The 72,089-nt window shown below is 27.5% G+C and overlaps 1 protein-coding gene across 1 annotated transcript; it reads left to right on the forward strand.

Moving 5' to 3' along the window:
- Window positions 1-24,172: 24,172 nt before the first annotated feature.
- On the forward strand, window positions 24,173-42,431 carry LOC122502178 (coiled-coil domain-containing protein 18-like). Its single transcript, XM_043612102.1, has 8 exons — window positions 24,173-24,211; window positions 30,542-30,668; window positions 30,825-31,307; window positions 31,498-31,596; window positions 31,679-31,884; window positions 41,305-41,900; window positions 42,056-42,147; window positions 42,190-42,431. The coding sequence occupies exons 1-8, from the start codon at window positions 24,173-24,175 to the stop codon at window positions 42,429-42,431; spliced, it is 1,884 nt and encodes a 627-aa protein (XP_043468037.1).
- Window positions 42,432-72,089: the final 29,658 nt, after the last annotated feature.

Raw genomic sequence — 72,089 nt, forward strand, 5'->3', positions numbered from 1 at the left:
AGCGGGATCCAATAGACCCCGTTACGCACTTACGTAATTTTTTTAGCTTTCCCGCCCAAGGGTTAAAAAATATTTCAACAATGGAGACCATTAAATCCACATACTATTTCAAAAATTTTGTTTACCATATTGGATCCACCATTTCTAATTTTCAAAAATTGACATTGCATTCAGATTTAGCGATCCCAAAAACCCCCAAGAATTGAGTTTCAAGTATATCTAAACAATTCTTAAACTTTTTGGTCGCCATATTGGATCCGCCATTTCTAATTTTCATAACCTAACATTGAATTCAGGTTGAATGACCCCGAAAACCCTCAAGTATTGAGGTTCAAGTAGATCCAAACAATTTTTAATTTTTTTGGTCGCCATATTGGATTCGCCATTTTGAAATTCTTAAATTTAACATCAAATTCAGATTATGCGATCCAAAATACTATTGTACACTCATGAAATTGAAATAAAATTTGATTTTGTACCTCTTCTTAAAGTGTATGTATACAGAGTTCACGATGGAAATAATACTAATACCATTTCGCAAGACTTTTTATTTAAAGTTGGTTGGTTCAAGCCCACTGTGGCTTCACAATAATTTCTTTGACATCAAGTTTTCTTTGTTTTTGACAAAGAACTTGTATCACCATTTTTATTTTTTAATTTAAGGTTCTCAGCATATTCTATTTTGGATTTGACTTAAAGTTTTTTCTTAGTTAAAGTGTGTTTTTCACTTAATAATTTACGTTATCAATTGTACGTTTTAATTTTTGCCTCTCCCGATAATTTTTTTGAATTTCAGTCCTACTTTCTTTAAGTGTTTTTGATGCAATATTTCTTTCTTTATTTTATTTATAATTCTCGGGAAAGAAATGGATGTGTATGCTTCATCTGAATAATTTTCATTATCAATTTTACGTTTTAATTTTTGCCTCTTACGATAACTTTTTTGAATTTCAACCCTACTTTGTTTAAGTGTTGTTGATGCAATATTTTCTTCATTTATTTCATATATTATTCTCGAGAAAGAAATTTCTTTTTTAATAGAGTTTTTAGAAAAGTTTGATTCTCCATACTGAAGTTAAATATCTTTTTCATTTAAAAGTCAATTTTAGTCATACACAGCTATGCAAGATCTACTATTAGAAAGTTGTACAGAGGGAAATTTACATAAACTAATGTTTTCATACATTAACATTAAATGATTTCTAATATTACAATAATAGTAATTGACAGAGTAAGGCAGAATATTAAAAAACAACGATGTTGCAAATGCTATTGCATATACTCCATAAGAAAGACTGTATTCTGGTTGTTGATCAACAGCTGTGAAAACTACTGGCGGTTCAAATGGATATAATCTAATTAAATAATCTCTTTGATCATGATTTAAACATTTCTTATTAAGACTATCAAAAATGTAAAGGCTCTTTCCATCATAATAAGTACAAATCCAATGACCAGATTTATATGATCCACTAAAAAGTATTTGAATGTGCTGCTTACTTTTCTCGATTGGAACTATCAAATCAATTGTTTGTAAACACAAAGTATTTTTCATATTATAAAAAAAATTTGATTGTCTTCCCAATAGCTTTTGAAATTCATACATATGATCATTATTTAGCATTGCTCCTTCAGTGACAACAATACTTAAATCATGAGTAGTCGAATTAACAGTTTCTCCTTTGTTAGACATTGTTCTTTTATTTTATAAAATTAACTTATATCAAGGAATTATAATCTTAAAAATAGTAATATTAAATTAAAATTTTAACATCAAGTTTTATACATTGAATTATAAATTTTATAATTTCCTTTTATCCAATGTTACCAAATTTTGCCTCTTTTAGAAAATAACAACAAATTTACAATTCTCTCCTTATTCAAAACTTTCAAATTTTTCCTTCTATCAAATATAATCAATGTCCAATTTTGTCTTTCATGCAATTTAACTAATTTCCATTTTTGTCTCTTATCCAATATTTAACCAATTTACAATTTTCCTTTTCTCCAATTTAACCAACTTCCAGCTTTGTTTTTATCCAATATAAATAATTTACAATTTTTCCTTTAATCCAATTTATCCAATTTCCAGCTTTGTTTTATCCAATATAACCAATTTCTAATTTTTCCTTTCATCCAATTTAACCAATTTCCAGCTTTGTTTTTATCCAATATAAATAATTTACAATTTTTCCTTTTATACAATTTAACCAATTTAACCAATTTCCAGCTTTGTTTTTATCCAATATAACGAATTTCTAATTTTGCCTTTTATCAAATTTAATTAATTTCCAGCTTTGCTTTTATCCAATTTAAACAATTTGCAGCTTTGTTTTTATCCAATATAATCAATTTCCAATTTTTAATTTCATCCAATTTAAACAATTTCCAGCTTTGTTTTTATCCAATAGAACTAATTTCCAATTTTTCCTTTTATCCAATATAACCGATTTCTAATTTTACCTTTTATCCAATTACAGACGATTCTTAAATTGTAACAAAATTTTAAATTTATTGATAAACATCAAAAAAATTATTACAAATTTTTTAACTTTATTAATAATTAACATCAAAGACAAAACACAACTCAATTAATTATTTAATGATTGACAAAATTTAGAAAACAGTATTTTAATGTAATTCTATTATTATTTACTATTCACTTATTATCACTAATTATATTCACTAATACTTACTATTCACTAAATCACTATTTACTAATTCACGAAGTATTCACTAATAATTCACTTACTTAACTTTATATTCACTCATATAATATAGTGAGTGAATTTACCAGTGAATTATAAAGATTTTTTAATTTAATTTTCGTTGAAGACACGTAGAACGTGTCCCAAGGAAAATAATCTACGATATGATTTTAAAATTAAAAATAAATATTCGTTCTTATATTTAGGTATCAGGCCCTAAACGTGAGTGTCCTTTTTGCTCTCGTAGATTGATTCTGAGGCTAATATATATTATATATAAATATTAGACCTGTATTAGACCCTACGAAGGATTACCGCAAACAATACGAACCCTTGAACAATAGTCCTTGTAAATGAGGGACCCAGGTAATAATATTTTCTTTCTTTCTTCATCGCAAGGAAAACTATAGATAAAAGTCAATATAAATATATATATATATATATACTTTTATAATTGAAACACAAAAGGTAACGTCTGGGTAACGGCGCTAGTAACGCCGGCTCTGGTTTCTCTCTTTCTCTAAAGGCAATATAAATGAGAATGTCTCTCTTTACCTAATTTGCATATCTACTCGTTTCATATTAAGAAAGAAATTATTGTCAGAAACAGAAAAAATTGAAAGTTTTGTATTAAAATTCTTGTCAATTTCATAGTTTGTGAGGCAAACAAAACAGACACCAAAAGTCAGATCTATCTTATAAATTCTAAAACTTTAATTTTTTCCAGCATTTTTAATAAAATAATTGAATTTTACAAAGAAATCTATTAAAATTTTTGACAAATAGAATTTTTTTAAATAATTGAATTTCCAAGAAGAAATTTATTACTTTTGAAAATAATTGAATTTTTGGGAATAATTTTGTTATTTGTCGAAATAATTTAATTTTTTCGAAAAATTATTTATGTAAATAATTTAATTCATGGGAAGAATTTTATTGAAATCTAAAAGAATAATTGAATTATTTCAAAAAAATTTAATTAAAATTGCATTTCACGTAATTGGTTTCTATCGAAAAATTTTATTAAATATTTGAATTCCTGTGAAAAATTCTAATATTTTTATTAGTAATTGAATTCTTCTAAAGAATTTAAATAAAACATTTTTTTAAAATAATTTTTTTTTTGATGAATGTAAATTAAATTTTTAAGAATAATTACATTTTTCAATCAATTGCTGTAAAATAGTATTAAAAATTAATTTAAATTCTTCAATGAGTTTTATTATTTACTAGCCAAACTATCCGCGCGGGAATGTTGTATGGGGCTGCTTATTTTAAAAAATTTAAAAAATTTTAAAGAAATAATTAATATAACCTAACAAAGAGATTTAACTAAATAAAATTCAAATAATTTCACTCAATGGTCTCAATTTAAATAGAATTTACATTACTAGACTTAAACTATGGCTAGAACAATTACAATTAGTATCTGGGTCATCTTTTGCATTGCTTATTTTATAAAGCCATTTTAAATTAAATACTTTTTAAAGAAATAATAATTATTACACACTGAAAAAAGTTTTACTTGAAATAGCGATAAGTTTTTCTAGAATAGCGAAAGTATTAATTGAAGCACTGAAAAATTTCGCTACTAAAGTGAAATCTGTAGTTCATCCAGCTAAATATTTTTTGCCGTGCATAACAAAAAAAGAATTAAATTAACATCAGATTTTCTACATTCAAAAAAAAACGAATTCAAATAGAAATTAATCATTTTACAACTTAACCAAATTCACCCCAGAAATCACTGAATTCGATAATTTAGAAGAAAGTCAGACAAAAGCAGGGTTCCTACAGAATCTGGAAATCATGGAAATCATGGAAATGGTATGGAATTTTTAAAAGGCTTCTGGAAATCAGGGAAATTATGGAAAAGGCCTGGAATTTTTAAAAGTTTCTAAATTTTTACAGTTTTCCAATTTTTCTCTTGAATAAAAATTCAAATAATAATAAAGCTAAATGGCATAAAAGAGAAGAAAAAATGTTGAATTTTAAGAAAATCGAATTTTTGAATTTTTTCGAATTTTTGATAATTTTAGATTTTTTACCAAAGAGTCGAGACAATTTAATAAGTAAAGTATTTTCCAAAAGCACAAAAATAATGAAGTTAAATCCCATAAAAGAGTACAAAAAATGTTGAATTTTAAGAAATTCGGATTTTTGAATTTTTGATAATTTTCGATAATTTTAGATTTTTTACCAATGAGTCGAGACAATTTAATAAGTAAAGTATTTTCCAAGAGCACAAAAATAATGAAGCTAAATGGCATAAAAGAGAAGACAAAATGTTGAATTTTAAAAATTTCGGATTTTTGAATTTTTGATAATTTTCGATAATTTTAGATTTTCTACCAATGAGTCGAGACTATTAAATAAGTAAAGTATTTTCCAAAAGCACATTCTTAAATTTAACATCAAATTCAGATTATGCGATCCAAAATACTATTGTACACTCATGAAATTGAAATAAAATTTGATTTTGTACCTCTTCTTAAAGTGTATGTATACAGAGTTCACGATGGAAATAATACTAATACCATTTCGCAAGACTTTTTATTTAAAGTTGGTTGGTTCAAGCCCACTGTGGCTTCACAATAATTTCTTTGACATCAAGTTTTCTTTGTTTTTGACAAAGAACTTGTATCACCATTTTTATTTTTTAATTTAAGGTTCTCAGCAATTCTATTTTGGATTTGACTTAAAGTTTTTTCTTAGTTAAAGTGTGTTTTTCACTTAATAATTTACGTTATCAATTGTACGTTTTAATTTTTGCCTCTCCCGATAATTTTTTTGAATTTCAGTCCTACTTTCTTTAAGTGTTTTTGATGCAATATTTCTTTCTTTATTTTATTTATAATTCTCGGGAAAGAAATGGATGTGTATGCTTCATCTGAATAATTTTCATTATCAATTTTACGTTTTAATTTTTGCCTCTTACGATAACTTTTTTGAATTTCAACCCTACTTTGTTTAAGTGTTGTTGATGCAATATTTTCTTCATTTATTTCATATATTATTCTCGAGAAAGAAATTTCTTTTTTAATAGAGTTTTTAGAAAAGTTTGATTCTCCATACTGAAGTTAAATATCTTTTTCATTTAAAAGTCAATTTTAGTCATACACAGCTATGCAAGATCTACTATTAGAAAGTTGTACAGAGGGAAATTTACATAAACTATTGTTTTCATACATTAACATTAAATGATTTCTAATATTACAATAATAGTAATTGACAGAGTAAGGCAGAATATTAAAAAACAACGATGTTGCAAATGCTATTGCATATACTCCATAAGAAAGACTGTATTCTGGTTGTTGATCAACAGCTGTGAAAACTACTGGCGGTTCAAATGGATATAATCTAATTAAATAATCTCTTTGATCATGATTTAAACATTTCTTATTAAGACTATCAAAAATGTAAAGGCTCATTCCATCATAATAAGTACAAATCCAATGACCAGATTTATATGATCCACTAAAAAGTATTTGAATGTGCTGCTTACTTTTCTCGATTGGAACTATCAAATCAATTGTTTGTAAACACAAAGTATTTTTCATATTATAAAAAAAATTTGATTGTCTTCCCAATAGCTTTTGAAATTCATACATATGATCATTATTTAGCATTGCTCCTTCAGTGACAACAATACTTAAATCATGAGTAGTCGAATTAACAGTTTCTCCTTTGTTAGACATTGTTCTTTTATTTTATAAAATTAACTTATATCAAGGAATTATAATCTTAAAAATAGTAATATTACATTAAAATTTTAACATCAAGTTTTATACATTGAATTATAAATTTTATAATTTCCTTTTATCCAATGTTACCAAATTTTGCCTCTTTTAGAAAATAACAACAAATTTACAATTCTCTCCTTATTCAAAACTTTCAAATTTTTCCTTCTATCAAATATAATCAATGTCCAATTTTGTCTTTCATGCAATTTAACTAATTTCCATTTTTGTCTCTTATCCAATATTTAACCAATTTACAATTTTCCTTTTCTCCAATTTAACCAACTTCCAGCTTTGTTTTTATCCAATATAAATAATTTACAATTTTTCCTTTAATCCAATTTATCCAATTTCCAGCTTTGTTTTATCCAATATAACCAATTTCTAATTTTTCCTTTCATCCAATTTAACCAATTTCCAGCTTTGTTTTTATCCAATATAAATAATTTACAATTTTTCCTTTTATACAATTTAACCAATTTAACCAATTTCCAGCTTTGTTTTTATCCAATATAACGAATTTCTAATTTTGCCTTTTATCAAATTTAATTAATTTCCAGCTTTGCTTTTATCCAATTTAAACAATTTGCAGCTTTGTTTTTATCCAATATAATCAATTTCCAATTTTTAATTTCATCCAATTTAAACAATTTCCAGCTTTGTTTTTATCCAATAGAACTAATTTCCAATTTTTCCTTTTATCCAATATAACCGATTTCTAATTTTGCCTTTTATCCAATTACAGACGATTCTTAAATTGTAACAAAATTTTAAATTTATTGATAAACATCAAAAAAATTATTACAAATTTTTTAACTTTATTAATAATTAACATCAAAGACAAAACACAACTCAATTAATTATTTAATGATTGACAAAATTTAGAAAACAGTATTTTAATGTAATTCTATTATTATTTACTATTCACTTATTATCACTAATTATATTCACTAATACTTACTATTCACTAAATCACTATTTACTAATTCACGAAGTATTCACTAATAATTCACTTACTTAACTTTATATTCACTCATATAATATAGTGAGTGAATTTACCAGTGAATTATAAAGATTTTTTAATTTAATTTTCGTTGAAGACACGTAGAACGTGTCCCAAGGAAAATAATCTACGATATGATTTTAAAATTAAAAATAAATATTCGTTCTTATATTTAGGTATCAGGCCCTAAACGTGAGTGTCCTTTTTGCTCTCGTAGATTGATTCTGAGGCTAATATATATTATATATAAATATTAGACCTGTATTAGACCCTACGAAGGATTACCGCAAACAATACGAACCCTTGAACAATAGTCCTTGTAAATGAGGGACCCAGGTAATAATATTTTCTTTCTTTCTTCATCGCAAGGAAAACTATAGATAAAAGTCAATATAAATATATATATATATATACTTTTATAATTGAAACACAAAAGGTAACGTCTGGGTAACGGCGCCAGTAACGCCGGCTCTGGTTTCTCTCTTTCTCTAAAGGCAATATAAATGAGAATGTCTCTCTTTACCTAATTTGCATATCTACTCGTTTCATATTAAGAAAGAAATTATTGTCAGAAACAGAAAAAATTGAAAGTTTTGTATTAAAATTCTTGTCAATTTCATAGTTTGTGAGGCAAACAAAACAGACACCAAAAGTCAGATCTATCTTATAAATTCTAAAACTTTAATTTTTTCCAGCATTTTTAATAAAATAATTGAATTTTACAAAGAAATCTATTAAAATTTTTGACAAATAGAATTTTTTTAAATAATTGAATTTCCAAGAAGAAATTTATTACTTTTGAAAATAATTGAATTTTTGGGAATAATTTTGTTATTTGTCGAAATAATTTAATTTTTTCGAAAAATTATTTATGTAAATAATTTAATTCATGGGAAGAATTTTATTGAAATCTAAAAGAATAATTGAATTATTTCAAAAAAATTTAATTAAAATTGCATTTCACGTAATTGGTTTCTATCGAAAAATTTTATTAAATATTTGAATTCCTGTGAAAAATTCTAATATTTTTATTAGTAATTGAATTCTTCTAAAGAATTTAAATAAAACATTTTTTTAAAATAATTTTTTTTTTGATGAATGTAAATTAAATTTTTAAGAATAATTACATTTTTCAATCAATTGCTGTAAAATAGTATTAAAAATTAATTTAAATTCTTCAATGAGTTTTATTATTTACTAGCCAAACTATCCGCGCGGGAATGTTGTATGGGGCTGCTTAATTTAAAAAATTTAAAAAATTTTAAAGAAATAATTAATATAACCTAACAAAGAGATTTAACTAAATAAAATTCAAATAATTTCACTCAATGGTCTCAATTTAAATAGAATTTACATTACTAGACTTAAACTATGGCTAGAACAATTACAATTAGTATCTGGGTCATCTTTTGCATTGCTTATTTTATAAAGCCATTTTAAATTAAATACTTTTTAAAGAAATAATAATTATTACACACTGAAAAAAGTTTTACTTGAAATAGCGATAAGTTTTTCTAGAATAGCGAAAGTATTAATTGAAGCACTGAAAAATTTCGCTACTAAAGTGAAATCTGTAGTTCATCCAGCTAAATATTTTTTGCCGTGCATAACAAAAAAAGAATTAAATTAACATCAGATTTTCTACATTCAAAAAAAAACGAATTCAAATAGAAATTAATCATTTTACAACTTAACCAAATTCACCCCAGAAATCACTGAATTCGATAATTTAGAAGAAAGTCAGACAAAAGCAGGGTTCCTACAGAATCTGGAAATCATGGAAATCATGGAAATGGTATGGAATTTTTAAAAGGCTTCTGGAAATCAGGGAAATTATGGAAAAGGCCTGGAATTTTTAAAAGTTTCTAAATTTTTACAGTTTTCCAATTTTTCTCTTGAATAAAAATTCAAATAATAATAAAGCTAAATGGCATAAAAGAGGAGAAAAAATGTTGAATTTTAAGAAAATCGAATTTTTGAATTTTTTCGAATTTTTGATAATTTTAGATTTTTTACCAAAGAGTCGAGACAATTTAATAAGTAAAGTATTTTCCAAAAGCACAAAAATAATGAAGTTAAATCCCATAAAAGAGTACAAAAAATGTTGAATTTTAAGAAATTCGGATTTTTGAATTTTTGATAATTTTCGATAATTTTAGATTTTTTACCAATGAGTCGAGACAATTTAATAAGTAAAGTATTTTCCAAGAGCACAAAAATAATGAAGCTAAATGGCATAAAAGAGAAGACAAAATGTTGAATTTTAAAAATTTCGGATTTTTGAATTTTTGATAATTTTCGATAATTTTAGATTTTCTACCAATGAGTCGAGACTATTAAATAAGTAAAGTATTTTCCAAAAGCACAAAAATAATGAAGCTAAATCCCATAAAAGAGAGGAAAAAATGTTGAATTTTATGAAATTCGGATTTTTGAATTTTTGATAATTTTAGATTTTTTACCAAAGAGTCGAGACTATTAAATAAGTAAAGTATTTTCCAAAAGCACAAAAATAATGAAGCTAAATCCCATAAAAAAGAGGAAAAAATGTTGAATTTTAAGAAAAACGGATTTTTGAAATTTTTGATAATTTTAGATATTTGTTACATCCCGGTAACAAAAGTTCTTTTATAAGAAATTAAAATAAATAATTTTTTTATATATATCACATAAATAATTTTTGAAAATAGTATAATATATTATTATAAATTTAGGAAGTTGTCAAAATGAATGCTTTAGGTATGACTAATTGAGAGAGGAACTGTGTAAAACATGATACAAATGTAGCCAGATTAGATTCTTGCACTGACCTTCTCTCAATCGTCAACATCACGTACGACTTTATTACAGCATCGACGCATGGTATTGAGTACATTGAACTCTTTATAAATATTCAGATCAGAATAAAATCTTAAATGAAATACCTGAAGCATTTAAACCTAAATTTTAAAAGGAAACATACTTTTTACTCTACTAAACCACATTGTTGGACGTACAATTCTATTATAAATATAAAATTTTTTAATGATAACTAACACTATTATAAATTTTACATCGTTCATTGTCATTCATATTATAACAATAGAATTGTATAAAAACCATGTTGTTTGGTAAAATTTTGTATTAATTTCAAAATTTCTGAAATAAGTTCGAAAATCAAAATTAAAATTATAAATGCGAAGCATTGCTAGATGTAAACATTTGTTTTACGTGACCTAAGGGATGCTTCCATTCGCTACACAAAAGACTTCTTTGTCTAAGAGGATGCATTTTCAATTAATCCATTTAAGTCTAGGAAATTCTAGTCGTGACTCTAAAATTATAACTCGATCAAGACGTGATAATTGACCATTTTATTGCATTTTGGCACTATATAACCCCAGGACTCTCCAGGGTAGAGTCAGTCATTTCTTCACTTGCGCGATATTGTGGTCACTCTTCACGTCAGTCCGAAACTCTGCAGAATCTTTGACAAAATTATAAGTCTTGCACTTTCTAACAGTACAAGTAAATTCGTGTTCTTAAAGAATAAATTCTCTTGATCGCCTGAATTGTGAGCCTATTTTATGATAAAAGATATAAGTGTTTCCTTATTGTGACATTTTGTGAACAATATTTTGTACAAGTCGAAGCGACCCTTTGGTTTCACACTATTGATACCATAAGACTTGCAATTTCTAACAGTACAAGTAAATTCGTGTTCTTAAGAATAAATTCTCTTGATCGCCTGAATTGTGAGCAAATATTCAAATTGTTGAAAACCGTCGTATTAGTGTAATTCTATAATGAACTCTAAATTGACGGATTAGATTTCAAGAATTACGAACTAAAACAGTGAGTGTGAAACGACCGTTCTGAAAGGAGTTGTATGATCATAAACTGCGTCAAATCTGTATTTCGTTACCGCCCTCATCAGAGGTAATTGTAAGTACATTTAAATTATAAATAACACACACAACTTTATCATTATCAAAATTTTTAACACTATAAATTGTATTTTTCTCTCATTACTTTCATAAAATAAACTATAATAAAGAAAAAGAATACATAAAATAATTGATTAGACTATTATTATTCTTTTCTGAATCATAAAATTAAATCAAGTAGCTTAAATTATAATGAAGCAATATAATTATTTTCTTTTAAATAAAGGACAATCCCCATAGGATTGATAGATAACAACGATCTCACAAATAAATAAATAATCAGAACTTACCAATCTGATTGTAATCAGCCTACCTTGCCTCTCTATATATGTGTATATTATCTATGTATATTGTTTTATTTTAAAACAATTATTTAAATAATAATTTAACCTCGCCTTCTGCTCGGGATATAACATATTTTACCAAAGAGTCGAGACAATTTAATAAGTAAAGTATTTTCCAAAAGCACAAAAATAATGAAGCTAAATCCCATAAAAGAGAGGAAAAAATGTTGAATTTTAAGAAATTCGGATTTTTGAGATTTTATAATTTTTGATAATTTTAGATTTTTTACCAAAGAGTCGAGACAATTTAATAAGTAAAGTATTTTCCAAAAGCACAAAAATAATTAAGCTAAATCCCATAAAAGAGAAAAAAAAATGTTGAATTTTAAGAAAATCGGATTTTTGAATTTTTGGTAATTTTACATTTTTTACCAAAGAGTCGAGACAATTTAATAAGTAAAGTATTTTCCACATTAAAAAGTTTGACATTAAAAAATATATAAAAAAATGCCAATACTTAACCCACAAAATTTAATTTTCAAAACAAACAAATGAATGCAGATAATTTGCTAACGGAAAGGAAACTTACTGGGGTAGAGCTACAACCTCCTGACGATCTCGTTCTCATTCTACAAAATAAATTTTTTAATAATATTTCATTACAAAATTATTAACGTACAATGATGAAAAAGTCTAAATTAAAAAAGTGTGCGTATTGTTTTAATCGTGCAAATTTTTCGTCCTTTTAAAATCCACTCACTTAAAAAAGAAAAAATATGAATTAAATAATAATAAAAATGTGCTTTGTTACTTATTTTATGTATATTTTAAAGAAAATTTTTATATTTAGTAACGATTGAAAAGGATTAAAATTTTTACTTACCTCCTGCGATAATTTAGCAACAATAATAGTTTCTTCAACATAAAGTTTTTTCACAGTATAATTTTTTGAAGCACCATCCATATTCCTTGCGTTTGATTCAGGCTGGAGTCCCATGGTAGCGTTTTGCGTTGCGTTTTGTAACTAGGCCATGAGTGAAAATAGAGCAAACATATATCTCTATCTCTCTCACACTCATGGCCTAGTTACAAAACGCAACGCAAAACGCTATCATGGGTCTCCAGCCTTATATGACCCGTTGGCTGGATTCCTATGACAGCGTTTTGCGTTGCGTTTTGTAACTAGGCTATGAGTGTGAGAGAGATACAAATATATGTTTGCTCTATTTACCCTCCTCTTCGGTTTTTTACTAAAGGTACTGTTAATTCCATACATTTATTTTAATGTATGGTTCTGATGTAATCAAACTTTATTTGTTAATTATCAGAAAGGTTAAATGAAATAAAAAACAATTAGAGAAATTCACTCTAATTTCAAACTGTATTTTTGGATAATATCAATGTTACAACTGGTTGTGTGTGAAGTTTTAATTTCGCGGTGTGTGTAATGTAAAAAGGAATTATCCTTTGCTTACAAGGTTCAAATTGTATCTGACGTTTTTTTTGGAAAAGTTTTTAGAAGTGAGGTATTGGGGATGAGAGGGATGTGCCAAATTTGGCAAAGGAGGGATTGGTTTGTCTATGATTGGTTACTTATAGGAAAAACCCAAAAAGGCGGAGGTACAGAAAATGCATAAGGTTTGTGTGTATGTGTGAGTAATTACAACGACGAGTTATTGTTATGCTTGAACAATGGTCCTAATCCTAAAGGGATAGATGGTCCATGCTTGGCCTAATAAAACATTTTTATGATAGCTTTTTTCTAAATTACCACTCGACAATTTAGACTAGCAAATTACGGTTCTTAGAAAAATACAAGGTTTGAAATGAATTTTTCATACTTTAAAGAAAATGTATAATATTCAATGCAAAGGATAATCAGAGAATTTATTTTAGTGTTGTAAATTTTGAGTTTTTGTTCTCTAAAATTTTGAGTTTGTTAATTTTGTGGATGTAATATAAATTATATTAATAAAATATAAATATAATATAAAATCAAATAAATAATTTTAAATTGTGATTTTCAATTAATTGTTGCGACGCAACATGCAGGCCGCCTTGAACTATCAAGTTCAACAATTAGATTTTGCAAGTAACAATATAAGTGGTTAATTTTGTTATTTACACGCAAAATTTTAAATTCAGTTATGACTGCTGCACGTGTTGGTCAGATTCTACAGTATTCTCAATTGGAAGGGGGCAAAGTCTTTTTACGCAACGTTTATATTCCCCGGTACTAGTTTTCACAGTTGCTACTCGGATGACACCATCAGACCTAGGGTGCACGTTGATAATTCGCCCAATCTTCCACTGAAGAGGAGGCAGGTTGTCGTCATTAATAACAACCATTGTTCCAACTTTGATTGAATGTCCCACGAGAGAATGCCATTTGCTGCGTACTGTGAGTTGATTCAAATACTCGCGATGCCACCTTTTCCAGAAATGGTGACGCAATTTTTGACCATGCTGCCATGCTGATAGACGATTGGAGGGGGTATCCGTGAAGTCTTCTTGTGGAAAGCTTATTAATGGGCCACCAATAAGAAAATGCCCAGGAGTTAAGGGTTGCAGGTCTGTGGGATCTGAGGATAGAGGTGTAAGTGGGCGGGAGTTCAGGATGGCTTCGATTTCAATAAGACAGGTTTCTAATTGCTCATATGTTAACAAAGTATCGCCTACTGTGCGAATAAGGTGGTGCTTGCAGGATTTAACTGCAGCTTCCCATAAACCGCCAAAATGAGGAGAGCGTGAAGGATTAAATTTCCACTCAATTCTTTGTTTAGCAAGAAAATCTTGCACTATTTCATTGTGTTCTTTAGAATCAAATAAATCATACAATTCGATCAATTCGCGGCTAGCACCCACAAAATTTGTTCCATTATCAGAACTGATAGTTTTTGAAATCCCTCTCCAAGAGAAAAGTCTCTTTAATGAAGCCAAGAAAGCTTCTGTGGTAAGATCACTTACCAACTCTAAATGGACAGCCTTGGTACTTAGACAAATAAACAATGCAACGTATGTTTTAATTTTATTCCTATTTCGAAAACGCTTTTCCTTAATGTAGAAAGGCCCACAATAGTCTACTCCAACATTAAGAAAAGGTCGTGTATAAGATATTCGTTCTTTCGGCAAATTTCCCATGACATAATCGACATTTCGAGGTTTTGCGCGAAAATATTTAATGCACTCGTGAATGATTTTTCGAGTTGTGTTTTTAGCATTTATTGGCCAAAATAATTCACGCACAGAAAACAAAGTTGCTTGGGTACCTGCATGCTTTAATTTTTCATGCTTATTACGGATAATTAATCGCGTCACGTGATGATTATAAGGCAATAATATTTGATGTTTTTGTTCAAAAGGTAAATCGGCATTTTCTAATCTACCTCCCACTCGGAGAATTCCCTGTTCATCCAAAAATGGTTTTAAAGGAATAATCTTGCTTTTTTCTAATATGATGTTTCCAATTTTAAAACAAGATATTTCTTTTGAAAATGATGAGGCTTGTGTTACACGAATTAAAATTAAATTTGCATTTTCAAGTTCGACCGCGGTAATAGGACCTTTTAATTTTGCAACTTGACGACGAGCATTGTTTATAAAACGCAAAACAAAGGCAATTACTGGTTTAATTTTAATTAGTGAGCTAAATTTTGTTATGAAAGTTTCATCAAATAATTTTACTTCTACAGAAACAGCAGCAGAAACAAGTTTTTTCTTTTCTAAATTTTCATCGACACAAACAGCTTTTTGGGGCCAAAAGTTTTCCTTCTCTTTCAACCAAGATGGTCCAGTTTTCCAAATCGTGGCATCGAGAAATTCTTGAGGTGTTTGACCTCTTGAAACTAAATCAGCAGGGTTGTCATTGGTGGGCACATGCCTCCATTGACAATTTGTAGAGAATTGCTGAATACTTGCAACTCGATTGGACACGAAAGTCTTTAATAAATGTGGTTCTGTATTGATCCAATGTAAAGTAATCATAGAATCTGACCACAAGTAGACCTTGTCAATTTTTAATTTTAGCGACTGTTGTGTAGTGTTGCACAAACGAGCGAGAAGAAGAGCAGAACACAATTCTAAACGAGGTATGGTTAAAGGTTTGACAGGAGCTACTCTTGATTTTGCACACACTAAAGAAGTGTTGATTTTTCTCTCTTTTCCAAATAATGCAATTGATCTTTGAATGAAAGCCACATTGAATAAATATGCGTTGGGACAGAGCTATCCCAAGAAATTCCTGTTTTCCATAAAAGTTGAATTATTATTTTACCCATTACAATCACTGGAGCTAACAATCCTAAAGGGTCAAATAATTTGGCAATCAAGGAGAGAATTGTTCTTTTTGTGATTGTTTTTGGAAAATTCGACGTGTCTATTTTGTACATTATTAAGTCTTTGCGAGGGTCCCAATGAATACCTAAGGTTTTTATTGTGCAGTTTGGATCGAGTGACAGGTGGTGATCTAAATTGCTCTCAGAATTTTCAGGTATTAAAGTAGGATCGTTTGAAGCCCATTTTCTCAAATTAAATCCACCTTTTTTCAAGAGCAATGTTAGATCATCACGAAGAAACAATGCTTCATTGCGAGATTTCGCACCTGTCAAACAATCATCCACGAAAAAATCTTCCTTTAATACAATTGAGCTAATAGGATGATCGATATTTTCGTCCTCAGATAATTGTTGCAAAACTCGTATTGCTAAAAACGGTGCACATGAAGTACCATATGTGACAGTATTCAACGTAAATTCTTGTACTTCTTGATCGGTATTTTTTCTAAATAAAATTTTTTGATATTGAGTGTCATCAGGATGTACAAGAATTTGCCTATACATTTTTTCAATGTCAGCAGTTAAAGCGACAGGATGAGAGCGAAAACGTGTTATAATCGAAATTAAATCCTTTTGCAAGGGAGGCCCAATCATTAATGCCTTATTTAAAGAAACACCTGTTGATGTTTTTGACGATCCATCGGCAACAACGCGAGTTTTGGTGGTAGTACTGTCTTCCTTTATCACTGCATGGTGAGGAAGGTACAGTCCTTTGTTTAAATAGTCCTTATTTTTTACGCGTGACATGTGATTGAGTTTCTCGTATTCATCGATAAACTCACAATAATCATGCTTTAATTTCGGATCTTTTGCAAATCGATTCTCTAAAAAATGAGAGCGACGAAGAGCAACAGAATGCGAATCTCCTAAACTTTCCTTTTTCTCATTAAATGGTAACCTAACTTCGTATTGACCCGTAGACCTTCGACGTGTATTTTCTTTGAAATGGGTTTCACAATCTTGCTCTTCTTTACAAAGAAATTTTGAAGGTGGGAATTCTTCTATCTCCCAGAACCTAGTGAGATTAGTGTCGATAGGAGTTGAATGCATTATAAGATGACAATGAGTTGTACCCTTTGAAAACGATTCTCTTAATTCACCTGCGACTATCCAGCCAAGCTGAGTTTTTTGTAACACAGCTTCCGGATAATTTTTTAACGAAAATTGGCCTATGGACAACAATTTAAAGAATAATTGAACGCCGATAAGTACGTCAATACTGGAAGGCTTGTAAAATTCGGGATCAGCTAATGTAATATTTTTTGGAATGTCTAAATTATCACGATTGATAGTGATCGAAGGCATTACATTAGTGATATTATTAAGAACGAGAAAATTCAGAGTTTTTGAATAATTGCTGAAACGAGATTTTAAAGTGGCTGAGACGGAATTTTTGATCTCCGTAGCTATACTATCTACTCCTGAGACAGAGATGTCAACTGTCTTTCTGGGCAAATTTAAATGAGAAGCAACAGCTCCTGTTATAAAATTTGCTTGTGAACCTGCATCTAAAAATGCTCTACATGTTTTAGACTCTCCTTTAGCATTCACAATGTCCACGATAGCCGTAGCAAGTAAACCTTCAGAAGAATTATGAACATGGCATGATTGAAAAATGTTATTTGAAATTGCAGGTGACGAAATAATTGTTTCCTGATTTGATTTTTCGAAATGTAGAAGAGTATTGTGCTTCTTATTGCACTAACGACATGAAGATCCGGAACAATCTAAAACTCGATGATTTGATCGTAAGCAATTTATGCATAACTTAGCCTTTTTAACTACTTCAAAACGCTCTGAAGGAGATAAACTTTTGAATGTTTCGCATGAATAAATTACATGTTCACCCTGACAGTGAGCACAATTATTTTTTGTGGTAGCTGTGGCAAAAGATTGCTGAGATTTTTTATTTGGACGCGAGTTCAAAAGTTTTTTCTCTAAAGAAGTTTGATTTTTATTTGAAATTAAATGATGAGTCGTATCTTCAAATTGAGCGCGACGCTGTAAAAAGGTAGTTAATTCTTTAAAAGTCGGATTTACTGAATCACAACTGGAATCTTCCCATTTTTCGCAAATAATTGAATTTAACTTTTGTTTTACAATTTCAACAAGTAAGGTGTCCCATTTATCAATAGGTTCCTTTAAATCTTCGAGTGCTCTAATGTGTTTTTGGATTTGATCGAGTAATGAACGAACAGGGAACTCTTTCGAAAGATTCGGTAAATTTAATATTGCTTTAACGTGTGTTTGACGAATAATTTTTCTATTATCATAACGCTCTTTTAATAGTTCCCAAGCGACTGTGTAGTTTTGTGCAGATAATTCAATTGACGCTAAAATTTGAGCTGCCTCACCTGTTAAACATCCCTTCAAATAATATAATTTTTCGATAAAAGAAATATTTTGATCTTCATCGACGAGAGATTTGAATAAGTCATGAAATCCTATCCATGTGTCATAGGATCCATCAAATGAAGGAAGGTTTAATCGAGGTAAATTAGCTTTAGAAATGTGATTTGTCGTTAATTGATGTACACGATTATTGCCTTGTTCAATTGCCGAAAGATTATTTGAATTTTCCCTCGTGGTTGAGGCTGCACTTAAGAAAGTTAATGCTTGAGAATATGCGGAATAATATTTGTCTTCGTACTCAGTTCTAATATTAGCATGATTATCATCAACAACGTGTAATTCTAACAAAGTTTGCCATTTTTCAAAAGCCGAAAAGTCAATATCAACGTCATTTTTTCTTTTCTCTAGGATAGCAAGATCACGTGCTTCATTAAAATTCTAAATAAAATTTGAAAAATTAGTAATTTTCTGTTTAAAGTTCCCGACATTGACCTTTATTTCCTCCAAACTCTGTTCCATTTTTATAGATTCGATACTATATCAACACGAGCAATTAAATTTATAAAATGATAGGTAAGAAAATAAAATGGAAAGACGGGAATAATATATAAAGGAATATTGGTGGCTTATTTTTTGCTAACCTTGATGCCTTCTGATGTTTAGTAGTTGGTTGATAGAACGTTGAATCCAAGATTCACACTTGACAGCTTGGCGTTGATGATTGGTTGATCGAATGTTGAGTCGGTGATCCGCACTTAACACTTTGAGGTTGATAACCAGTGATAATAATATATTGAATTTGATTATCACTATATGCACGAGTCACAGTCTATCTTTCAACAAGATCGTAAAATTCGGCACAAAAATCAAAATGTTCAATGATGGTGCAATTGACCGATGTATAAAACTTGCAATTGTTGGTTTTCACTTATTGTGACAATAATAGTTTCGACGCGAAACACTTCACTTTAAACGAGACAATAATTTTAAGATAATAGTTATGGATTCACTTTATTTTAGTGAAATCCGGCTCGAAGGACCATGTTACTTCCATACATTTATTTTAATGTATGGTTCTGATGTAATCAAACTTTATTTGTTAATTATCAGAAAGGTTAAATGAAATAAAAAACAATTAGAGAAATTCACTCTAATTTTAAACTGTATTTTTGGATAATATCAATGTTACAACTGGTTGTGTGTGAAGTTTTAATTTCGCGGTGTGTGTAATGTAAAAAGGAATTATCCTTTGCTTACAAGGTTCAAATTGTATCTGACGTTTTTTCGGAAAAGTTTTTAGAAGTGAGGTATTGGGGATGAGAGGGATGTGCCAAATTTGGCAAAGGAGGGATTGGTTTGTCTATGATTGGTTACTTATAGGAAAAACCCAAAAAGGCGGAGGTACAGAAAATGCATAAGGTTCGTGTGTATGTGTGAGTAATTACAACGACGAGTTATTGTTATGCTTGAACAATGGTCCTAATCCTAAAGGGATAGATGGTCCATGCTTGGCCTAATAAAACATTTTTATGATAGCTTTTTTCTAAATTACCACTCGACAATTTAGACTAGCAAATTACGGTTCTTAGAAAAATACAAGGTTTGAAATGAATTTTTCATACTTTAAAGAAAATGTATAATATTCAATGCAAAGGATAATCCGAGAATTTATTTTAGTGTTGTAAATTTTGAGTTTTTGTTCTCTAAAATTTTGAGTTTGTTAATTTTGGGGATGTAATATAAATTATATTAATAAAATATAAATATAATATAAAATCAAATAAATAATTTTAAATTGTGATTTTCAATTAAATTGTTGCGACGCAACAGGTACATTTATACGAAGGTCGGTAGAAAAAAAATTTACCGAAAAAGTCAAAATCGCGTTCACACTTCGCTTTTCCGATATAATAGCTATGTTCTCGACAAACCTACTTCTGTCCTTTTCTATCTCATGCTTGCGTTCGCTTCCCGTTTTATTCTGCTCAGGCCTTAATTGTGCGTTGGACTTTACATAGTCCCTTCCTACATCACATATGACAGGTTGGTTTATGCAACTTTTGTTACATGGTGATCACATGATTTTGTGTTTTTGCCGGTACTATTGTGTTTACAAATGAAGAAAGTGAAAGAAAGAAAGTCAATGACTACTTACAGAAAGTCATAATACTAATTAAAATGATTAATAAAGCATCAACTAAAACTAAAATTATTGTAAAATTGACGCAATGTTTTTAAAAAAAGTGAGGTTATGGCAGTTTGTTTACAAAGCGTAATAATTTTTGAATTTTGAAAAGAATTATTTATTGAAAGATACAAAGACTTTTAAAATGTTTGGAAGAAGATTTCTTGCTGGAAGTAAGTATTTTTTATATTTTATACCTTCTTAAAAATTCAAAATAAATTCTATACCTATTATTACTATTACTTTTCTTCAGTTACTTATTTTATATATCTCTAAAATTAGTTTTCATAAGTTTTTTTTAGATATATTATACTTGTCAAAAGTTAATTAATTGTTATTTATTTTTAGAATTAAATGAAAATTTATATGGCTGTGACGAGAATTTGCAACAGCCACTATTATAAAGTATTGAAACCCAATGAGATATAGTAATGCAATTATTTTTTTTTTATCTTCACTGATAGGAAAAAATTATTTTATACTTATAAAAAAATGTATTTACATTATATTTAATTTTTTATATAATTTATATTACTTTTTTAAAAATTGTTTTTATGATTGAAAATTTTTAGAAATTTTATTTTTAATCCACTAACGGAAATATAATTCGAATTTATTAAATGGGAGAAATAGTTATATAAAAATTGCTTCATGTAGGTAATTGTCTTTGAAGGGAATCGTTATCAGATGGAATGCCTCAAATACATTTTTAATAATTTTTGTTTTTTTTTCTAAAATTTCAAAATCATTTTTTGTCAATAAAATTAGAATAACTGTTTTACTATTTTAAATTATTTCCAAATAAAAAATTATTAATTTTTATTTTCAGATTTTAAAGATTCTTTTGGAAGGAGCAATAAAATTGGGAAATATGGTGACCAAATATATCAAACAACTGATGATAGAATGAAAGGTTTTGAATTGAGAAAGAAATTGAAGTGTATAGAAGAACAGCTGTCCACAAGTGGAGAAGACCAAAGTCGATAGGTAACAATAATATACAATAATAATTAAACAGGATTGCACAGATCATATAGATACTTATAAATTGCGAATTTCGAAAAGGGCTCAACTCGGATTTTTTTCAAATTTTAGTTTTTTGTGTTTTTTGCATTATAATATTTATTAATGTTTTCTTAAAAGGAAAATTTCATCTAAACTACTTTTAACTGAGAGAAATGTATTGAACTGTGTTTTCTTTTGACTTTTATCCTAAGATTGTTTGTTTTCTAACTTATTGGTGAATTGTTTTTGAGCTCAAAAAAAAGATATAACATTTTGAAATTAAATAAAAAGGTAATTGACTTGATTCTCGATTGTAAAATATTTAATTAATATATATTTATGATTAAAACGATTGAATTTTTTTCATGAATTTCGCAAAGGGCCCAACTCTGACAAATATAATATCACATATGTAAGGTGTAATCAATAGTTTCTTATCAAGTAAATTTCATAAAGTCCTATTTATTATAGAAGCTTTTCGATCAGGTCAACGCTGATCATCTTCAGTATTACTATGCTAATATGGTAAATTACACATGTTATTATTACGATGATGACAAAACGAGGTTAAATTGCTGCAAACATTTCACATATTTGAAACAACCATCACAGGCATATGCAATATTGCATGCTAAGACATTAAAAAACACTAAAAAACATCAAAAGCATTGAAAATTCAGTCTTGCTGTCAACATCAGCATGATAGCAGTCAACAGCAATTTAACCTCGTTTTGTCATCATCGTAATAATAACATGTATAATTTACCATATTAGCATAGTAATACTGAAGATGATCAGCGTTGACCTGATCGAAAAGCTTCTATAATAAATAGGACTTTATGAAATTGACTTGATAAGAAACTATTGATTACACCTTACATATGATATATTCAGCCACAAGTCGAAACTAAAAAACTACATCTAATTATAATTAAATATAATATCATATCAATCTTCTCCAACCCACTTTAATTTAAGACAATTATTTTATCATTTTCTCTTACAAAATAGCATCTACACTACCGGTAAAAATTAGAGACCACCCATTTTCAGGCGAATGAAAATAGTTTTAAAACATAAAATTTATTGAAACTTAAAATTTTTCTGTTAATTTTTGAACAGAATAAATAATAAAATTTTAAAAAGAACAAGATATTTTAGAAGTCTTTTGGCCAATAATTTATTTAGATATATTTTTAAAAAATCGTCATTTTCAATGTTTTACAAAAATTTGAATAACTTCTAAAATAATGAACGCTTTTTAATGATCTTAGGCTTATTTTAACGGTCATTTGCTACACTATAAGAATTACTTATAGGCATTAACGTGTAATTTTTTTCTTAGAAAATGCAGGTTGTCAAACTATATATCTTGATATATATCCAAATAAAATATTGGCCAAATGACTTCTAAAAGATCTTGTTCTTTTTCAAAATTTTATCACCTTTCAAAAAATAAAAAGAAAAAAATTTTAGTTTCCATACATTTTATGTTTTAAAATGTTTTTCAATCACCTGAAAATGGGTGGTCTCTCAATTTTGACCGGTAGTGTAATCACTATAAAAAAAACTGGACTCTTTTAATTAAAGCTGTTTGAAATAAAACGTTTTTTGCCTCTCCTGTAAAATTTTAAAAACCGAGTTGTGCCCTTTTCGAAATTCGCAATTCATATTTAATCGACAAAAGTTCAAATTTAATTTGAAAATTAATTATTGTACTATTTACAGGTTTAGATCCAAGAGAACCATATTTCAATAATACTTTACCAATGCTGAGACTTGGTCCAACAGATGCTAATCCTTTCATTAGCGGTGGTCTTGAAATCGCCCAAACCGTTGGTCACATTGACTTTTATCCAAATGGAGTTCGTAATCAACCGGGTTGCGATGAAGGTGTGTTAAATTTCATTTTCCTCGAGCGAGGAAGCTTCTTCAGAGGTATTGGAATAACTTCATCATACCATATATTTTTAAACTTTACTGGTTAAATATATTCGATTGAAATTTTATTATCAAACTCCATTCGCAGAAAGAAATTATAACACAGTTCTACTTTCAATACTAACCATATATTTCACAAAGCAAAAATAATTTTCAAAAACTAACTCTATAAAATATTATTTTTACAGAAATGAGAAGATTTCTTGGTTGTAATCACATAAGAAGTTACGAATACTTCATGGAGATTACAAACACCGCCTGTCCTTACATAGCAGTGCCTTGCAAATCCTGTGATAAATTTTTAGAAGGAAAATGCTTCGACTGTGTGAATCAATATTGCCCCAGGTTTGGCTTTGATGCACAACCAGGAAACTATCATCATCATCATCATGATTATCATCATCAACTATGATTTAATGACTGGTCGAGAGATGCCTTTTTGCCGTAAGATTTTATCAAAAAAATTCTTCGATAATCTATATTATTGTTTAATTACTATTATTATATCACGACGAAAGAAAATATATCTCAGAAATTTTATTCTTGAAATGTGGACAAAACAATTATCAATATTGGAAAATAACTATATAGACAATTTTAAATAAGTAAAGACAACTATTTAGATAAATTATTATTATTTATTTAAGGAGGTCACTATCGAGAAAAGATAAATATTTAAATAACTTTATATAACATGGAACATGATGGTAAAGTAAAAAAATTTGTCATAAAGGTAATTGGAGCAAACGGAAAAAACCGAGAAGTTACAAATCAGCGAAACTTCTGAATACTATGAGCCCGGAAGTAGCCTACATCGTTTTTTTAACTTTTGACAGTTTGGAATTCAGTACTGGGTGAGAAAATATTTTATTTTCGAAAAATTAATAATAGCTTTTTACTCTAAGTAAATTTTTCTTTATTAACATTCTAATTTAAAATTAATAAAAATGTTTACTAATTTGAATTAGTAATAGTAAACATACAACATAATAATTCAGATATTTACTTCCTTTTTTTCCTGCAACGAATTTTATTATTAATAAAATAATTTAAATACTTATAAAAATAATTTAGGGGAGGGTAGGCTACATTGAACCGGGTATTTTATAAAGTCCAAGAACATATAAAATTTTACTAATTTCGATCAGGTTTTTGTATCAAAATTAAGCTGAAGTACTCCTTTAATTAATACACACGTTACTAACACAAATTATTATAATTAAATAATAAAATTTAATTTTTTTCTAGCCAGTTACACTTTTCTTATTTTGAAGAATGTGTGTCTACATTGAACCACCTTTAATAAAACACTACAATTTACTTCTAAAATAATATTTCTACTTACACATTGTAAAAAATCTTATTTTTCACTCAAAAAAATAGAAAATTGTTGTTAAAGAGTTATTATTTGTTAATATAGGAGATTAATATATTTTGATGTCAGGTTAGGTAGGTAAAGTGACAGTTTGAGTTTATTTCGTTCACAATTGTGATGAAAGCATGTCTTCCAGTATTTTGCTTACTAATTAGTAGAGCAGACAACTTTACAACTCTTAAAATTGAAAATTCTTTGCTTTTTCGGGTGGTTCAATGATGCCGCACTCACTGTATTCACATGACATTCACAACAAAAATTGTTTATAATAAATTTATGTAAAAGTTAAAATTCTTTATCACATCGGAATATTGAAGTTGGCACCCTAAGCTAAATAAATCACAAGTTTACTAATTTTTAAAACTTCCTATTTCAAAAAAAACTTGATTATATTTCCACAAAATTTTTTGTTTTGTACGTGAAAAACAGTTTTTTTGGTTTTTCTTTATAAATAATAAACCTACGTGCCCGAAATTTTTGGACATAGTTTGTTTCAGTAAAACTAACTTATATATTAAATAAGAAAAAATTTCACTCAGTCATTTCTCAGAGAATTGAAGTGGTTCACTGTTGACGCTGGTTCAATGTAGCCTACTCTCCCCTAATGTTTGCAAAGAATTTTACAAAAAGTTTTAAATAAGTGATTTGTTTTGACTATTTTTATGCAAATTCTGATTTAAATAATCGAATTGCTGAGAAATTTTTATTATTTACGAATAGAATTTAATTCATTCGAAAATTTTTGCAAAAAATTTAAATAATTGAATTCTGTTTGCAAATATTTTGAAAATGTAGTAGATATTGAAAATCATTGAATTGCGAAAAATTTTTTAAAATAATTAAATTTTACAAAGAATTAAATTAAAATTTTTGACATATTGAATTTTTCCAAACGTTTTTATTAAAATTATTTTAAATAATTAAATTTCTAAGAAGAAATTTATTACTTTTAAAAATTATTTAATTCTTGTGATGAATATTTTTATTAATAAAAATAATAATTTTGTTATTTAGCGACATAATTTTTGAATTCTTTCAAAGAATTATTTGTGTAAATAATTCAACTCTATGTAAGAATGTTATTGAAATGTAAAAGAATAATTGAATTATTTCAAAAAAATTCCTTTAAAATAGTACATTTCTTTTGAACAATTTTATTAAAGTATTTGAAAATAATTGAATTGCTGTGGAAAATTCTAATATTTATTTTTGTAAATAATTAAATTCATCAAAAGAATTTAATAAACATTATTTTAAATAGTTAAATTTTTCGAAATATAATAAATATTATAAAAATTTTATTTTACATTGAGATATTTAACCCTCCGTGGTTACGAAAGACAGAACCTCAAATAGTATGTTTGTGCCTCCGTTTTTCTCCGTGTGAATAATTGAATTCTTGTGGAAATCTTTATTTGTAAAAGTAATTTGATTTTTTGATTAATTAATTTAAAACAGTATTAAAAATACTTGAAATTCCTGGATGAGTTCTCTTATTTATCAATGTAATTGAATTATAACTTAGAATTTTATGAAAAAATTTTGTAAATAACTGAAATTCTTTAAAAAATGTTAGTATTAATTATTGAAAGTAATAGAATTATTGTGAAAAATTGTATAAAATTTTTTTTAAATAATTAATTTTTGCAAAATTTTATGAAAATAGTAGAATATTTTTTGAAAATGTTTGAATTGTTTTTAAGAAATTTGATAATTTTTAAGAATAGTTTTTTGATTTCTAGTATTAGCAATTTTCAAGTAGTGGAAATTTAAAAAAACAAAAATAGCTTTTAGTGGCTGAAATTTAAAAAAAGTTCCTAAATAGTAATAAGTAATAGAACGTAAAAAAAGTAGTAAATAGTAGATGAGTATTCTGATTTAGTCAAAGCTCATAAATACGTTTTAATTTCCTTATTTTTCATGACAAAATTATTTTACTGTCCTTCTATTGCTGGGTTGCCACGCAACCTGGAAACGCTGGAAATGTCATGGAATTTTATAAACCGTGAAAAAACCTGAAAAAGTCAGCGATTTTTTATCTGAATCCTGGAAAATTATTTTTTTCTAAAGATATTGTGCTTTTTGTTAAATATTTCAAAATTAATTCAATTTTAAAAGAGTTACGTTTACAATTTTCATAAATAGATAGGGGAGAGTAGGCTACATTGAACCAGCGTCAACAGTGAACCACTTCAATTTTCTGAGAAATGACTGAGTGAAATTTTTTCTTATTTAATATATAAGTTAGTTTTACTGAAACAAACTATGTCCATAAATTTCGGGCAGGTAGGTTTATTATTTATAAAGAAAATCCAAAAAAACTGTTTTTCACGTACAAAACAAAAAATTTTGTGGAAATATAATCAAGTTTTTTTTTGAAATAGGAAGTTTTAAAAATTAGTAAACTTGTGATTTATTTAGCTTAGGGTGCCAACTTCAATATTCCGATGTGATAAAGAATTTTAACTCTTACATAAATTTATTATAAACAATTTTTGTTGTGAATGTCATGTGAATACAGTGAGTGCGGCATCATTGAACCACCCGAAAAAGCAAAGAATTTTCAATTTTAAGAGTTGTAAAGTTGTCTGCTCTACTAATTAGTAAGCAAAATACTGGAAGACATGCTTTCATCACAATTGTGAACGAAATAAACTCAAACTGTCACTTTACCTACCTAACCTGACATCAAAATATATTAATCTCCTATATTAACAAATAATAACTCTTTAACAACAATTTTCTATTTTTTTGAGTGAAAAATAAGATTTTTTACAATGTGTAAGTAGAAATATTATTTTAGAAGTAAATTGTAGTGTTTTATTAAAGGTGGTTCAATGTAGACACACATTCTTCAAAATAAGAAAAGTGTAACTGGCTAGAAAAAAATTAAATTTTATTATTTAATCATAATAATTTGTGTTTGTAACGTGTGTATTAATTAAAGGAGTACTTCAGCTTAATTTTGATACAAAAACCTGATCGAAATTAGTAAAATTTTATTAGTTCTTGGACTTTATAAAATACCCGGTTCAATGTAGCCTACCCTCCCCTAAACTTCAAAATGAAATTTTGTAAAATTTCAATTTTGAATGAATTAATAAAATAATAAAAATTTGACAGAAAATCTATTATTTACCAATTCTTTATAAATTTCTTCGCAATAATTCAATTATTTTCATTAATAATAAAACTCATCGCAGAATTTCAATTATTTTTAATACAATTCTAATGGAATTTCTCGAAAAATGTAATTATTCTTAAAATTTTCTATTAAAATTCATCAAAGAAATTCAATTTCTTGAAAGAATTATGTTATTTTAAAAAAATGTTAATAAAATTATTTTTAACAATTCAATTTTTTTCAAAATAATTTTAATAAAATTCTACTTAGAAATATAATTAATTTCAATAAACATTCACAAAATACCTACCGTCAACTGGGGCTATTTTGTGCATCCGGGGGCTATTTTGTGCACGCGAGTTTTTTAATGAAAAAAATTATTAAAATGAATTATTTTAATCTGCTATTTTGTAAAATGAAAGTTTGATTACATGACAATAGAGAGCACTAAATGTTATTATTTAATTCTTTGGCAATTAAGAGAAAAAAATTCCTAAAAACGGAAAATTTGTTTAAAAAATTTTGAAAGTTTGGAAAAATTATACCAGATCTTCTAGAGTTTTAATGTGTCTCATAAACTGTGTTAGATATTTGTTTTTAATTGTGTTGTGATGATACATACGTAATGCGCTAACTAAAAGTGGAAAAAACTGAAAAACCAGGATTCCATGGGGCTATTTTGTGCACTTAAAAAAATCAAATATTTTTCATAAATATTTTATTTAGTAAGTAAAGAAGATTCTGTTTATCATTTTTATACATTTTTGTCTTACTTTTTTGTCAAAAAACTGTAAATACGTTAATTAAAATCATTAAAACGATTTATAAGTTTTTCAAATTAGTTTTAAAACTATTTTCTCGTTTCTTTTAAAATAACTTGAAAATCATATTAGATATTAAATTGTTATCTATTTAACCTTAAAAATATTTATTTCAAGTTTTTTAAAAAAAATCATTCAAAACCATTAAAAAAGCTCCTATTGAAATGATGTTTTAAAGTTATTTATAAGTGTTTAAACGATCATTTTATAATTATATTAGTATATTATTATAAAATATATATTAAAAAAGAAAAAAATTTTATTTACTATCTGCGTAATATACAATTTAAAAAAGAAAGATTGATAATTTTTAGTAAATCCAGATTTTAGCAAAATTTTAGTGCTTTATTTTACATTTTTTGTATAATATATATCTACAAAAAAAATTTTACTAGGTCATTCTTTTTTTAATTTACTCTCAAATATATACACAAAAGATTTCATGAAGCAGAAACGATTAAAAAAATTGTTTACGCAACATTATAGAAAAACAAAGTTCGATGTACAAAATAGCCCCATCCCGGGAGTTATTGTGTTCACGACTTTCAATGACTATAACTAAGACAAAAAAATTTTTTTCTTTGCAAAATTTATAGAAAACCTTCAGAAGGATGTCCACAACATATATCAAAAGTTGATTTTCTTTATTCTCTTAATTCTGAATTTAAATAAATCTTTGAATCAAAAAAAAGCTATTTGGTGCACAAAATAGCCCCGGTTGACGGTAATTCAATTGTGTATTTAAAAAGAAATAATATTAAAAAATTCATCTCAAAAATTCAATTGTTTTCAAAAATTTTAATAAAATTCTTGGCAAAATTTCAATTATTTTCAAAAACTTTTCTCAATTCAATCAAATTTTTTTACAGAGATTCAATTATTTTTAATACAATTTTAATCTAACTTCTCGAAAAATGAAATTATTCTTAAAAACGTTATTAAAATTCGTCAAAAAAATTTAAACTACCTATTTAAGAATTTTCGGATAAAATTCTTTATGAGAAAACTCTCATAAAACTCTCAACATTCAATTTTTCAGTAAATTATTTACTTTTGTATTTAAATAATTGAATAATTAAATATGAATTTCAGTTAAAATTTTAGATAATAATTGAATATTAAACTCTCTAAATTTGAATTAGTAAAAATGTTTTCTAATTTGAATAAGTCACTGACTTTTTGCTCTTAAATTAGCATATTGTACTTATAAATAGTCGTTTACTACTAATTTAATAGTAAAATTTACTAATTTGAATTTTTCATCCTTTTGACTGAAAATTGTGTAGATTTAATTTATTTGAAAAAGTTTAATTGAATTTTTTTTTTTTTGTTATTTGAAGTCTTTATTTTCTAAATATTTAATTTGAAGAATTTCCGAATAATCGATGAAATTTCGTAATATTGAATTCTAAACAAAAGGATTTGAAAATTTTCAAAAAAATTTATCAAAAACTATTAAGTTAAAAATTCTGGAAAATAATAATTAAATTGAAGTTATGAGAGTAATGTAAAAGTTATAATGAGAAATTATTTAATTTTGTAAAATATTTAAATAGTTTTAAAAACCTGGAAAAATTCCAATTTTTAACGTGGAAAACCTGAAAAAGTCAGAGAATTTGAAATGAACAAAAGCGTGGTAGCCCTGAATCTATTTTACCAGTTTTTAAAATTGAAATATTAATAGTACTTATAAATGTTGTTATAAATGTTATAAATGTTGTTTTCTTTTTATTAATATTTTAGGAACGCGCTGCTGATATGGAAAAAATATCTAGAACTTTACGTGGAGAAAACACTCATTTGAAACGATTAACGAAAGCTGCAAACGATTCGACAATGATTGAGTCTGTCAGTGATTCCGAAGTGCCAGGTGAATAAATAAATAAATTGTTATAAAGAAAAATTATTTTTATCGAAATTATAAAATTCAAAAATAGGTTGTTTCTATACTTTTTTTATATTTTAAAAAGTGCTTTCATTAAAAATATTTTCTAAAAATTGAATAAAAAATGATTTTATTTTTCAGTAATAAACGATAAACCACTATCGGAACAATTGACAAGCAATGCCCAAACGCGTGCCTTAAAATTTGAATTGAAAAATCGACGTCTTTTAATGTTGATTGAATCATTAAAAGAAAATTCATTTCACGAAAGTTCATCGCTTGTTTTTGAATTGGAGAAAGAAAAAAAGAAGCTTTTATTAAAAATTGAATCACTCACGGATAATAGTGAACGAATAACACAGCAGAATTCTGATTTAGAACTTGTTTGTAAGCAAGCGCTTGAGGAGAATAAAAAATTGCAGACATCATCGAAAAATCAGAAATTATCCTACGAAAAGCAGCAACAGAATTTACAAGCGCAACATACAAAATTGAACGATATGGAGATAAGGCGTGCCGATGATGTTGAATGCTCATTGGAAAGTCCAAATAAAAAATTAGAAGAACTTCGTAAAATTGAGAGTGAATCGAATAAAATTCAAACAAAATGTCTCGAATTAGAAGGTAAACTTTATGGTTTAGAGAAGGAGAGAGACACTGCACAACGTGATGTTCATAAATGTCGACAGGTACTTGAGGTACATTTTTTTTTATTTTCCAGTCCGATTTTCTTTTCTTGAAGTTTATATAATTTAAAAAATTTATAATAATAATACTTATAATAATACTAAGTAATAATAATTTATAATAATAGATGTCGCATTAGATCAAGCTTCATATACAATTGAACTTTTAGAGGAAAAAGTAGCGCAACTTGAGCAGGAAGTTGTAATTCAGCTTCTCAATTTTCTCGGTATGTGTTCAATTATAAGAAAACAGAAATTGTTTAAAACTTTAATTTTAAATAATAAAACAATTTTCCAGATTACAAAAAGTTGAACGATCCAGCAAGGAATTGATCTCGATAGCAGCAATTGATCGTGAAACTTTGGAAACGTTACAATCGAATTTAGTCGCTGAAAAATTAAATACACAAAAATTGTATACAATTTTGGAGAAATTCGGAATCGAACGCAATACAATTGTGAAAGAAGACGAAGTAAAAAGCTCAACTTTTCAGGAGGAAATGAGAATTTTGAAAGTAAGAAATGTTTTTGTTTGAACAATAAACCATTTTTTTCTATTTTTAAAATTATATTTTCATTTTTTTCAAAAATTTAAAAAAAATTTCACTACAAAATTAGAAAGTATAATTTTTCTAAATATATGTTTTTAATTAAGGAAACAATAAATATTAAAATTTAATAGTTTTAATAAAATTAATAATAAAATTTTAAGTTTTTAAAATTTAAATTTTAATTCCTGGAGAGAAAACTATTCATCCGATTAAAGTTTTTTTTACACTGTATACTTGTCATGTGAAATGAACATTGTACGCCACATTTGAGCTTCTAGCGCCATATATCATAGGAGTTAGGTACTCAAATGTGATTTTGATATACTCGCTTAGGGGCCGTCCATAAACCACGTAGCCCCATTTTTTGGGAATTTTGACCCCCCCCCCCCATGTAGTACGCTATTACATGTATTAGCGCCATTTTTTCCTCTTGTCGTAGTCAATTGCTTGACCCCCCCTCCCCCTCAAGAGGCTACGTGGTTTATGGATAGCCCCTTAATTGTTTTCACTCATTTAGTCTGCCATTGTAAATAGCGATAAACGGTCGGAAAAATTATTTCTAAAGTCAAATTTAGTGCTGAACACGAATATTAAATGGATTATAATTATTATTATTATGGATATTTTATATTCTATTGTTCAAAAATGTGCGGTTGGGGCGAAACTATTCTTCCACTGATGACAGCGAAAAATACAAAACAGCGTATTTTTCTTTTGTGTGCTTCTTTCTAGGTTAGAATGATAAGAAATTGGAAGAAAAAAACCAGAAAAAATCCTCCAATTAACAAATTAATTTTTATATTTTTTTAGTATAAAAGTTAAAAAGCCCTTTTGCATATTAAAAATTTTATTCAAAGTATTAAAAACAATACAAAAATTATATTTTTTGTATTATGTTAGGCTGCAGAGGGCGTCAAAATCGATGCTTTTATTTTGAAGCGTTCCGCGGTTGCAGGTCTAGGGCCGTCCCCAGTGGTTCTAAAATAAAAACCCAAAAGAACTTTTACAGTTGAGCTACTAATCTAGTGGTTATACCTAAAATTACCTTAAAAATCAAAATTAAAAAGATGGTACATACTACTTTCAACAAGAAAATTGAAAAATGACTTTTTTTCTCAACATTTTTTATTAAAAAAAAGTATTAAAAAATTTTTATTTTCAAATTTTTTAGGTATACCCACTAAAAAACATATTTTTTAACAATATGCAAAAAGAATTAGACAGAAACATCCATCAGTTTACTCAGAATCCCTGCAACCGATTTAAAAAACAGCGTTTTGAGAAAAACAAAGTTAAAGTTTAAGTACGATTTTTTCAGATTTATTGTTAAATGGTTTTTATAAGATCTTACCAAATTTTAATTTGCTATCTTAGGTCAATAAAGTAAGTTATAAGCTTCCTAAAAAGCCTTTTCATGTTCGTCGCGAGTCTTTTTATTGTCAAAAACCATACAAAATTAAGTAATTCAATGCATTTGTCCAAAAACATGAACTGATATTTACAATGATATCTCGCAAACCGAATAAGATTTATTAAGGTTTTTGGTCTTAAATTAAAAATGAGACTTAAAGGATCACGCCTATAAAAGTTTTACATTTTGTCTGCAATTTTTAAAAAATATGCCAGAGTTTAACAAATTGTCAAAAAAACTAATTTTTTAATTTTCTTTTTAAAATTTGTCGATTGTTAAAATATTTGTGTAATTTCTTAAAATTTTGAATTGTATATCATTTAACATAGAATATTATAAGCTTTCAAACAATAGATTTGTTAAGTTTCTGACATTATAGTTTTTACAGGAATATCACGATTTAAAGATTGGTATGTTTTTTGGCCATGCGCGTGGAGCCAGTGTGACGGTAGTGTGATGTACTATAACTTTTGATAGGAGCTAAATTTTGTCTTAAAATGTTAAACCTTTATTCTAGAGATATTTAGGATTTTAAAAAAGCAACAAAAAAATTCGAAGAAAAATTTTTTTCTCATGAGTAATTCCCCTTAAAAATTACTCCCTTCCATTGCATTTTAACCCGTTAAAAATCCTCACAAAAATTCAAGCCTACGAAAATATCTATAAATTGCAAAAATTCAATGATTTATCTTTAAAACTGTCGAAGTTATGACCATTAAAGTAGAAAAAATCTATCAACAATAAATTATTTTCTTTTTATTTCTATAACGTTACATTTTTAATATTTTTGGTATAACGATGTTGTATTAATTAATCACTGGCACTGAAAATTTAAGAAAAAAGAAAATCAATATTATTTTAAAATGAGAATCTTATTACAAGCGTCATATATGTCATTTGTGATTTTCATAATAATGTAAAAAAAATTAATAATGTCGAAAACTCACGCAAAAATGCATAATGAAAATTGTTTTACCATAATTTCCAGTTTCCCTTGTCTAATCACCGGAAACATTCTCTTTGTTTTACCAAAGCACAAGCAAATTTGTTGCTTATTTACATTAAAATTTTGTGTGTTTTCGACATTATTAACTTTTTTTACATTATTATGAAAATCACAAATGACACATATGACGCTTGTAATAAGATTCTCATTTCAAAATAATATCGATATTATTTTTTTTAACTTTAAGAGCGAATTATTAATTAATATAACATCGTAATACCAAATATATTAAAAATGTAATGTTATAGAAATAAAAAGAAAAAGAGTAATAATTTTCAGATGGTTATAACTTTGGTTCTAATTAAGCTATAAACATTTACTTTCTTTGGATGTTCTCAAAATTAGGTCCACTTTAAATTACCCATAAGTAGTAGTATTTTTCGATTTACTGGAAGAAAGTTATTTCACAAAAACTTAAACTTTAATTTTTTTGAGTTTTCATATGTTTTTAGATTTTTTTAGGGTTTTAGTTGATGCATATATTCAGCACCTAGGGACTGTTTACTTATGTTAATTGAATTGATTAAAAACCTATACTGCCGTACTTGGTAAAAACTTGGTTAAGTCACTTTTTTGTGAAAAATGAGTTTTTTATATCAATGGATTCGTAAAAAAAACTGCATCTACTTATATTATTAAAAAATTTTATTTTAATTATTTAATGCAAAAAATAATTATTAAAAATCTGCGAAAATCGAGAAAATAAGGAAATACTTGAGAAAAAGTATAGTAACTCGAGTTACGTAGTGTAAAAATCGTAGAATACTCCTTAAGTCAATTTAACTAAGTTTTGCTTTTAAAAATAACACTTAAGTATAAACGTTGTCACTTCAATATTTTTTCAAAATAATTTTAATAAAATTCTTTGTAGAAATTTCATTAACTTCCATAATTTATCAAAAATTTACACTACCGTTTAAAAGTATCAAAACGATTACATTCGACTCTATGCAAAAACATGCCATCACTTTTTTAATCATATCTCGGAAATAAAAGGAGGTACAAAAAAACTTAAATACGGTTAGAAAGCTGATTAAATTTTGCGTAAAATAAGCCGTTTTTAAAGTCATTTCGTTAATTATTTTTTAAGTTGTAGAGTGAGAAAGAAATAAAAAAAATTATCAAATTTTCTAATTTTTGTCTCTTGACTTCAACTTTTTCAAAAATCTAGAAAAATTTAGATAAAATTTTTCTAAAAACACAGAAATCTTCGTTAGAATTTCAGCTTTAAAATAAGCCTACGAAAATTAAAAAGGTTAATCCGTCTTTGATATATCATTAAAAATGTGAAGCCGTGTTTCGACCGATTGGTGCATTGAAATTGAACTGTGACGACTCGATTGTGGCTTCGCGCGGCAACGAATGAGAGAGAAAACAGGAACGAATTCATGCGCGGAAACGATGAACTTTTGAGTTTCTTTATATTACTCGTGAAACATCATTATTTATTATTCTCCAGCAAAAATTCGTCCCTGTTTTCTCTCATTCGCTGCCGCGCAAAGCCAGAATCGAGTCTTCACTGTTGAACTTCAATGCACCAATCGATCAAAACACGGCTTCACATTCTTAATGATATATCGAAGACGGATTAACCTTTTTTAATTTTCGAAGGCTTATTTTAAAGCTGAAATTCTAACAAAGATTTCTGTGTTTTTAAAAAACATTTATCTAAATTTTTTTAGATTTTTGAAAAAGTTGAAGTCAAGAGACAAAAATGAGAAAATTCGATAATTTTTTTTATTTCTTTCTCACTCTACAACTCAACAAATAATTATCGAAATGACTTTAAAGACGGCTTATTTTACTCAAAATTTAATCAGCTTTCTAACCGTATTTAATTCTTTCTTGTATCTCCTTTTATTTCCGAGATATGATTGAAAAAGTGATGGCATGTTTTTTTATAGAGTCGAATGTAATCGTCCTGATACTTTTGGACGGTAGTGTAATTATTTTCAATATCTACTATTTCAATAAAATTTCACAAAAGAATTCAATTAGATATTTAAAAAGAAATATTATTAAAAAATTCATCACAAGAATTTTTATTATTTTCAAAGGAAAAAAATTTCTTTGCAATAATTCCATTATTGTCAAAAATCTTCAATTTATTTTTACAGAGATTCAATTAATTTTATAAATATGTAATACAATTTTTTACAAGGATTCAATTATTATTTTCAAATAAAATTGTTTATATTGATTTATTATTATTTTTATAAATAATAAAACTCACTGCAGGATTTCAATTATTTTTTATAAAATTTTAATCGAATTCTTCGAAAAATGTAATTATTCTTAAAATTTTATTAAAATTCGTCTCAAGAATTCAATTATTTTCCAAAGTAATAAAATTCTTCGCAAAAATTCAATTATGATCAAAAGTTTAAAAAATTTATTGTTAAAATTTCAATTATTTTTATGAATATTAAAATCTTTCTTCAAAATTCAATTATTTTTAAAAATTTTAATAATACCTAATCTTGGCAATATGTCAATTATTTTTCAAAAATTTTAATAAAATTCTTGGCAAAATTTCAATTATTTTCAAAAGCTTTTCTCAATTCAATCAAGTTCTCTTATAGAGATTCAATTATTTTTAATACAATTTTAATCTAACTTTTCGAAAAATGAAATTATTCTTAAAAATTTTATTGTAATTCTTTAAAAGAATATTAATTACCTATTTAAAAATTTGTTGATAAAATTCTTTAAATAAGAGTTTTATTTTAGAAAACATTCAATTCTTTGATAAAATATTTTCTTGTATTTGAATAATTGAATTGTCTTAGAATTTTCAAATAATAATTGATTCAAATATGAATTTCAGTTAAAACTTTAGATAATAATTGAGTTTTGAAAAGGTGGCAAATTATAATCTTTGAATGTTTGAATTTTTTATACTTTTAACTTACAATTGTGTAGAATTGTGTAGATTTAATTTTTTTTAAAAGTTCAATTTAATTTTTTTTAATTTTTTTGAAGTTTTTATTTTCTAATATATATATTTGATCTAAGAATTTCTGAAGAATCGATGAAATTTCGTAAAATTGAATTGTAAAGAGAAGGATTTGAAAATGTTCAAAAAAATGTTTCAAAAATTATTAATAATAATTAATTTAAAGAAGAATTTTTATTAAAAATTCTGGAAAACAATAATAAAATTGAAATGATGAAAATAATTTTTAATTATTATAAAACATAAAGAAATCGATTGCTCCGAGTCGAAAACTCGATTTCTTTATGTTTTATAACAATTTGTTTATAAGTTTTTTAATTTCAAAAAAGGTTTGATATTTTTAGATCATCCTCCTGTTAACCGATGTGTCTTCTCATTATTTGTCTACGCTAGAAAATTACAAAAGGTAATAAAAAAGTAAAAATTGAAAGGTGTACACATAAGATTTATCTTATATGTAAACCTTTTCAGTTAGATGAAATAGTTACTTATTTTACATTCTTAATGAATAAATTGTGTATATTATATGGAATTAGACATTAATTCTTTGTTTCGTTTTTTTAACAGGTGCATAAATAGATGGATTTCTCGTTTTAAAGTGTACGATCTACATACATAGATAGAGACGCTGTAAACGTTATTGAGGATTTACTTCTACAATACAAGAAAGCCTTTCATCTCAAGATTATTTCAGTGAAATTACAAGGTAAATACTCGGCAAAAAGGCTGGAATTTAAAAAAATTTGTTTTTTATATTTTTCAAAAATTTTAAGTATAGTATATTGTATTAAGTACAAAATATTGAACATTACCTCAAGTACTCTCGAATTCGAGAAAATATTCAAAATAATTAAATCTTTTACATTAAAGAAACGTAGATTTTATTCCAGAAAATGAATGAAATTAAATTTTTCAATTAATTCAAAAATAAATGTATCTTATATTGTTTAAATATACCTAAAGTAATTAATACTTTATATTTTATTTCATTCCAGCCTTATAACCAGGTATACTATTTTCAGTTTTGGTTAAGGAAACAGTACAACCTAAAAGAAATAGAGAAATATTTGAAATGCAATTTTTTAAAAAATAAAATAGATATCTGCATGAAATTTAACACAAATATTTTCATAACATAATACTTTACAAATAAAATTGTGTGTCGTTTTTGTGATGCGTCTTTTTAACTATCGCAAATTTTTGAAAAAATATCAAAAACACGGCGGGTGTGATTTTAGCTCACTGGAACCGCTAAAATTATGCCTGTCGTGATTTTTTTCACAAATCTGTAAAGGACAAAGAAAACGTCAAAAATTTCAAAACAAAAATTTTTTTTGGGAAATATTATGACGTGAAAATACATGAGCAAAGTTTCATTGAGATGTCTCTTTTTATTCATAAAAAAATGCATTTGAAAAATTGATTTTTTTAGGGTATACTGTTTCTTTAATTTATTATGTACTTTTTTAGAATATTCAATTTATTAAAACTCACCCTATAATAACCCTCTGCATGTATCCTCTTACGCATACTTCTTTTTTCTATTTTATAATTACTTTCGTAGTTAAAAGTAAATCTTGTTACATTTTAGGGTGTAAAATTCAACTTGTTGCATGCTTGTAAGTTGATTCTTATAATCTAAATCAGTACAAGTTAAAAAAATATAAGGGTGCAATGTATTACAAGTCAATACATATTTAATTCATAAGTTGCATGTGTATGAATTGAAAGACAAAAACATATGACCCTGAATCTATTTACAATGTTAGAGTAAAAAATTCAATTTGTTCTTTACTTATGAGTAAAATCTTTGCTCAAAAATCAGAAAAGTTTTATAAATATGGTGTAAAACTTAAAACGTCAATAAGATCAAATTATATAAAAATTGCATGTTTTTGAACTGAAAGACGTTATAATTTACACCTGAACCTTGTAATACTTTTAGTTTTGAATGTTGAATCTTTTAGGTTAAACACGTACAAGTTTAGAATAAAAAGGTGTACTGTTTGACCTGCTAGTAGATTCTACTAAATGATTGCTTGTATATAAATTGAAAGACGTAAAAAATTTTTCCTTTCATCTTGTCACTATATTAGAGAAAAATTCAACTTATTGCATGTTCAACTTATAACATTCAAAACGTCAATAAATTTAAAGCAATTAATTTCAATTTAACAATTGCATGTATATATAAATTAATTTTATTTATAATTAGTTAATTTATCAATTACATAAACATAAAATAAAAGATATTCTTTTAATAAAACTATTAAATAGAATTTTAATCAACAAACCAATTAATTATTTAGCTATTATAAAGTTTAATAAAACAGACTAACGATGAATTTTAAGTTGTTATTATAATTTTAATAAACCTTGACAAACCTTCTATATTATTAGTTATTTATAACACAGCCCCACAAAAAAAAGTGTCGTGCGCGGCAGACCAGACTAGTCATTTCCTATGTATTTTGACGCGCTGAACACGAATCCGAAGTCCGTTTTGCTCCATCACGTCAGGATTTTCTTCAAACCTCAAAAAATCTGTCGGATTTTGAGAGGTAGGCTATTTTTTCTTAAATTAATGGATTTACTTCAAACTTGGTAACTAGGGGTTTTTTGGGTCGCTGATGACAAATTTGAAGTTAGATTTTCAAAATTCAAAATGGCGGATCCAATATGGCGGACGAATTTTTTAAAAGTTAATGGATTTACTTCAAACTTGGTAACTAGGGGTTTTTTGGGTCGCTGATGACGAATTTGAAGTAAGATTATCAAAATTCAAAATGGCGGATCCAATATGGCGGACGAATTTTTTAAAAATTGATAGATTTGCTTCAAACTTGGTATCTAGGTGTTTTTTGGGTCGCTGATTACGAATTTGAAGTTAGATTTTCAAAATTTAAAATGTTGGCTCCAATATGGGGGACGAATTTTTTAACTATTGATGGATTGACTTCGAAGTTGGTATCTAGGGGTTTTTTGGGTCACTGATTACGAATCTATAGTCAGACTTTCACATTTTGAACTCCCTGCACGGAAAAAATGTCCGTGCACCGCTTGTCTCACTTCCAGTGCAGTTGATGCAGAGGTTGTCCGATGGAAGTGCGTTTGCTGTCTCTAAAAAGGGCCGTATATGATCCCTTTTCAAAGTGTAAGATTTGTACTGTAATTAAGGACCATTGGTGCACATATAGAGATAAACAGTGTACAGAAATTTTTTCCGTGTGGCTGCTCCGAAAGATTTTTTGGTAGAGTGTTGTGTAGCGGGAACTGTAATTTTTTGTTTTGTAATGAACTACTCTCAAGAACTGACAGTTGGGTCTCATTGCATCATAGAGATCAATTCGGCAAATGCACAAAACTTTTTTCATTGAGGTAATAATGTGACAATAAGATGTAAAAGTTAAATAAGAAATTTTTAAGCAACGAGATAAAAAGGAACTTTAATATCCTCTATCCTTCACTATCTTATTCCTTAAAAATACATTGTTTACCTTGTACGCTTTGCACTTTTATTGTGTTTCAGCACAATACTAATCCTGCTGCTTCGATAAATGTAGTAGGCGATGACAACTGCCCCGAAAGGGGATGTGTAGAATGATTCGCTTCCTGTTTATCGAAGTAACAAAGCCAGCGTAGGCGCGCTGCCCTGCAGGGGGACGTTAGGGTGTGAGGATGATGCCGTAGTGTGTCCGACGACGAGTTGACTTTGTCCTCGTCAAAGTCGGAAAGCTCTCATACTTAGGCCTGGGGAGGTATAAGGGTTATCACCCCTAGGACGGCGGACTCACCTGCGATCGGGACAGGATCCCTAACGTGCAGGTTTTCACATAAATCATGGCTTCTCAAAATCAAAACAATAATAAAACTCCAAAGGCTTCAAAACTTAATTTTGCAGTAACAACGTCGGAACACTTATGCGACAGCAATGCAGATGCATTTTGTTACATATGTGGACAATTCAATGTCCCTAAAAATCGTAAATCAATAAATGAAAATATCAAACAGATCTACAAAGATTATTTTGATCTTGAGATAACCAATCAGGATAAAAATTTTGTTCCACACAAAATTTGTAGTTCCTGTTACACAATATTAACTCGTTGGAATCATAAAAAAGGGGATAAACTAAAGTTTATAAAGCCAACTTTGTGGGAAAAACCATTAAATCAAAAAGATTGTTATTTTTGCAACACCAATGTGCAAGGATATAATAACAAAAATAAAAAGAACATATTGTATGCTAATGTCGACACTGTAAAAAAACCAGAATTTTCATGCAATCCACCTTCTTCTCCCAAAACCTTGGAAATTGACAGTTCAACTGAAGATGTTCTAGATTTTGAAAATAAAGACATGAGAACCGATGATGAGGACGACTATTACCTTCCGTATGATGAACAGGAGATAAAGATTCGACAAACGTTTAACCAAGAAGAACTTAGCAATCTCATTAGAGATTTAAAATTGCCGAAGGATTGTGCAGAACACCTAGCATCAGTGTTGAAGAAGAAAAACTTGTTATCAAAAGGCACAACAGTTAGCTTTTATCGAGACAGAGAAAAAGAATTCCGACAATATTTTACAAAAGATGAAAATCCGTCGTTGGTATATTGCTCAGATGTTGTCGGACTCATGAATAAATTAAAAACAAATATATACAAAGATGAAAATTGGAGACTATTTATTGACTTTTCGAAAAGAAGTTTAAAAGTAGTACTACTACATAATACTAATATTTATGCTTCAATTCCAATAGTGCATTTAACGGAGCAGTTGTCGAAAATTTTCTGGGTAATCACAAGAGTGAAAATTGGAAGCAAATAGTTAGTGATATGATTAAAAATTTTGGTAAGTTAGGATGCTTAATGAGCATAAAGATGCATTACTTAGACTCGCATCGGGATCGATTCCCTGAAAATTTGGGAGATTACAATGAAGAACAAGGAGAACGATTCCATCAAGATCTTAAAGAATTTGAGCGTCGTTATCAAGAAAGATGGGATGTAAATATGATGTCCGACTACTGTTGGATGCTGAAAAGGGATATTGTACCTGGAGGCACCAATTTGAAACGAAAACCATTACACAGATCCTTTGAGGACAAAAGAGTGCGCTACCATAAAAGGACGTGAATACCTTACTTATGTATATAAGAATTTCAATTTCGAGTTTTGAAAATCTAACTTCAGATTCGTAATCAGCGACCCAGAAAACCCCTAGTTAGCAAGTTTGAAGTAAATCCATTAACTTTTAAAAAATTCGTCCGCCATATTGGATCCGCCATTTTGAATTTTGAAAATCTAACTTCAAATTCGTCATCAGCGACCCAAAAAACCCCTAGTTACCAAGTTTGAAGTAAATCCATTAATTTAAGAAAAAATAGCCCACCTCTCAAAATCCGACAGATTTTTTGAGGTTAGAAAAAAAATCTGACGTGATGGAGCAAAACGGACTTCGGATTCGTGTTCAGCGCGTCAAAATACATAGGAAATATATAGGAAATTAAAAAAAAAGTGTCGTGCGCGGCAGACCAGACTAGTGTCTGGTCTGCCGCGCACGACACTTTTTTTTGTGGGGCTGTGTAATTATTATTGTAATTTTATTATTATGTTATATAATATATAAATGTCAATGTGTTGAAATATATTATAAGTGTATAACCACGTATAATATAATTGGTCTTTTATCTAATCTCTAAATCAAATATTTGCAAAATTAACCTTTTAGCTTAAATTTTAGACACAGAAAACTGCGCAAAATTACATTTGTTAACAGTATATAAAATAATTTTGCTTGTGTCAAAATACTTTTTTGCAATACAAACCTGCAAACTTGAATTGTACACATAGAAAACTATGTAAAATACTTCTTCTTATAACGGCGTGTAGAGTAATACTTTACACAATAAAAGCAGGACATAAAGTGATAAATAAAAATTAAATATATACATATTTATAAATTGAATATTTTATCCAATGCGTACTCTGAAAGTAGTACTCTTCATGTTAAAAAAGGGTGGCGAAAGTAGAATTTTTCTCAACTTCTTTGACAGGAGTAGCGAACGTAAATCATAACGTCACTCATTTTTTTCTTCATCTTCGACCGAGATATATCTTGTTTCTCACTCCTCCCCCACTCAGAGCATTTGTTCGTTATTTTATTGAACTTGATTACACGTTGAATTAACATTAAATGCATTATTAATTGATTAAACTGAAACGAAAAAACTTTCCTTGCAAGGCGTTGGAGAAATGGCGTGTGCAACTCGTAAAGAAAAATGATTTTGCTCGTGTGATTTCACCCTCGCAAAATTACTCATTTTCACTGTTGCAACTTACACTGTTTTAATGTAGGAAAAAGGAAATAAGTAAATAATGTAAAACAAAATGTCAATATTTATTCGTTGTCATTTTTTTACAGTACTTTAAGTTTATACACAACAAATTTACTGAAAATCACAAAATGCAATGCAAAAAGATAAATTTTATCAAATAATAATAAATTGATACTTATTTTTTTTTAAATAGTGGTGAAAATAACCATAATTAAATTTTTCAAACATTTTTAAATAATTTTTCAAATTGAATTTCCGAAATATTTACTTTAAAAGAATTTTAAATATAATTCAAATTTTTGTAGAATTTAATTGAAAATAATTATTTTTTTCAATTATTTAAATAACAATTGTTAAAAATCAACTTTTGATGAATGATTATGTGCAAATTATGAAAATAATTAAATTTTCAAAAAATTTTATAAAAAATCTTCCAGTGTAACTTTAAAAATGAAAATTAGCTTCTAAAAATTACTATATTAAAATATTTTCAAAAAAAAGTAATTCTTAGGGTTTTTTTATTCCAATTTTGAAAGATTTAATTATCTTCGCACAAAATTAAGTAAAATTTTTAAAAATTTTAAAAAATTACTTTTAAAAAATTGATTTAGAGATGAAATTTAGTTAATAAATTGTAAAAAATAATTGAATTGCGGAAGGGTTATAATTGCAATTTTTAGAAATTATTATATTTTAGAAGATTTTAAATTGAAATTTTATAGTCTTTATTTCCCATGGAAAGATAAGTAATTAAATATTTATTTAACCAAATTATTCAAGTTTTGAATATCTAATTTAATTTAGGAATCAATGAAAAATCAAGGAAATACAAACTCAAATTTTTGTGGCACAACACTGAGTTAAATAAATGACTTTTTTTATTTTTAATCGATTAAAGTGACTTTTTTACTCCTTTAAAGTCGATCCGAAGCCTGATAAAGAGACAAATATTATCTCAATTTCAGGTGTAGGGAAATTTCCCTCTGATTGTAACTAACAAGAAAATAATTATATTTAATATACATATACGTATATTTTAATTGAAAATTGAAATGTTAACTTCATTGCAATAATGGTTGATATGAATTTAAAGTATTATTATATGTTTAAATTCAGACAGAGAAGGATATTACGTCAATATTAGATTAAATATTGTGAGGTCAAAGTATTGTACGCAAATCATATAGATAACTTTCAAAGTTCGAATGTACGCCAACAAACTTAACCTCAAAATATTGACAAAAATGTTTGTCAATTGACTTACATAAACTTAAAATTGAGTCAAATATATCCTTCTATTCATGTTATGTCATCGAAAACAAATATAACCTCAATATTATATTGAAGGAAACAATAGTAAATGTAATTATTATTTTTATCACTTGAAACAAAAATAATGTTTTGTAAATAATAAAAGCTTTTAATGACAGGTTAAAAATAATAATTTCCAGTCCTAATCAAAATAACTAATTTTTTAATTAGAGATAAAAAAAATGATTATGATTAAAAGCTAATTATATAAATATACATAATATTTTATTATTTATTTTTTTATTTTTACTTAGTTAATAAAAATGACTTTTGGAGAAATTTACAAACCTGGAAAATTAAAATTGCAGGAGATGTAAAAATTCTATTTAAATAATTTTAAATATTTTTAATGTGATAATAATAACAAAACACTGAAAGGTGGATAATGGATTTTAAAGATTATTAATCAGATTATAAATTCAGTATAATCTTATTTTCTATAATCAGAATTAAATAATCCATTTTTCTTCGTGTAGTCTATAGCAAAATCAACAATTTACAAACTGCTATTTGCCAGTTTCATTTATGCTCGAAATGTAGAGTGTTCTTTCTTTGATATTACTGTTTTATGGTTTTTAAAGTGTTATAAGAAAATTAGTTGCATTTTCTAGAAGTATTTTAAGGATATTTTAATTTACAATTTAGCATATTTTAATCAGAACATCCATAAAACGTAATTATTAAATATTTCAATGAATATTATAATTATTCAATATGAAGACATATTATGTACTGTTTTTTTAACTTCAATTCGAACATAAATTTGGTTAATTTTTTAATATTAATAAAGATAATATATACAGTTGTTGTTTAAAACAATGTTAGAGCTTTTTTGATTTTATACATAACGTTGAATAAGTATTTTAACCATGCAAGTTTTGCTTTTAATTAAAAATTTGTTTAGTACCGATTTTTAGTGAAGGTGTTTTGTTTATGTCTCCTGTATTTAGACCCAACCATTTTTCAAAGCTTGTTAAGTGGTTTAATTTTTAATTCTCTTTTTCTAGAAGGATTTTATTTTTAATACAAAAATTTGCTTTTATTTAAATTCCTTTTTTAGTGTATACGGTTCATTTTATACGAAGAATTTGCTTATGATAAATGCAAAATAAGAACTTATTTTCTGTTTTCTATGAGGAATTGTTTTTTTATAAATATGTGTATTTAATAATGTTGTAATATGTAAACATTTTTTTTTTATTTTAAAATTTTAAATAGAATTCTAGAGTTTTTGAAATTCTAATTCAATTTTTGTGCTAATTTGAAATTATTTATTCGACACAAATTAATGTTTAAAAAAAGTTGTGTATCCTAATTTCGAAGTTTATTAAAAATGCTGAGATAGCTTTTATTGTTCTATGCGTAGACATTGTGTATGTTTTAGTTATTAATTTCGTTAAAATATACTTATTTAATTTGTCGACTATAATTTTTAGAGAGCAAGAATAATAAGAAATATATATTTTATTTAAATTACATAAAAGTGAATGAGAACTTAATTGTCTACGTAGGTATTTCGTTTAATGTTTTCTTGCTACTGACCTAGTCACCTGAGATGTAACCTTACGCAGTGTCGCGTAACCAAATTCGTACACCTGTCTAATTTTATACATTTTCTCTGTATTTTATTTAAATTTTCAATTATTAAATTTCGTATTTAAAAATTATACTGTGGTAGGATCTTCCAAAAAATTGATCCAGAAATTAATTTTAGTTTTAATTATGAATAATATTAAACAATAAAAACATTATATCATGGATCTCAAAAACATTGAAATCTTTGAAAATCTAAATTTCATTCTTTAGCATGACCAATGACTATAAGTAAACCTTTCTAAAATTATTTTTTTGTATAAGTTGAGTCTTTGTAAAATTTAATTGAACATGATTATATCCTCTTAGTTTAAATTTTTTTTAATAATATCAAACAATATTTCAGTATATTTGACTTTTTTTATGATCAAGTCATTAGAAAATTTTGTTAATATCAGTAGTTTAATGTTAGTGACATATGTTTACTGTTTTTTAACTTTCAAGCTTATTTGTTTTAGTGCTGTGTTGCATTAAAGAATGCTCTTAAAAATATTATTTGCAAATATTTTACAAGTTAGTCGAAAGCATAATCTGATTAGAGCTTAAATGTCATTTGTTTTATTAGTAATTCAGCTTGAAATTTCGATGGTTATTTCAATAAAATAATAGTATTCGATATTTCCTTGTAAAAATTTTTGAAATTTTTGAAATTTTTGAGTTATGAATTTTCAAAATTTTCGCTTTTTAAATGTAGCTATATTTTTAATGTCAGATAACTCAAAAAATATTGCTTCTTTTCATTTTTTGACAAGAGAAAAAAAATTTTGTTTTTCTTTCTACTTTTGAATAATCATAACAAAAAAATTTTTTTTTCATTTTTTATTAAAAAAATAAAAAAAATTTTTAAACAAATTAATTTTTTTTAACTTTGGGTATGATAAATTTTTAATTTTCTTTTTCTAAAACATACCTGGAAATGATAAGAAGGTTTTGCAAAAAGTTTCAGAGTGGGCCTGACAAGTTTGATGGGTCCAAAAAAAAAATTAAGCTGTCCGTGCAGGTCGCACGCACGTGGCACAATGGGATTTTTTTACAATTTATTATTAAAAATTGTCTAGAGCCTACAAATTTTATCGGATTTTGATTATTATTGAATTTTTAGGCTCTAAACAATTTTTAATAATAAATTGTAAAAAAGTCCCATTGTGCCACGTGCGTGCGACCTGCACAGAGAGCTTAATTATTTTTTTGGACCCATCAAATTTGTCAGGCCCACTCTGAAACTTTTTGCAAAACCTTGTTATCATTTCCAGGTATGTTTTAGAAAAAGAAAATTAAAAATTTATCATACCCAAAGTTAAAAAAAATTAATTTGTTTATAAAATTTTTTTATTTTTTTAATAAAAAATGAAAAAAATTTTTTTTTGTTATGATTATTCAAAAGTAGAGAGAAAAACAAAACTTTTTTTCTCTTGTCAAAAAATGAAAAGAAGCAATATTTTTTGAGTTATCTGACATTAAAAATATATCTTCATTTAAAAAACGAAAATTTTGAAAATTCATAACTCAAAAATTTGGCCTCCAAAAAAATAATAAAAAAATATGTATCTGTTTTTTTTCAATACAGAATAGAAAAAAAATATTTTTGGCCGATTTTAAGAGGTCAACTGAAATCTCACGTGGAATTGCCCATATATTCTATTGAAAATTATAGAATTAATTACAATTAAAGTTCAAAAATTCACTTTTTTTTGTTTATTTAGATTCATATTACTGTATAAGAAAATGTTATTCTTTCTATTAGGACGAATGAACTTTATTTCATAAATGGCAAATTGTATTATTAATTATTTAAAAATGAAATATATTTACCGTTAATGCTTCCTCCACGAAAAAGCAAATATTTTTTGCTGATCGTAAAGAGGAAGCAAAATGTTCATGTAATGAACATCTGGATTTACAACTTGTTTAAATTATATAATACAAAAAAATTAGTTAAAACTTGTTTTTCTGGAAGCAAGAAATATTCAACTGAAAACAATTAAACAATAAACTTAAAATAGATTACATAAATAAATATAAATAAAATAATATATTACTAATTTTATTATAAACAAGTATTCCCAATGAATTTTAGTTAAAAACATACAAACCAAATTTGAAAAAATTATGAAAGAAAACCTTCCAAAATAAACAAGTTAAAGCGTGCAAAGCGGGCACACGACATTCGTCAGACGCGGAAGCCCACATCACGAAGCTTGCGCGCAATTGAAGTTAGGTTGCTTATTTTTAATGTAGGTTAATGATTCGAGATTAATTAATAAATCGTTAATTGTTGAGTGGATTAATAGTAAAGAAAATACATCTTTTCTATTAATTGTGTGAAAAGTACTTAATTCTAAAACAATAATAATTTCAAATTTCCATTGAAGTTATATAATATAAAAGTTGTCTTATTTCTAAATGAAAATAAAAATCGTTACGAGTTTAAACGTATTTTTATTTTTATTTTGAAAAATACAAAAATTCGACAAAATTGACCCTTTTCTAAAAAAGAGGTTTTTTTATTAATAAACTATTTTTTACAATGTTAATCATTGGGTGCAATTTTATTGTGTCATTTGAAGAGAAAGGATAGAAATTAAACTTATTTAAAATTTTTTAACAGTCTATTACGAAAAATTTCACGAAATATCGTATTTGTCATTTCTATGACTACAAAACAAAGACTCTAACATCAATATCTCTGGTTCTTCTGGAAAGCTATTCAGATGAGAATTGTTTACAGTCCAGGGTACCTTAAAGATGAAAAATCAAGAGGTTTTAAATTTTTCACACCACCATTTTTAGGGTTTCGTGGCCAAGGACCAAAACCCTTATATCGAGACTTCGGTGTCCGTCCGTAGTTCTGACGTCTTAAGTTTTAAGTCTTAAGTCTTATAGCGAGACTTCGGTATAAGATGTTTTTAAGACTTAAGTTTTCAGTCTTATGTATTAAGTCTTATGTCTTAAGTCTTATGTATTAAATCTTATGTTTTAAGTCGTATGTCTTAAGTCTTATGTCTTATGTATTAAATCTTATGTCTTATGTTTTCAGTTTTATGTCTTATGTCTTGAGTCTTATTAAGACTTAAGACATGGCAACCGTTGCTATGTTAATGATTGTCATAACAATCGTTGCTATGTTAATGGTTGAAATAACAACCGTTGCTATGATAATGGTTGCCATAACAACCGTTGCCGTGGGAACCGTTGATATAGTAATGCTATAACAACCGTTGCCATGGCAACCGTTACTATGGTAATAAAAAAAATAACAGTCTTAAATACAAAAAAATTTCTATATAAATTATTATTTATTTATTTTTTTTTGTCATTTTAGGCCACGAAACCCTATGATGTAGGCGCATTGCGCCTGCTTCTCTGACTAATTTTAAAATACGAATTACTTTTGCAAATGACCGACAAAATGGGCCCTTTTCTTTTTTCTAAAGAACCAATGAAATAAAACAGTTAAATTATCGATAAATTAATGAAAACGACATGAATCAACTTGTCAAAACATGTAGATTAACAATAAAAAAAATTAAGATTTTGCTCCAAAATGTCTAAATTGCGATTATCTCAGAAACTAGAACCAACAAAATGGGCCCTCTTTATGTGGAAGTACACATATATGAAATGATAAAAAGTGAAAAGTTACAAAACAATAAAAAAATATATATAAAATATCATAAGTGATCAGAAGTGAAAAAAGTTTTGTGATTAAAGTAAGGATAAGGAGTGAGACGGTCTTTTCTCTATGGCAAAGGGAGAAATTTAAATAAGAAGTCTCGCGGCTTGTTTCCATCCTTAGGGCAATGTATTTTGGAAAGAAAACATGCAGGGGTATCTCACGTGATCCTCAAGTCGGTGGGAGAGACGCTGGTTTTCGGAAAACGGCCGTTGATTCTGGAAAATTTGCGTATGACTTTTTAATTTGTCATCGTAGCTCCAGATCGACGGACCGATCCGCGCCACGCGTCAAAGTGCCGGCCGAGGACACTGAGAGGTAAAATTCATGCATTGTTTTTCATAAATATAAAATAATAGTGTTTCGTAAATTCATTTTTTGTATTTATTTTTTTATCGAATTGTGAAGTTGTTTGTTAAAATTGCTGAAAAATGTAAAATTATTATTTAGTGTGGCGATTTTTGTGGGCGGATCTTGAAGTTGCTTTGGGGATGGAAATTGGACGTGAGGATTTGATCGCAAAATTGAAGCTAAGTTCGAGATAAATTATTGGCCAAAATATAAAACAGAATTCGAAATCAGACAATTGTCCGAGAGTTTCATACCGACGATCCCCCGCCAAATTGAAGGGACCGACGCCTCAACTCCTCCAATTCCGTTCAGCTAAGTACTGTTTAAGCAAATTGATTGTGAGTGATCTGGAGCATTTTCTTTGACAAATTTTTAATGATCTTTTGATTCGTATTAAACATTTCTTATATTAATGTACTGATTTGACTTGGATCTAATTGTTATATTCGATTATAATCCTTTATGTGACAAAATAATTTTGACATTATTTTAATGGAATTGCATTTATGCGTATTAATTTATAACTATGTTTGACATTTTTTATATCAAGTATTAATCTATTCGCAGTTATTTTATTTATTGTACTTGTGTATTTTAAAGAAATTTATCAATGTGTATGTGTGTATATTGAATACTGTTAAGTGGTACCACTAAAATTAATAATTTATCAATATAAATAAACCTCGAGAAATTATATTTACATATTTGGCATATGATTTTTGTTTGACCTCAAATTATTTTTATTGTGTGGTTTATCTTTTTTGGAATCTTTTTTATTTTTATTTATTTATTGAATATTAAATTTTTAATCAAGTAAATTGGAAATTATTGAAAATAAGGAACTAAATTTAATTTATGATTTTCCCTGTTTAATAAAATAAAAGAGAAAATCATTACAGGAGGATATAGGTAAGTTTTTAAAAATAATGTAAAATACTACTTTCTAGTTGTGACGCATTGGGATTTGTTGGTGAATGTTGCAGGGGCATTTTATAAATAAATTGAATTTAATATAACAAATAATCTGATAATTTATTTATAGATTAAGACAATAAAATTTTATAGTTCCTATAACTGCGATACGTCTTTCTAAATCTTCTAATCTTTTAAAATACGCGACATTCATTTACATACGTCACACACATACACAAAGTACATATAAAAAATAAATATCAATTTATAAATTCAAAGATGACTCCGCTGCAACGAAGACCAAAAACGGGCAGTTGGTATCAAGTCCCAAATAAATGGTAAAGTCCAAATTAATGGTGAAGTCCAAATTGATGATAAAGTCCAAATTGATGGGACAGTCCAAATCCTTGATGAAAGGTTAAATCCCAATCGTCCAATGAAGGTCAACTTCACAATAATCTCAGATTTGAGAGGAGAGCACAAAAAACATATAGACTAAGGTCTACGGAAAAAGTGTATTAACAAATATAAAAAGATTGATTTTAGGGAGTGATCAATTCCCCGATCCGGATTATTCGTGAGTCCGACTTTTATCGTGTCGGAAACTCAACTATTAATTAAAAGAAATTCTAATTTCTTGATTTTGACTCTCCCCTCTTAATCATCAAACTCTCTCCCTCTCTCTCTCTGATTATTGGGTAATTGGCTCATTACATAATCCACCAATCGTGGTTGACAGGTCCAACTGGAAATCAGGATGCAGCCCCGAAAAACATTTTCCCAAGTCCTTCCATCAGCAACATTGGAATTTTGTCATTTATGAATCATCTTTGTTTTTGATTTCTCTTTCATTTACAACGTCGTTCTTTAGTATATACATTTTTTACACACACATGAATTTTCTAAAAAAAATTACACGTTAATGCCTATACAAAATTCTCATTCTGGAGAAAATCACCTTTAAAATAAGCATAACATCATTAAAAAGCATTCAGTATTTTAGAAGTTATTAAAATTTTTGTAAAACATTGAAAATTATCATTTTTTAAAAATGTCTAAATAAAATATTAATCAAATGACTTCTAAAAGATCTTGATCAATTCAAAATTTAAACATCTTTTAAAACTTAAAAGATACAAAAATTTTAGTTTCCGTACATGATACATTTTAAAATGTTTTTCATTCTCCTGAAAATGGGTATGGTCTCTAAATTTTAACTGGTAGTGTATATTATATTTTTATTAGAGTTTTTCTTATATTTAATATTGAAATAATATTTATATATATATATACTACAAAACTAATTGTGTTCATAATATGGAAATTACAAAGTAAAAACGCTACAGATATTTTCCATCAGTTTATTATATTTTTACTTATATTAGGGCCAAAATAAATGAAACCGGACACTTGAAAAATTATGGCAAAACTCCAAGGATTCATTTAAAGAAAGAAAAATCAGTAACCTTCTATATTATAGAAATTGTGTAGATTTTTCTGCCAAAATACAGGCGAAAATTTTTTTAAATTAACTTAGAGTTTTGCACATCAATACATGGTAATTTAATTTTTCCAAAATATTCAGAACATTTTTGAATTTGCAATTGTTTATAAGAATTGTTAATAACAATTTTAGATTTTAATTTTTTAACAATCTTTTTATTTTATCATTAAAGTATAGATATTAAGCTTTATTTAAAAGAAATTACTTTATTATCATTATTTGTTTCAAAGTAATAATCACATGAAAATAAAATGATCCAGAACTTCAACACCAAATTACTTTAAAAATAAAATTTTTTTTTGAAATTGTTTCACTTATTTTGATCTCTGATAAATGATTTATTACCATTTATTAAATCAATTTTAATTAATTGTACACTATCTGCGAAAATTGTGTAAATACTACATGTTAGTACTACACAGGAAATGAAAAGTGTTGTTTTAACCTGAATTTGTGTTAAAATAACACGCAACAAATTTTACCCTCGTAGGGTAAAAATGTAGGGGAAACTGGGGCGAAAAGTTAAATTTTGCATAAATGATATTTTTTAGACAATATAATCCGCTTAGATGCAAATATTTATATATCAATATTGTAGGGCAACTTGTCCCCTACAACTTTCAATAAAAAAGTTTCTGATATTTTCTCATACAATACATGTTTTGTCCTTTCTTGAAAATTTTGTTTTTTTTACTTTTCGCCCCATGCTGGGGCGAAATGTTGAATTCTATTTCTAGCCTACTAAAACTATTTTCTGATAGGTGTTAAGTAGTAGATAAGTTAAAGTATTCATAAACAAGTTATTTAGTTAATAAAAGATCTGTGTTTATTGCACAAAAGCTTTAGAACAGTTATAAAGTTAAAAAAAAATTTTTCAAAAAAAAAAAAAATTTTGGTTTATTTTACGTAAACGGTCTTGTTTTTTGACAGAGTACTTCCCTAATGTCAAATAAGTCATTTTTAAACAAATAAGCCCAAAAAATCAAAAACAAAAGAAATTTAACAACATGTAAAAATACATTTACCTTTTCGCCCCACCATCTAATTTTGAACTGAAATCAAAAATTTTCTTTTTTTGTTTAAGCAACATAAACTTTTGTATAATAAAAAACTGGGTACTTGTTTAAGATTTATTAAAAAAATATTAAACCATGTAAAGTATTCCTGAAATTATATTAATTTTTTAATAAAACAAGGCAAACTCAAGGACGAGATCAAGCATTTTTTAAATGATTCTAGAAAGTTATTTAAATTTCTTTACAAGAAAAGGAATAGTTATTTTCGTATCAAGGGCGCAAAATAGGTCCTTTCGCCATCGTCGTAATCACCTTTGCGCCCATGATGCTAACATAATTTTTTGTCCTAACTGCACGGAAAGTATGTCATTGAGGGCACGAACGATTAAACGCTCATATTAGTTAAAAATTAAACTCTCTATAAATGTTAACTCTTTGAAGTCTATAATGATACAAGTTTTAATATAGAAATAAGAAAACAATGTATTCTGGAAATATAGTAATTGCCAATTTTTATAACCTTAATGTGAACAAAACCAAATCTGTCTTAATTTTTTTTAGAGAAAATCGAAAAAAAATTGCACATTTTTCTAGAAAAAATAAAACAAGTTGAAAATGTTTGCATTTTTAAAGTCAACATAAAAAGAAACTCGAAAATATCACATTTTAATGCCCGCTTCCCCTACCCCTGGGTTGTAATGAGTCACTTTGCGCCCGCTCTAAGTGCTCGAAATGACATACTTTCCGTGCAGGTAGGACAAAAAAATTATTTTATATCATTAAAAAGTAGTATTTTACACAATTTTTAAAAACTTACCTCCTTATCCTTATTTTTAATCACAAAAATTTTTTTCGTCTTATTTTTTTAATTTTGAAAAGAGAAAAAAACATGTTCTTCACTTTGGACTTTTATTTTTCTGTATTATATACTGCAAAAATGTGTTAATAAACTGTAACTACACTGTAAAAAAAGGGAGTTAAATTTTAACTCCCCAGGGGATTCTATAAAAGTCGCACCCATTGGGGAGTTAATGCCAGGGGAGTTAAATAAAGAGAGTTAAAACTTTACACCCAAATGCTAACTCCCCAAGGAAAAAATAACTCGCGCGGGTTTTGAATGAAGGGAGTTAGAAATTAACTTTCTTTTGGAGTTGATTTTTAACTCGAAAAATTTCACTCCCAACTCCCGAGTCCGTTAACTCCCTTAATTTTTTACAGTGTATATATATACTTACTTCAAGTATAAAATAGACTACCAATGCTAAAAAATAAAAAACTGGTAGTCTAAAATAGACTACCAGTAACGCTCCTGTATATAATTTGCTTGAATCTCACTCGCACTCATGCATACTACTAATTCATAGTTTCTCTCTCTCTCTCTCTCTCTGCTCACTGGTCACTCAATAGACTGCCTACTGGTTGAAAGAAACCCTTCAAACAATAGACCAGGTACTCGAGCAGACCTTTCGTTTCTCTTTAAATTATATATATATTTCAAATATCTTACTGTCTCCTTCTTTCTAGATACTAAATAACATTATCGGTCTCTGTTTATAACGCAGAAAATCTAACGCTATTGCTTTCTTCCTCTTTCGAAAGTAAATAACATTAGAATGTCTCTCTTTACCTAATTTGCATATCTACTGATTTCATATAAGGATATATATACATACAGTTTTTTAATATCTCCTATTATCCTACAATCTCGAATATTGTCATGTTATCAATATATGTATTGTACATAATAACACTATGTTTAACTGCTTGCAATTTTATTTAATTCCGTTTACATTTTGTTTATTAACGTATTCATAAAAAAAAATTTTATTTCTCTCTTCACATTCTTTTCATTTAGTTTACTTTCTATTAATTATTATCTCTACTGTAATATTTTCTTAATTTTCATTTTCTATATTTACAATTTCAAAAGCATTTTCTCCAAATTTTCTTTTTATTTTATAGGGTCCAAAATATATGTGAAAAAACTTATGAATTTCTCCATAAGCTGCACTTGAAAGATGTGGCTCTTTAATCAAAACTTTATCACCCTCATTAAGTTCAATTTTCGTTATTTTCTTTTGTTGTTTTTCCCTCTTTTCTGCAGATTTTTTCATTGAATATTTTGCAATTTCGATTTTTATATTCAAAGGAATTTCAGTGTCAGGCAGAAAATTTATCAATTCTTTAATGTCATTGTCAACTTTTTTCCCGAAATGCAGTTCGTATGGAGAAAACCCTGTGCTTTCATTTATCGCCATATTTATCCACTTCTCAATATCCTTAACTTTTCCTGACCACCCTTTATGATTTTCCGCACAGTATGCCCTAAAAAATCTCCCCAATTCGCGCATCGTTCGCTCTACGGGATTAGATTGTGGATGTCTAATACTCAAGTATCCTACTTTAACCCCTTCTTTTTCAAGCGATTCTTTCCATTTCGACGACGTGAACTGAGTTCCGTGATCGGATATTATTTTCTCGGGCTTACCAACCTTAACGAAATAGTCATTTATTAATTTTTCTAGACATATCTTTGTGTTAGATTTTTTTATAGGATATAAAGTTATTAATTTTGAGAATAAATCCTTAAGAACAAAGATATGTTTTACTCCCCCTCTAGATGTTGGTAGCGGCCCAAAGAAATCAACTGATAATATTTTGTTTGGATTTTCTGGAATAATTGGTGTGAATTTTCCCTCCATACAAGTATTCAAAGTTTTTGTACGTTGACATATATCGTACGATTTTATTGTATTTTTTATGTCGTTTTTCAAACCTCTCCAAAAATAATTTTCTTGTACGTACTTTACTGTTTTTTGCATTCCTTGATGTCCTATTCTTTCATGCGCGGTTTCAATTAATAATTTTTTTATTTTATTTGGAACAACTATTCTCCAATTAAGATCGTGATTTGATTTAAAAAATATTATCTCTTGGTGTTTACAAAATTTATCGTCAACGCATTTTTCCCATAGATACATATTTTTTGCAATTAAATATGTATCATCTTCATTCCCGTTCCATGATCCTTCCACGATTCGACTAAAATAGTCTGCCACCACATTTTCTTTCCCTTTGCAGTATTCTATTTCAAACGAATATTCGCCAAGAATCATGGACCACCTTGCTAGTCGAGAATTATAAAATGACGTTTTCAGAAAAAATGTAAGGGCTTGGTGATCTGTGAGTATTTTAAACCTTATACCCAACAGATACTTTGCAAATTTATTCACCCCATAGACTACAGCTAGCAATTCTGGGCTCTGGAATTTCAGCAATTGCTTTTGATCTTTTAGAATCAACTTCAATTCCCTTTTTCGTTAACTTGAAACCAAGAAATTTAACTTCGCTTCGACACCAACTTGATTTATCTAAACTTAATGTAAAGCCTGCTTTAATAAATTTCGCAAATAATGAATTTAAATTTTGCAAATGTTTTTGAAATTCATTTGATGTAATTAATACGTCATCTACATATACCGAAGTGAAATTTTCAATTTCGCCCTCAATTGCCTTATTTACAGCTTTCACAAATCCATTACTAGCTGTTTGTATCCCAAATGGTATTCGTGTAAATTCGTAGGCTTTACCCTCGAAAACAAAGGCCGTATATTTGCGCGATTCTTTTTCTAATGGTACTTGATAATATCCTGAGACAAAATCAGTTGTACTAAAATATTTCGTTCCTTCATGATTTTGTAAAATATCGTCTATGTTTTGTGGTCCCTCATGTTCGGCTTCAATTATACTATTTATAAATCTACCATCTAAACAAATTCTCACTGATCCATCTTTTTTATCTACTATTCTGAGCGGGATGCAAAATGAGCTATTTGAGACTTCAATTATCCCTTCTTTAATTAATTTCTTAATTGCCTCTCTGATTTTTTCAATTTTTGCAATCGGCATCGGATAATTTTTTCTTATTATTGTTTTTAGATTTTTAACGTTAATTTTATGTTTGTATATTTTTGTAAAGCCGGGTTTGTCGGAGAATACTTTTCTATTTTTTATTAATATGAATAACAACGCATCTTTTTCATCTGTATTCGTATTTTCTATTTTATTTATTGAGTTTTATATTTTATTATAAGCATCTATTTCTTCAAGTTTTAATGTTTCCGATCCCCCCGCCCCGAAATTTTTATCCGCGTTAAAAATTTGTTTAATTATTTTATTTTCTTTTAGGGTTTTTATTTTTCTATTTATTTCGTCTAGTCTCGTTTTTATTTCTGTATTTTCCGAGGTCGTCGTCAATTTACAATATTTTTCGTCACTATTATTACTTTTACTTGTGCTTACGCATTCGTCATTTGTTTTGTTTCTATACTTTTCAAATTGAACAAATGGTTTCGAAAATACTCTGTCCTTTATAACTAAACGTTTTTCCTTATAATTAATTATGGCCTTATTTTCGTTAACCCTTTAACGCCCGAATTTTTTGTAGCAGTGTAATTTACGTCATTGCTCGTATATAAAGGTTTTCGGGGTCGCTGAATACGAATTTGAGGTCAGATTTTAAAAATTCAAAATGGCGGATCCAATATGGCTGACATATTTTCTAAAAACGGATTCAATTTGCTTGAAAATTGTTACTCGGGGATTTTCGGAGTCGTTAATTACGAATTAGATGTCAGATTTTAAAAATTCAAAATGGCGGACATCTTTTCTAATAATTGATTCAATTTGCCTAAAAATTGTTAGCAGGGGGTTTTCAGGGCCGCTATTTACTAATCCAATGTTAGAGTCTATGTTAGGCAATTGTTTTTCTATAGTCACGAATGTAAACGAACATTTCATTTTGACATCGTTTTCTCATTAGGCATTTGTTTATCGCATTGTCACAAATGTAGATTCATATTTTATTCGGATCGCGTTCTCATGTTAGGCTTTTGTTTTCCGATTTTCACAAATATAGTCAAGCATTTTAGATTGATTTCGTCTTTGCGTTAGGCATTTGTTTTTCTGATTATTACGAATATAGAAATGAATATTTCATTAATCATTATGATGCCGGTTTTGCGTTAGGCAATTGTTTTTCACATTGTCACGAAGGTAGACGAACATTTTATTCTGATCTCGTTTTTATTTAGACATTTTATACACTAAATTGAAACCGCTATTTTACATTTTAAAAAATTAAAATCAAAATCGTAATCAGCGACCCCGAAAACCCCTGAGTAACAATTTTCAGGCAAATTGAATCAATTTTTATAAAGATGTCCGCCATATTGGATACGCTATTTTAAATTTTTTAAATCTGATATCAAATTCGCAATCAGCGACCCCGAAAACCCCCGAGTAACAATTTTTTAGGCAAATTACATCAGGTTTTAGAAATGACATCCGCCATTTGGATCTGCTATTTTAAATTTTTTAAATCTGGCATCAAATTCGTAATCAACGACCCCGAAAACCCCCGAGTAACAATTTTCAGGCAAATTGCATCAGTTTTTAGAAATGATGTCCGCCATATTCGATCCGCCATTTTAAATTTTTAAAATCTGGCATCAAATTCGCAATCAGCGACCTCGAAAACCCCCGAGTAACAATTTTCAGGCAAATTGAATCAGTTTTTAAAAATGATGTCCGCCATATTGGATCCGCCATTTTGAATGTTCAAAATCTAATATCAAATTCGTAATCAGCGACCCCGAAAACCCCCGAGTAACAATTTTCAGTAGCTTTGTTTCCTTTTATTTTCGAATTTGTAATTTTGTTGCAAATTTTGCAACAAATTTTTTTTTATTATTGTTGTAATTACAAAATTGTTAATTATTTTTTAAAATGTAAATTTTTTTTATTAAGGTTTATTAATTTGTGGGTCGTGAGCGTTTATAAATCAAAAATATCTTAATTTTTGTCAAAGTTATAGATTTTAGAAATCAAAAGTGGTTTCGATCGAAACCGCTGGGCGTTAAAGGGTTAAACCAATCTGACCCTAAAATTATTTCTGCAACTAAATTTGGAACCACGAGAAAAATAGTTTTAATTTTCAAATTGTCAATTTTAATTTCGGTAAATATTTGTTTTTTAACACGTGAGGATTGACTTTTCAACGCACCTTTAATAATGATGTTATTTATTGGAAGACTTTCTTTTTCACTTTTCTTAATTTGCGATTTAAATTCTTCTGATATGCAAGTAATTTGCAAGCCTGTATCTCTTAATGCATACACTTGCATATTTCCTATTTCTATTTGAATTTTTGGGCAATTACATTTTATTTTTTTACCAGCTTGTTTTTCATTTTTCACCTCCCCTTCCAAATCAAAAGCTAGGTCCTGTTTTATCATACCTATCGAGCGACTCTCAATTGGACCTGATATTTTTGAGTCGCACTTTAGTTTTCCGTTTCACTGGCATAATTATTTTCTAATTCTATCGCACTTTCTTTACCTTCCGTCTCCCTTTCATCCTCTATCTCTTCTTCTTTCATGTTTGTTCGATACCTTTGTTTTAAGTTATAGCTATTATTCTTTTCTCTATTGTCTCTCGAATAATTATCGCGTTGTTTATCATTTCTATAATGTCCCTCACTTCTACTATTATTTTCTCTCCAATTTTCATATTTATTTCTTTCTAAATTACTATATTCACCTTTCGACTGATAACACAGCCACACAAAAAAAATAAAGTGTCTTGATCTGGGGTCGAGACATATGTATTTCGATGTATTTCGATGCGCTGAATCCGAATCCGCCATCAGAATTTGGCCAATGGGTCCTGGTTTCGTCCTAACCTCAAAAAATACCCTAAAATCGTTAAAATGGTCACTTTTAATTTATCAAAATTAAATCTAACCGCATATTGTTAATTTTCTAAGATCCCTTAATTTTAATAAACTATTCTATAAGCTTTTTAATTCAAAATTCATATAAACCATTAAATCTATCGAACCTAACCTCAAAAACACATCTAAGATTCCAAACAAACAAATTATACCATACACAGCGCAATAAAAATTATGTAAACTCATGAAAGTTACAACTTAGGTGTTTTTATGATTGCTGATTACGCATCCGGTGTTAGTTTATCAAAATTCAAAATGGCGGATCCAATATGGCGAACAATATAATTAAAATTTGTTTGGATTGGCTTGAAAATCGTTACTCGGGGGCTTTTGGGGTCGCTGATGACAAATCCCATGTCGGTTTCTAAAAATTCAAAATGGCGGATTCAATATGGCGGTCTTTATTATTTTAACGATTTTTTTAAATTTATTACTCGCGGTTTTTCAGCACCTTTGATAACGAATCGTATATCAATTTTTATAATCTTAAAGTCTTACGAATTGTTAGAAAAAATTGTTAGAAAACAATTCGTAAGACTTTAAGGTAATAAAAATTGATATAGGAATCGTTATCAAAGGTCCCAAAAATCCGCGAGTAATAAATTTAAAAAAATCGTTAAAATAATAAAGATCGCCATATTGGATCCGCCATTTTGAATTTTTAGAAACCGACATGGGATTCGTCATCAGCGACCCCGAAAACCACCGAGTAACGATTTTCAAGCCAATCCAAACAAATTTTTAATTATATTGTCCGCCATATTGGATCCGCCATTTTGAATTTTGATTAACTAACACCGGCTTTGTAATCAGCAGTCATAATAACACCTAAGTTGTAACTTTCATGACCTTACCTATTTTTTATTGCGCTGTGTATGGTATAATTTGTTTGTTTGGAATCTTAGATGTGTTTTTGAGGTTAGGTTCGATAGATTTAATGTTTTATATGAATTTTCAAATAAAAAGCTTATAGAATAGTTTATTTAAATTAAGGGATCTTAGAAAATTAACAATATGCGGTTAGATTCAATTTTGATAAATTAAAAGTGACCATTTTAACGATTTTAGGGTATTTTTTGAGGTTAGGACGAAACCAGGACCCATTGGCCAAATTCTGATGGCGGATTCGGATTCAGCGCATCGAAATACATCGGAATACATATGTCTCGACCCCAGATCAAGACACTTTATTTTTTTTGTGTGGCTGTGTAATTTTTATTTCTACTTTGATCGATTTTATTTCTATTTTCTCTATCATTTTTTCCGCTCTCTTCTCTTTTTTCATTTTGCATTCTTTCATTCCTTTCTCTCCAATTCTCTCTACTTGTATTCTGACTATACCCGCTTCCCCCACTTCTATTTTGCCAACTACTCTTATCATTTTTTTGTCTTTCACCATCACTGGATTTTTCTTTATTTTGTTCATAAGGGGCCGTACACATAATACGTCACGCGGCTAGGGGGAGGGAGGGGGTCTGAGAATTGTGACTAAGTGTGACATGGGGGAGGGGGGGGTGAACTCATGTGTTACGTCACAATCTTTTAAATTCAAAGATTATAAGAAATTATATGTGACAATGGCACTTTTTCTAAATAAAACAAGTTAAAAATGCTCTAAACTATTTAATATCTATTATATGTACCTGTTTAACATCTATTGGTATATTATTTATAATATGATAAGTAATATATTCTCTTAATTTGAATCAGTTAAAAATCATGGTTTAAACTGGCAATCAGCAGTGACTGTCTTTTTGTATCTGAATCAGTTAAAAATAACTGAAAAATTATCCACAAAACACCGAAACTTTTCTAAATATATGTGGGCAATTCCACGTGAGATTTCAGTTGACCTCTTAAAATCGGCCAAAAATATTTTTTTTCTATTCTGTATTGAAAAAAAACAGATACATATTTTTTTATTATTTTTTTGGAGGCCAAATTTTTGAGTTATGAATTTTCAAAATTTTCGTTTTTTAAATGAAGATATATTTTTAATGTCAGATAACTCAAAAAATATTGCTTCTTTTCATTTTTTGACAAGAGAAAAAAAGTTTTGTTTTTCTCTCTACTTTTGAATAATCATAACAAAAAAAAATTTTTTTCATTTTTTATTAAAAAAATAAAAAAATTTTATAAACAAATTAATTTTTTTTAACTTTGGGTATGATAAATTTTTAATTTTCTTTTTCTAAAACATACCTGGAAATGATAACAAGGTTTTGCAAAAAGTTTCAGAGTGGGCCTGACAAATTTGATGGGTCCAAAAAAATAATTAAGCTCTCTGTGCAGGTCGCACGCACGTGGCACAATGGGACTTTTTTACAATTTATTATTAAAAATTGTTTAGAGCCTAAAAATTCAATAATAATCAAAATCCGATAAAATTTGTAGGCTCTAGACAATTTTTAATAATAAATTGTAAAAAAATCCCATTGTGCCACGTGCGTGCGACCTGCACGGACAGCTTAATTTTTTTTTTGGACCCATCAAACTTGTCAGGCCCACTCTGAAACTTTTTGCAAAACCTTCTTATCATTTCCAGGTATGTTTTAGAAAAAGAAAATTAAAAATTTATCATACCCAAAGTTAAAAAAAATTAATTTGTTTAAAAATTTTTTTTATTTTTTTAATAAAAAATGAAAAAAAAATTTTTTTGTTATGATTATTCAAAAGTAGAAAGAAAAACAAAATTTTTTTTCTCTTGTCAAAAAATGAAAAGAAGCAATATTTTTTGAGTTATCTGACATTAAAAATATAGCTACATTTAAAAAGCGAAAATTTTGAAAATTCATAACTCAAAAATTTGGCCTCCAAAAAAATAATAAAAAAATACGTATCTGTTTTTTTTCAATACAGAATAGAAAAAAAATATTTTTGGCCGATTTTAAGAGGTCGACTGAAATCTCACGTAGAATTGCCCATGTATATTAAAGATTTGCTTGCATACTTCGAAAAGTTTACTAGCAATTAGTTTATTTAAAATTGTGTAAAGATTTAAATTTCTCACTATAATAAATGTTTATCGTCAAATTTTCTTAAAAATATAGCTTGAAACTTTCCTGAACATTTAATTACACTTTTGACTATACTTTCGTAAAAATTTTGCTGAAAATTTAAGTTAAATTTTCAGGAAAGTTTCGCGCTTAACATTTATTGGAGTGGGATATTTAAATCTTTATACAATTTTCACTAAACATTGCATTTAAATATTTCGAAGCTTGCCTTCAATAAATTGTTAGGAAAGTTTCGGTGCTATGTAGGTAGTTAAACGTGACTAATAATTGAATCAATCCAAAAAAATTTTATTGAAACATCAGTTATTTTTAACTAATTGTCAGAAAAAAATATTACTATTTGAATTAGTGACTGATTTCTTGCTTCTAAATCAGTTATTTCTAACTGATTCAATAATTTAGAGTGTTGTATATAATATATAATGTCCAATGTATAAAATTTACAGTGAAATTTACGTGTGTGACGTGACGTAGGGGGAGGGAGGGGTTCAAGGTTTGTGACGAAGTGTGACATAGGGGGAGGGAGGGGTCAAAAATGGTCAAAAATCGCGTGACGTATTATGTGTACGGCCCCTAACTTCCCTGAATCCATGATAGTGTCTTAACAACTTTCGATGTATTTCCTAACTCTGCATTTGCCATAGCTAACTGAATGTTCACGGGTAGTTACCGAATAATTAAATAATTTCTATTTTTTTCAATTAAAGGAGGATCAGAATATTTGGCTTCTTTTACTTGGCTATAGAAGTATTCAACATACAAACCGTCATCTTTATGTCTATATCTTCTGTTTCTCCAAATATTTTCTTTTTCCGCTCTAATTTCGTCCGAAAAAAATTCATTTAAAAAATCTTCTCTAAAATTCTGATAAGTTTCCCACCTGTCTGAAACCGCGTCAACCCATAATTTGGCTTTCCCTTTTAAAGCTGCTTTCACGATTAAAAATTCTGCATTATTAGCCACATTTTTCAGTTTCATATATTGTTCCAAATCATACAAGAAATCATTTGGATTATTTACATTTTCATTTACAAATTCTGGCAATGGAATATCTATTCTCATGTTATTATTTTGAGTGTTATTATTTCTTTTCATTTTATTATTATTGTTACTAATTATACTTAAGCTTTCTTTTAGTAAATTCAAAACTTCCACAATTTCTTGTTTAAAATTTTCTGAATGTAAAGAGAGATTATTTTTACTCTGAACATTTATATAATTATTTTGCATAAAATCGTTTGTATCTACAAATTTATCTGTATCACTCCTTTATTTGTCATTCATTCCCGGTTTTTCAATTTTATAACCGTTGGGTGCCATTTGTGACGCATTGGGATTTGTTGGTGAATGTTGTAGGGGCATTTTATAAATAAATTGAATTTAATATAACAAATAATCTGATAATTTATTTATAGATTAAGACAATAAAAATTTTATAGTTCCTATAACTGCGATACGTCTTTCTAAATCTTTTAATCTTTTAAAATACGCGACATTCATTCACATACGTCACACACATACACAAAGTACATACACGCAGAAAATTTATTCCTGAAATTTTACTGAATTTAGTTCGGCAAAACTGGGATGAAGTGTCAAAACAGTAATTTTTCAAGAACTAGACTGTAAAAGAAATTGCATTGAAAAATAATGTAAAAATCATAAAGCTCACGATACATGTATTAGCGCTTCACTTACAGTTCGGTAAAACGTAAGCCAAGTGCTCGCTACATTCATATTTATTGAATAGTTCGGTAAAACGTAAGATAAAGTCTTCGGTAAAACTGACGAGTTGCAATTTATTGAATAGTTCGGTAAAACGTAAGATAAAGTCTTCAGTAAAACTGACGAGTTGCAATTTACTGAAAGTTCGGTAAAACTTGAAGAACAAAAAAAATAATGTTACTTCAGTAGATCTATATTAATACTGCCGAAACTCTCAATTTACCCACTTTAATCACTACCTAAACCCCCTACAATTGTTTACGAACAAATACTAATTGATACACCTGCCTACAGTACATTCTAAACGCATACACTAATACACACATCGCACGCTTTACATTAATGCTTCAGAAAGTTTTAACTATCCTTATATATTAATCTCAATTTTATTTCACCGCTTGTGAGAAAGATTCAAATTATTAAACTATCGTTGTACAAAATTAAAAATTATTTATATTAATGAATCATTTCTAACTATATTCAAGGTCAATTTATAAAATATTTTTAAATTATGTTTTTATTATTATAAAGAAAAATGTTTAAATTTGTATTTAATGGAATAAAAAAATAATTTATGAAAATCCTTATTATTCTCAAATTTTTGTGTTTAAAATTAAAAATATACATATTAAAAGTGCAAGTTGGAAATTATTAAATTAATTAATAGAAAATTAATCTTTCTGAAATATTAAATAATAATTGTGAGGTATTAAAAAGCGAAAAGGAAATAAGCAAGTAAGCAAATAAGGAATAAGGTAAGCGAGAAGGAAATAAGCAAGTAAAAAAGTAAGCAAATAAGAAAGTAAGTAATTAAAAAGGAAATAAGCCAGCTAGCAAAGTAAGCAAGGAGGTAATAAGCAAGTAAGCAAAGTAAGCAAGAAGGAAATAAGAAAGTAAGCAAGTAAGTAAATAAGGCACGAAGTAAGCAGGAATGAAATAAGCAAGTAAGCAAATAAGTAGGTAAGCAAGTAAGCAATTAAGAAATAAGCAAGTAAGTATGCAAATAAGAAAGTAAACTAGTAAGCAAGCAAGTTATTTCCTTTTTGCTTACCTACTTATTTACTTACTTACATACTTACTTATATGTTTAATTGATAACTTATTTATTTCCTTTTTGCTTACTTACTTATGTTTACTTGCTTGCTTACTTACTTACTATTATTCATGTTTAATTAAAATGAATAAATTATATGTTAAAAAAATAAGTATGTTATTGCTATTTTATATTTTCTTTTTATATGATTTGAAAGCATTTATTACATATTTGGCAATTAATAAGTGTTTAAAATAATTAATTAATTGAATTTTAATTTAAATAATAATAAAATGATTATTAATTAAGTCTAAATAAGTTGGAAAAATGAACTATTAGTGTGAAAGTCTTTCATTTGACTGCGGGACACTTGAAATAAAGTATTTTAATCCAGAAAACTAAAACTTTAGGCAAGTCAAGGAAGTTTTACCGAACTATTCCTGAAAACTAACACTTTAGGCAAGTCAAGAAAGTTTTACCGAACTATTCCTGAAAACTAACACTTTAGGCAAGTCAAGAAAGTTTTACCGAACTATTTCTGAAAATTAACACTTTAGGCAAGTCAAGAAAGTTTTACCGAACTATTCCTGAAACGTTAGTGCCCATCAAGGAGGTATTTATTTAATTTACATTAAACGTTCAGTTTCAATTTTTTTTCAACTTTTACAGTACTAGTTCTTAAGGAATAAAGATATTACATTAGATTTTAAATATTGTTACCGAAAAAATAATATAAAAATTATTAAAAATTACGATTATGCTACTATATCCCAACTTTATTGAAAAATTCGGTAAAATATAAGGAACAAATTTTCTCCGTGTATAAAAAATAAATATCAATTTACAAATTCAAAAATGACTCCGCTGCAACGAAGACCAAAAACGGGCAGTTGGTACCAAGTCCAAAATAAATGGTAAAGTCCAAATTAATGGTAAAGTCCAAATTGATGGTAAAGTCCAAATTTATAGGACAGTCCAAATCCTTGATGAAAGGTTAAATCCTAATCGTCCAATGAAGGTCAACTTCACAATAATCTCAGATTTGAGAGGAGAGCACAAAAAACATATAGACTAAGGTCTACGGGAAAAGTGTATTAACAAATATAAAAAGATTGATTTTAGGGAGTGATCAATTCCCCGATCCGGATTATTCGTGAGTCCGACTTTTATCGTGTCGGAAACTCAACTATTAATTAAAAGAAATTCTAATTTCTTGAATTTGACTCTTCCCACGGTGCGCTTGAACTGAATTTGAATCAAAAGTCGTTGCACATCAAAATTTCTTTTTGATTTTGAATCAGTAGTGTTCCCTGATTAACAAAAACCAAAAACTAAAATAATCCGCCGAGGGCTTTTCGAGAAAAGTGAGTTTAGATATATTTACATTTGAAATTTTGAAAAAGATGATATTAATGTTAAAATATAGAATAAATGACTTATATACTACGAGTATGTACGTTTTATTTTTTAAAAATTTACTAATTTATTGTCATAAACTGTACCAAAATGAAATTTTAATAGAAATTACTTCACTAATTTATAGTAAAACGCTAGTCTTAAAATTGAGAACAGGGTTTTCTTTGTTATCTTGCGAAGACAATTAAATTGATTAATTTTATATACTCGCCTTGGCATCTGAAGATATTTTGGTTGTAAAAAATAAAAGAAAATAGTTTTTAATTTATTTGTCAAGTGTTGCGGTGTTTACACATGTATCAAAGTGACATGACATTACTAAGTCAATATTTGCGTAAATAGTCGAAAATAATAAGTCTAAAATGCCACATAAAGCTTGTACGCACGATGAAAATCGTCGGAAAGTATGTTTTCTTTGTTGTAAAAAACAAAACAAAATGTTTGTTATCGAAAACAAGCTACAGAGTCATATGGAAAAGCTAGTCGACAATTACTTTGATGATGAACGGTTTCCTGCAGCTTTATGTAATTCATGCAGAAGAAACATATATCGAGCTGAATCTGATTTTTTAGCGAACAGGCTATGGAGTCTGTGCACTATGATTTCAAAACTACCTGGGAAATAAACAAAGTTTCTGAAAATCATCCAGATTACTCTGTAAACCTTTTGCGTTCTGTATGTAGTTATAATAGTTTACATGTTTAACATTGAAAATAATAAGTTGAAAAAGTTATTTTCTTACGTTTTTTTACTTTTTGAGCAGTGAGAATGACAAAATTCGATAAATTAATATTATTTATTTGAAATTCCCTATACAATACTAATAGGAAAATATTTAAAGCTATTTTTCTTAAAAAGTCCTCCGTAGATTATTTTAGTTTTTGGATTTTTTTAATCCAGGAACACTACTGATTCAAAATCAAAAAGAAATTTTGATGTGCAACGACTTTTGATTCAAATTTAGTTCAGGCGCACCGTGTCCCTTCTTAATCATCAAACTCTCTCCCTCTCTCTGATTATTGGGGAATTGGCTCATTACATAGTGATATATAGGTACATATAATATATAATTTATACATTGTGACACGGCTATTTCAGCTGTGCACAAAATATTAATTCAGTTAATGATTTCAAAGAGTAAAAATAGCACCAGAACGGGACTCGAACCGTTTGGTTCCTTTTATTTTATTTATTATTAATTTGTAATAACACTAATATTTACTTCAATTTCGTCACTTTTGACGAAGTTAATTAATAATTAAATTAAAATTAATTAGAAGGGAAACTAAAGTTTTTATTTGTTTTAAAAGATGATAATATTTTGAATAGAACAAGATCTATCAGAAGTCATTTGGCCAATATTTTATTTAGATATTTTTAAAAAAATCGTCATTTTCAATGTTTTACAAAAATTTTAATAACTTAACGCATTTCAATGATCTTAAGCTTATTTTAAAGGTGATTTTCTACAGAATAAGAAATACTTAGACATTAACGTGTAAATTTTTCTTAGAAAATGCAGGTCCTTAAACTTGGATTAAAAAAATTAAAAACTTTTAAACAATCTTATTAACAGAAAAATAATTTTTAAAATACAAACATATGTTTTTATTTAACTACCTTAACAAAATCTACACCATATCATATTTTATATATTTTTTAGAATGGTTTTTAAAAAAAAAAATTATTTTAAAGTTCTGTAATTTTGTTATCTAACTTTGACGACATGCATCTTCTAAGAAAAAAATTACACGTTAATGCCTATAAGTGATTTTTATTCTTTGGAAAATCACTTTTAAAATAAGCATAATATCAATAAAAAGCGTTTATTATTTTAGAAGTAATGAAAGTTCTTGTAAAACATTGAAAATGACGATTTTTTAAAAATATCTTAACAAAATATTGGCCAAAGCCAATCTTCTAAAAGATCTTGTTCTTTTCAAAATTTTATCATCTTTCAAAAATTAAAAATAAAATAATTTTAGTTTCAATACATTTTATGTTTTAAACTGTTTTTTATTCACCTGACAATGTGGTATCTTAATTTTGACCGGTAGTGTATAATATAAGTAAAAATATAATAAAAGTTATAATAAACTGATGAAAAAAATCTGTAGTGTTTTTACTTTGTACTTTACATATTATAAACACAATTAGTGAAATAATTCTGCATAATTGTTGCGTTCTTCAATTAAGGTTTTCTTTTGTGTCAAATGATTAGGAGTTGGTGCACGCCGTTTTGGTTCTAGTTGTACACAATTTTTAATATAGACACACGAAAAGAATATTGGTAGTGCATGTCACTTCTAGAATGTTACGCGGTGCTTCCCATATTGTAGTTGCGCGGCGCACCCAAAAAGGGGTGACTGAAGGCCTAAGCACAACTGCTTTGCGAGTACGCGAACACAGAGTATGAGTTAAGGTACTGTCTCACCTGTCTCCTCTACCGCATGCCTGCCTAGGCGCAATGAGAGTAAGAGAGAAAAAATATTTAATTTGAATTTTCTGACTCTCTTACTCTTATGTGTTACCATGACAACCTGCAGACAGGCAGGTATAGTAGAGATGTGCGAGCGCCATTAGAAAAGGACAGAGATATATTTGTGTCCTTTTCTATCTTTATATGCATCTTGTTCGCGAACGAGACGCATGAGATAGACAAGGACACAAATATATCTCTGTCCTTTTCTAACTCATGCTTTGCGTTCGCGAACGACTTTCGCGAACTTATTTTGCTCAGGCATTTAAGTCTCCCTTTTTTGATCGAGAGAGATTTCGGAAATTATAGATAACACTTTATTGAAATACAGAGCTTAACCAAAAAAAGGACAACTATATATATTATCGTACCGAGACAGGTGGATAGTTTTTATAATTAAATATTTAATTAGGGGAGAGTCTCCAGTTGTGAGACACCTCCAGTTGTGAGACAGTCAATTTTTTTAACATGCAATATTAAAAAGCTGATTGGTTTATATAAAAACATTTCTTTTATATGAGCCAACTTTTTCGAGTACGCCGAAGCGGATATATAAACTGTTTTTGTTAAATACCAACACTGTGTGTGATAATAGACTAAAAAGCGTTTTTTCAATAAATGCAAAGTATTTTTTTTCCAAGTTAATTAATTGGAAAAGGTAAATGTAATGCATTTTCTTTTAGTGTTTTCCTTATATTTTGTGATGCAATATTGCATTGTTCCAATCTACGGTTGGGAAATAATTTAATTTTCCTTTTTCAAAATAGCGCCAATTTCTGGGTGTGAGACACAGCATATCACCAGTTGTAAGACGGTGTCAACACCTATATGGGCATCATAAAAAATACGACTTTGCAGGCATACTATTTAAATGTTGATTTGATTTTTTTAGTATTTTTGGGCATGTCAAGTGGAAAAAAGTCAATTGATTCAGAAGAAATCAATTTTAATGCTCTTGTTGAAGCTATTAAATTGTGTTTATTTGGTAGTCATATTTTGGCGAATAAATATTATTATTTAGTATATAATAATATATATTATTAATATATTTAATTATTTCTACTAAACATAACGTTTTATGTCAAACTTATTAAATTTTAGCAATTTTTAATGAGTGTCTCACAACTGGAGACATTTTTTTTTTTTCAAAAAGCGATGTGCTCGGAAAATGTATCGTAAAATTTTTTGAGTTCATCGAAACACTATACTTTCTTTTAATAAAAGTTGCGTATTTCTGTTCCCTTTCGAACGGTGTATTTTATTTACAATTTCGTTTGCCCGTTTACAATTTATGGGTCAAAATAAAACCCGTCTCACAACTGGAGACTCTCCCCTACTAATGTTTTTATAAAAAATAATCAACAAATGTAAATTTTTTTAGGTTATAATTTAAATTTTCATAAAATTAGAAAATAATAATATTCTATTAGTCGCAAATATTTCTAAAAAAAGTTACCAATTTATTTTTCTTTTCTATAAAATGATAAAAAATACACATATAATTTAAAATATGAAATTAAATTGTAGTAATGAAACTTAATCTTACTTCAACTATAGCTAAAATAATAAAATAAAAAATTAATATTTTGAATTAAATGTATATTTTTTATTTTTAATCGTTTATTCCTAGTT

The sequence above is a fragment of the Leptopilina heterotoma genome, unplaced genomic scaffold (assembly GCF_015476425.1).
Source record: "Leptopilina heterotoma isolate Lh14 unplaced genomic scaffold, ASM1547642v1 Lhet_221, whole genome shotgun sequence".
In the NCBI taxonomy this organism is placed as follows: Eukaryota; Metazoa; Arthropoda; class Insecta; order Hymenoptera; family Figitidae; genus Leptopilina; species Leptopilina heterotoma.

Excerpts from the sequence above, each read along its gene's own strand:
- LOC122502178 (XM_043612102.1), top strand. The coding sequence starts at position 24,173 with ATGGAACATGATGGTAAAGTAAAAAAATTTGTCATAAAG. Across the intron at positions 31,885-41,304 it reads AGGAAATGAGAATTTTGAAA|ATCTACAAAGATTATTTTGA; the intron begins GTAAGAAATGTT and ends AATATCAAACAG. Across the intron at positions 41,901-42,055 it reads ACAAAAGATGAAAATCCGTC|TGCATTTAACGGAGCAGTTG; the intron begins GTTGGTATATTG and ends CAATTCCAATAG.